Source organism: Ischnura elegans, chromosome 1 (assembly GCF_921293095.1).
Source record: "Ischnura elegans chromosome 1, ioIscEleg1.1, whole genome shotgun sequence".
NCBI classification, from domain to species: Eukaryota; Metazoa; Arthropoda; class Insecta; order Odonata; family Coenagrionidae; genus Ischnura; species Ischnura elegans.
Genome location: NC_060246.1, coordinates 99,207,487 through 99,279,575, shown reverse-complemented (window position 1 = coordinate 99,279,575; position 72,089 = coordinate 99,207,487). Strand labels below are relative to the sequence as shown.

Below are 72,089 nucleotides of genomic sequence, written 5' to 3'. Positions count from 1 at the left end.
AAACTTTACCGGAACACTAAATGATACTACTACATTCAAATTGGATCCAAAGAACAAATGCAAAGGAGTCAAAATGGTGATAGTTGCTGGAAACAAGTACTGTTCGAATACTTTTTGCGCTCACTGAATATCCGAAAGTCTTTGGGATTGACGAGAAATCCTAACTCCTTGCCACCTCATAATACACAGGCCAAAACCGAGCATCAAGTTGAAATCTTGAGCGACAAAGCGGACTCGCTAAACGGCACGGGCCATTTTAGCCCGGTCAAAATAGACATTGACCCTTGCATAAATTGCCAACAAGCTGAAAATTTGCATGAACGTTAAGGATACCACTCTGATGAAATACTGAAAAGTCCCCATCGATCCCGTGTGTGCTAAAAATTTTATTCAAGGTCAAAGGTCACAAAAATGGGTTTTTTGCTTTTTTTGGCCAAACGGTTAGTTTTATGATAAATATTGCTCAGACAAAATTTGTAGATCAGAAAATGATCTACAAAATTGTCTTCAAAATTTTTTCTCTAAGATTAACCATTTCTGAGAAAAAGCCTTTCGAAAGTTAGCAGGTGCTGTATTCTCCGTAATATGCATGACTTTATTGTTGCGCCCTCCAAACATTATTGGCCGCGTAACACGCACATTGGTTACTAGCTCTCACCTGTCCATCCGCCAACAATCGGGACAGAGGGTAGTATTCTCCATAATATACACACGTTTCCACGCCACCTATGTGATAGTGCATGAGGCGCGTTGTTTTAAGCCTGGTTTCCCCAGTAGGTCTACTCCATGGTCTGCTTTACTCGTAAATCAGGTCTTATTGACCTTCTTCTAATTCATTTCTTCTTCCACCCTTATCTTCTTTTTCCTTTACATTCCCTTGAGTCGATGTAAATTGTTATAATAGCGATACATTATCTGTTTCGTCGTTGATGTCGGTACTTCTTCTGTTGAAAGTTCAACGTTTGAACACGGCCGGGATTGACAACTGATGCTTGCCGTTGAAGAAAATAAGCCCACTTTTTGCAACTAAATTTTGAACTACACCCTTTCTTGCAGTTGCAAAAAAATTAATAAAGCCATTAAGGAGACGGGCGTAGGGTATGGATTGGCTCCAGTACATTGTGAATTAACTTCCAACCCCATTCTTCTGTATCCAGTTTATTGACAAGTCAACTTGAAACTGTTAATACAATAGATAGAAATCTCGCAGAGCAGAAGTTGAGGTTGAAGAAAGACAAGTAGATTGCACACGTTTTTTATTACGTGATTGTTTAGCAAAGGATAAGTGCAGGTGATTTTTGCTCGAGGTGAACTCCATAGACTGAAAGAAGACAGCGAATTCGATGAGCGAATGGAGTATGAAAAATACGTATGAGTCTTTTGAGGCAAACTGGCGATGCAAAAAACTGCAATACCCAATTGTAGCTGGGGCTTGAAAGATCGAGGTCTAACAGCAGTCACAATACTAGGACAAATTTGTACATATTTATTTCATATGTTCTAAATTTAAACGTTTATTTTTTTAAATAGTTTGCTCTAAAGCATATGTCAATGACTACGGAATAAGATTTTATACATCTACAAACATCTGGTGGAGGATAATGACAATTATCGATGGCTAACGATTGAATGTCATCTCGGATGATTGCTGCCGCATCTTCCGGGATCTTAAGTCGCCTTTCTTTTCTTGATTTAATTGATCATGATGATTATTAATTCATCACTGGTCAACAGTTCTAGGATTGGTTTGACGCAGCTCTCCACTCAGTTCTCCTATCAGCTAATCTTTTCACACCTACGTATTTCTTCTCTTTCACATCTCTCTTTACTTGTTCCATATATTTTGTTCGAGGTCTTCCTTTTCCATTCTTGCCTTCCACTTGTCCTTCGACGATTGTCTTCATCAGGCCATCATGTCTCAAGATGTGGCCTATAATGTTGTTCCGTCTTCTTATTAAGGTTTTCATGAGGCTTCTCTTCTCTCCTACCCTTCTTAGGACTTCCTCGTTACTAACTCGGTCGATCCATTTGATTTTCATCATTCTTCTGTAGCACCAATAAATTAAATTAAGATTATTAATTAAGCATACAAATGTTGATTTTCGGGTTTTTTCATTGATAATAACCTTATTACCATATTTAATACCAATCGCAGTTTTACACTTCTGTTATCAAGATTTGAATTTTTGCAAACATTTTTTTAATTCTTCCAGTGCAGTCTGACAGTCGTCACTACTCTCGATGTAGGCAAATATTTCTTCCATGTCTATATTCAATGCTCCATCTCGTGGACGACCAGTTTTACTTCCAGTGAGCGGTTAAAAAAAAAGAAACTGCAATCATGACGATAACTAGCCTCAGCAGCTACTAAATTATGTTTAAAACTTATGCGACCAATAACATATTTTGAATTATTATCAGAACGAATTATTATTAGCTATGTGCAGAACAGATTCTTTGAGTGAAAGTGTAGTGAATTTACAAATTCTAAGCTGATATTTCTCAGTTCGTTCTCTTTCTATTCTTTATTCCGTTCATCGCCGCAAAAGAAGGAATAATTTTTAAAATAAAAAGCAGAGTCATTTACGTGTGCTTTTGTACGAGGAGGTCTTACTGTCGATGTACTGGATTGATCTGATACTCTTCATGATGTCTTTCCACTGAAGAAATAGTACTACTCCAAGTGTAGTTTTTCCGATTTTGCACATGTTTTGCCACTGATTTTTGTTTTTTTTTTTATTTAATGAATTCATTACCTCTTTCAGCACTTAATCAACGTCTTTGAGCCACAATCAACAGTAGCAATTTCACTTGCAGGTAAAGATTATTTTACAGGTGAAGCCATGACCGAAATTTGTTAGAGCTAAATACAGCACAAACTTCAACTTATAGTTCTAGCAATTACCACATGTTTTCACTAAGAGGGAATATTTAAAACTAAACCCTCTGTCCCGATTGTTAGCGGATGGACAGGTGAGAGCTAGTAACCAATGTGCGTGTTACGCGGCCAATAATGTTCGGAGGGCGCAACAATAAAGTCATGCATATTACGGAGAATACAGCACTTTTTCTCAGAAACGGTTAATCTTAGAGAAAAAAGTTCGATGACAATTTTGTAGATCATTTTCTGATCTACAAATTTTGTCTGAGCAATTTTTATCATAAAACTAACCGTTTGGCCAAAAAAAAGCAAAAAACCCATTTTTGTGACCTTTGACCTTGAATAAAATTTTTAGCACACACGGGATCGATGGGGACTTTTCAGTATTTCATAAGAGTGGTATCCTTGAGGTTCATGCAAATTTTCAGCTTGTTGGCAATTTATGCAAGGGTACCCCTATTTTTTGGGCTAATTTGACCGGGATATTTGTAGAGCGAAAATGTGATCAAATAATATGGGTACGTAGTCGTCATTGTTTAAGGTGTCGCTTTAAGTAACATCATCGACCGGAGTTGTGAGCCATGCTTCAAGTGAGATAAAGTTCAAGTCAGACTAAAGTCACCGTTTATTGACATTAATAAGTTTCCTTCACCATATAATCCATTCACCCGATTTTCTCAGTAACCTTGGTCAGGTACACAAACAAAAAAAAACTCGTCAAATTTCACCAAGTGAATGCCGTTAATCAACAACTAACAGTGCTCATCTGCGTCCTCTATACCCAGGTTGACCTTTTTGGGCTACCGGTTGTTACCTTGTTGCTTGTCATGGCCCAATCATGAGAAACATGGGCCGATTGCGAGAAATGGTCACAGGGGGGTTTTTACAACTAATTGTGACATGCGAGTGCCTGGCCCTCCTTTCCTAGAGTTTTGCAAAGGAGTACTGCAGTGGAGAGGCAGGAATTAATTCTGGCTTGCCACTGTTCGTCTCCCTTTTAGTGGGCACGCCGTTTTTGGCCCGTTTTTGCATGTATTTTGCCCGCAACTTCACACTGTCGAGCAACAGCGCTGGGATCAAGTCGAAACTGCGCGTGTAGAAATTCTGCGTCGAACGGAAAATACGCGATTCATTTTCGAATGCATGCATCGTGTCATGCGAGCAGGAATTTACTCGTCTCACGACGTGCACCAAAGGGAGAGACTTTTAATTCAATGCCACCGATCATTTCGACTCCAACCTCGAATTACCTTCCTGTCGTTGTGATGTGGTGAACGTCCGTCGCTCAAGCGTCGCTCTATCTTCCGACGACGGACTGGATTTTATTTTCGCATTCGATGCGAGCGAACCACCTCGACTCCAATCCACGAATTCACTTCCTGCCGCTCTCCACACTCGCCATCGCGGGTGCAATGCAAAGGGCCACGAAGTTTACCTTCAACGAATGAAGACCGACACCCATCAAACTTAATATAAATGGATTTTTTTCAGTTCAATGGGGAACTTGCATGATTTTTTTTTATTTCACAGGCGGACAGAAAATTATTTTCTGAATACAACAAAGAAAACCGCATGTATATCTGAGTTTTCCTTCGCGAGATATTCAATGTTAAATATAACGAATTTTAAAGCGCGGGAAAAACTCCCTCACCCCCCAAGCCACTGCCGACGAAGCCTCGATGACGTCAAAGGTGCCTAAACATCACGCGAAGCTATTGTTGTGATTGTTTGTAACAGTTGCCAGCAGTTGTGAGAGCTTCGTTTATTAAACGTGTTGATTATTTTCTATTTAAAGATAAATATCCGACGATAGAGGCTTGGAAGCTCTCATATTTTGCATTATTTATAATATTAATATCTGAGTAAGGGCATAAAATATAAAACTGGAGCAGTTAAACCAAAAATTTTACAATACCTAAATAACATCGATGTAGGAGTCCGAGCCACGGCCGTTGGAAGGGGGATACGTTAATTGTAAGTTGATGTTATCGACGGCATATCATTCATTTAAGTATGTAATTAGAACGATTTTGATGTTCGCTAATGTCCGCTATGCTTTTATATACAATGACTTCATCCGTTTATTCGTAGGTACTGGAGAATTCGTCGTTTAGGACAGTCTGTGCTTGTATTATGGGGTGAGTTCCAGTCAATGCAACTTTTGCTCGCTGATTGGAGACATCTAGGAACATTTTTGTGCCAAAATAGTGTTATTTTCAACGTGACATCTCCCGTTAAGCTACTGCTAACAATCACAGTGCCAGTGGTTGTAATGCTCAAAGTTTGACGAGGTTGAAAAATGTCGGCCAAGAGTTATCAGTGTTTCATCGTGATTGAATTGTGAAAAGCGCTATTACGCTATCGATAAATGTCTAACAGTAAAGTAAAAATTGTCAGTGGCGTGTTAACCTCCGTTGTTCACCGTAGATATGACATTTCACGATCAAGCTATTGAAATAAAAACTGTGTGTGAAGTTTGTTATTCCATTATTTCAACGAATAGTAGTGAGAAAAGTCACCTGTGTCACTTGTGTGGGCTAATATAAGGGTTTAAATTAGTGAATAAATAGTTGTTTCCATCATAACGAGCTCTGTTATTGTAAGTTGTACGTGATGAATATAAGAATGTGACAGTGACCTCCAGTTTTTAATAAGAGTATTTGCCTATTTCCCACTATATTTTTATGGTATATGCTAGTATATTGTTTATGGATTTACATATATTATTGAAATAGGTTGTAGCTTGAGTGTGTGTTGGCAGCGGAACCGATTCGCGATCTCACATGTGGATTGTGTGCACACAGTTTTGCTGTGAATTCGTACCGTAGGACAGATAGGACTACCTTCTCCACTAATTCGGCGTTGCCAAATTCAACAGCGCAGCTTACGATCGTTATCCTCTAGTATTACAAGTTTCTTTTACATCTCGATTTGCCGCCGACGTATAGCTATAATTTGTCTTAACAAATTCTATGAGGATCGTGGCATCAATTTTTGGTGTCCTAAAAAAAAAAGCTGGTGTCCTAACACCCCATGCCACACGCTTTTTAGGCGGCTTGCGGGGTATTATGTAGATGTAGATGAATTTCAGGTGTACTATTTGAACGAGTGGCAACGTTATCATCCATTTTTCTGTTAACTAAAACATACGAAGTGAAACGCTTGTACTTCATCATCCCGATGTCGCATTATTAATATCTCAAGTAATAATCGTGGCACAATAGCAATAGGAAAACTTGCCCAAGAATAATAGAACAAAATAAAGTGACGATGAGCGGCTAAATACTCCCTCAAAACAAATTTTACATCATGCGCTCAGCGTATTTCCCTACTCCCTACGGTTGTTTAGGCACCTATGACGTCACGCCTGGCCTCGGCAACGCTCGGGTGTCTTCGCGCAGTGGTCGGCTCAGAGAAATTTTTCTCGATTTTAAATGCAATTTTTTTAATTTCTTTTGATGTTGAATGGAGAAACTGAAGGTATTTTTGCGAGCTAATATATCCATTTTACTCATTCAAAATAGTTTTTAGAGCAATCTACGACCCATGCAAGTTCCTCATTCTTTAAAATATAAGTGTTTTTAAATCGTGTGGTGGTTAACCTATCGTACTTGGACAACTTTGATGCTAGCTTCAATTGCATTTTTTCCTTTGTAGCCAATATTGAGTCCTTCTCTAGGCATAAAAATAATAAAGTTCTTACTATTCTTCGGAATATTTGTGAAAACCTCAAAAAGAACACCGATTTCGGCGATTATAAAACACCAATTAGGAATCTCACATATTGATTACAACTCTTCATATCTTCTTATCCTCGTAAATTTCAAACCCTTATGTGCCAGGCGATCTTCCAATAATGTCTTATTCCTCTACAAGATTATTAATTCCTATATAAATTGTTCCTATCTCCTCTCATCAGTAAATTTTAATGTATCCCGTTATAGTTTTAGATATCCTCACCCATTTGTTGTTAATTATCAAGAAAAAGCTATGCCTTCAAGTCCCCTCTTTCTAGAATGATTAGGAAGTTTAATAAACTCGGTCAAGGTATTGATATCTCCATGTCTTTATCTAACTTTAAAAGTTACTTTTAGAAACGCTAAACACAGCAGTACCACCAGAACACGTTCATATTTTACTAAGTTGCGTGTACCTGCATGTATTATACATCAATCGTGCGATCCTCTATAGAATAATTTGTATGAGTTCATTCTATGTGTGTCTATTATTTTCTATTAACTGTGGAAGTTTTTGTGTATGATTATGGTTAATGGGCAAACCCACTAACTAATAAATTACAAAAGCTAAAATCCCTACATCAGTAGAGATACGTAATACCTTGCCTCTCACAAAAAATTATGCTGGAGGAAAAAGCTTCCGAAAGGAAATGCATTTATTCAGTATTTACTGAAGGCATAATATGTTGCATTATACATTTTGATGCCATATGATAGTGATGTATATAGATAAATTATACCATAAATTAAATACCATAATATACCAAGAATTTTTTCTCACCCTTAACTCTAGGTTTGCTGCTAGAAAAGAGAAGTGCTGAGAGTTGCTAATATTACCCGCGAGACACTGGCTGTAGCGTCAATATGTATGACTTGAAACCAGGGATGGCAATTGAAACTAAACGTAAGTCGAGACCAATAAAATTTTGATAGTTTCGTTCCCGGAAGCGATATGTCGATCAATCTCGGTCGATCCATTTGAAAATCAAATGGATCGACCGAGTTAGTAACGAGGAAGTCCTAAGAAGGGTAGGAGAGAAGAGAAGCCTCATGAAAACCTTAATAAGGAGACGGAACAACCTTACAGGCCACATCTTGAGACATGATGGCCTGATGAAGACAATCGTCGAAGGACAGGTGGAAGGCAAGAATGGAAAAGGAAGACCTCGAACAAAATATATGGAACAAGTAAAGAGAGATGTGAAAGAGAAGAAATATGTAGGAGTGAAAAGATTAGCTGATAGGAGAACTGAGTGGAGAGCTGCGTCAAACCAATCCTAGGATTGTTGACCAGTGATGATGATGATGATGATGAAGCGAAATGTAGAAACGAAACGGATTTAAACCCGGGGAGCTAAACTCACGATTGAAACGAAATCGGAGCCAAAATTACTTCGAGTCAACACTAAAGTAAAACTCTGGGACGAAACGAAACGCAAATAATGTTTCGCACCGGAGGGACCACGTGCTTCCCCTTCGAACGGTTTAGCTTCGAGCGTGGTTTTGACCCACACACCGAGTTCGAAGTATGGTTGAATCAAGTAGAGATTCGGCCTACCGCCATTAGATGCATGCTGCATGGGGCACTTTTACCACTAAGGTAGTGATTCATAGACGGCACTTTAGGCTAAAATATACTTTAGATGGTCTAAAGTCTGCCTTCTCCGTTTCATAAACGCCACTTAAGTAGAAAAATGGTCGAATTGCCACTTTACCGACTGTAATAATCGAACGACTTGATCGATGGGTTTTTCTTATTTATAGGAAAATCCTCCAAAATCGTTGGCACATTAATGGCTGATGCCACGTTTCACCATTTAGTGGGCCCTGGTCGCTTTTATAGCGGCGAGGGTTTTCCCCGTCCCTCCCTTCCTTCCATATTCCAGAGGCGTCGCGTCGTCGGGCTCCTACCGCGGCGGCGCACAGTGGTCGGAAATCGAAAAACGCCGGACAAAAGTCCGAAATGGCTTTTTTTGAGGTAGACAATTGAAATTTGGCACAAATACGGGGAAATAGTTGCTGATTTTGAAATAGCAAGTCATTTTTATTGAGTCTCAGCGGTTACGGAGTTACAGAGGCTTAAACATGACGAAATTTCGAAAAACACGCCATTTATCATTTTTCTTCGAAAATGTAAAAAGTTACGCAGATGGTAGAGCAGTGGATGGATTTTCATGAAATTTGTAACATGTTCATCTGTCATTATAGTTTCTCGCCTGTACTTTGCATAAGTTTCAGACATTTTTGTTGATATTTGTGTGCTGTAATGTATCAAAATGGCGGAAGCTTTTTTCAAGCAAAATTTCACTTAAAGCAGTCATTATCTTTTTTATAAGAAATATGTATGTCGAGATATTTCGTAATAATACTGAGAAAACATATTTAAACGTTTGTCTGCAAAAGGTTTGGGAAAAAGTTTGCGGCCCTGAGAGAAAATTCGAATTTTCGACCGCGCGTCGCGGTCCGGCTCCACGCGGCGGACCCCGGTAATATCGATTGCGTGTGATGGTTGAAGTTGTTTGCACCTAAATTCCTCAAATTTGCCTTTTTCAAGCAAAAAACACTTTTGTGGATTTCCTAAGGTTCTATATCGAAGATATTTTGAAAGCAGTATTGGTCATTAGGTCATAAAATGGCGGACATTTTGTTAGGCAAAAGTTAACATAAAGTAGTCATTATCTCTGGTTTTAGAAAAATGTATATCATGATTTTTTGTCAGGGTATTAAGTAAACATAATTTTAAAGTATTCTGCAAAAATCTGCGGAAAAAGTTTGCGACTCTGAGAAAAAATTCCAATTTTCGATCGCGTTTCCCGGCCCGGCTCGGCTCAGCGCGGCCTCGAAACTCCGACTCCTCGTACTGACGAATTTCTGAGGACCTTAATGTCCTGTATTCGCCTTACTCAACACATCCATGCTGTCAATGATAACCAAATGTCATATATTTATTATCATGGAGGGATACTATATTTAGATGCTAAGGTACGAAATATTACAAAATAAACATGGTAAACCTCCGGGATAAGACTTAGTATTTTGCTGTGCGACTCCAAAGCAGCTGGGTTCTACATGCCTGTCCTGTACTTTCATGGAATTTCGAGGAAAGAATGGTGTCCCGCGGCGTATTTCCTGTCCCCGACCGAAGTGAGAAGGTTCGAAGTGCAGATTAGCCGGGGTTGTGAGGAAGAAGAATGCCTAAGAGAATATTTTTTAAGGTTAATAATTTAAGCCATATATTATTTTACTGCATTTGAGATTGGAATTGGCCTTACTTTTCTGTTTATCATTGTTAATAGCAAATTGAATGCTACTTAATAACCCCTAAAATTCAATTTATCCAATCCATCAATCTTTTCTTTTATGTAATCTCTCTCTGCTTTCGCAACTTCTCTAGTCTCTTTTAGCCACTGAAGGCGAATAGGCCGGCAAAATCTCGTAGAAGATGGCCTAGGATTCGCCCATAATATCTCACCTGGAATATTAAAAGTACTAAAAATTCCCGTAATGATTCCAATTGGATAAATTACAGAGAAAATAGACACGTAAATCTCATACCTGTATTGTCATTTAGTAACCTAAGTGGCACCAGGGAGCTCATAATTAAATACTCATCTGATGAGTCAGATAGTTCCAACAATTGCTTATATTGGGCATGGCCCGAACTTCCATCAAATCCATATTTGTACACTAGTGTGCAATCTACTTCATCATATGAGATTTCAGCAGTTGAAATGTGTGACAGAATTCGCGAAGCTGTGTGCTTTAAGAGTTTGAAGACTCACTTCGCACATGTTTTCAGTTACCCTGATTCCTTCGGGGTATGCCATACTTTTCGCGTTTAGGACTCTATCGTAGCTTGGATAAAGCTTGTGTCCATAATTTTGAGCCGAGCGTCTCAGTGTATTGTACTGACTCTTCGTCAGCTCAGTTGTAATAACGAGAGACACAGCTTCTTCAGGGGTCATTACCCTCTGGGGATTATCCCTTTTTCTCCATTTAGACAAAACTCTTCTCGCCCTACTAGGAGTGGTTGTCGTTACTTCGGAAATTAGTTCGGCGGCCGCAATATCTCCTTCCTCCCTTAAACTCAGAGAGGTTGCCAATGCGAGCTCCGCAGCAGAGGAAGACATTTTAATATTTTGGACCTTACGTCTTTTTTATCTCTCCGAGGAAACACTAAAATCTATTTCCGGCCTTCCCAGTGAACCTAGGAAGTAATTATTTAAAAGTAAATAACCCAAGAATAAAAATATTATGTCGTTCAATGAAAAAGAAAGGTTTTCGCCGGATGGTATTTACTAGTCTCAGCAGAAGTGCTAGTCAAATACTGACGCACGGTGTCAGGAAAGTTCATCGACTCCATGAGCCATGCGTTATTTCGCTTTAAAAATGTTTTTTTATTCCGAGAACTTCTATTCCACCTTTGCAAGTAGGGCAACAAAAAGCTTAATCTGACAAATTCACGAAGACTTCTAATAGCGTCATCAAATTGACCTAAATCAAATCTTCGCACAAGAAAATTAAACAAATATTACATTTTTTCAGTTGGTGATTTTAACTTTATGCCCATCAATCTATTATGGAGCTCAAGCCGTGTGATAAAATTGAAAGACACATCCAATAAGGACTGAAAAACTTGTCTATGGTCTGAAAATTAATGTAATAGAATGAATCTACCCATTCCACAAATTGTTCAACAACGATAGGCTACATAACACCAGAAAGTAGGGGCGAAAAATCGGTATTGAGGAAAGTTTGTAAAAAATAGTTCAAGGGACGTAAGAAACCTGGGACGAAAAAGCACGAATGACTAACACCAGGCAAAAACACATGGAAATATATCTTACCTCGAATAAGGTGTGAATTGCTGAGGAAAAAAACACCGATGTAAACCTTAGAAAAAAAAATCGGTAGGGATTCCTATCACTCACACTCAATATCGCGAGTAAAAAAAATATTTTTTCAGAACAGATTTCTCCCAATTCACTTCACCACAAATGCCAAGATAGAACTACTGCTCAACATGCATTTTCTTTAAAGGATAGGGAAGGTCCACCCAGGGAAAACCCATCATAACTGTTAAAGGGTGCGCGGTGTCATAAAAACTCCCTCAGGGACCGAGTCGCATGGTGCTGTGAAGGCGGAGGGATTTGGCGGCTTGCAGTTTGAAAATGCAAAGAGAGTGGAAAGGGAAAACAGCCAACACAACACCCTTCCACAAAAGCGTGTATGAGGAACAAAACACCCTCATGTGCACTCAGGAATTGAAGGAGTTCATAATTACTCGGAAAATTCCGTGGAGTAACCGAAGAAAAGCATATTCATCACAGCTAGGCATCACAGTCTACAAACACATGCGCTGGATATAGTATCCCTCCATGATAATAAATATATGACATTTGGTTATCATTGACAGCATGGATGTGTTGAGTAAGGCGAATACAGGACATTAAGGTCCTCAGAAATTCGTCAGTACGAGGAGTCGGAGTTTCGAGGCCGCGCTGAGCCGAGCCGGGCCGGGAAACGCGATCGAAAATTGGAATTTTTTCTCAGAGTCGCAAACTTTTTCCGCAGATTTTTGCAGAATACTTTAAAATTATGTTTACTTAATACCCTGACAAAAAATCATGATATACATTTTTCTAAAACCAGAGATAATGACTACTTTATGTTAACTTTTGCCTAACAAAATGTCCGCCATTTTATGACCTAATGACCAATACTGCTTTCAAAATATCTTCGATATAGAACCTTAGGAAATCCACAAAAGTGTTTTTTGCTTGAAAAAGGCAAATTTGAGGAATTTAGGTGCAAACAACTTCAACCATCACACGCAATCGATATTACCGGGGTCCGCCGCGTGGAGCCGGACCGCGACGCGCGGTCGAAAATTCGAATTTTCTCTCAGGGCCGCAAACTTTTTCCCAAACCTTTTGCAGACAAACGTTTAAATATGTTTTCTCAGTATTATTACGAAATATCTCGACATACATATTTCTTATAAAAAAGATAATGACTGCTTTAAGTGAAATTTTGCTTGAAAAAAGCTTCCGCCATTTTGATACATTACAGCACACAAATATCAACAAAAATGTCTGAAACTTATGCAAAGTACAGGCGAGAAACTATAATGACAGATGAACATGTTACAAATTTCATGAAAATCCATCCACTGCTCTACCATCTGCGTAACTTTTTACATTTTCGAAGAAAAATGATAAATGGCGTGTTTTTCGAAATTTCGTCATGTTTAAGCCTCTGTAACTCCGTAACCGCTGAGACTCAATAAAAATGACTTGCTATTTCAAAATCAGCAACTATTTCCCCGTATTTGTGCCAAATTTCAATTGTCTACCTCAAAAAAAGCCATTTCGGACTTTTGTCCGGCGTTTTTCGATTTCCGACCACTGTGCGGCGCCTCTTTCCTTTTTCCTTCCCATCCAAACCCCTTCCCGGGAGCGCGGGCGTATAAGTATAAAAATATAATATTTTATGGTCATTCCCTAAATATTGTGCCGAGTTACTGCCCTTTTAGAAGATATATTTCGTGAATTTTGACGTATCTGCCACCGTTTAGCCACAAAATGCCTAATTTGACTCCGCGTCCGCGAAGAAAATATTTCAACGCCCACGCAGCGTCGCGGATACAAGAACGGCAGGCCGATCCCCTCCCCTCCCCGCTCGCTTCTCCCCCTCCCACGCCTAAAATACAGCAAAATTCATCCCGCGTGTGCTGCTAGGAGGGCGTTTATCTTTGATAATATAAATCGGAAGATGGTAGAAGGTAAAAAAGGATGCGTAGTGAGACGACTTACCTCTTATTTGGCGCCCCGTCGGCGTTAAAGAAATTGCTATTACCAACTTTAAGAGAAGTGATGAAATATTTTTAGATCCAAGAACGCAGGAAAGTAGCCTACGGTCTATGAAAAGGCCTCTCGAGTGGCTATAAAGGCGTACGAACTATGGTGACGCGCTTCTCTTCCATTAAGTGTGAGACTAGATGGATTTAGCGGTACTACAGGAAGTACTAAAACTTACGGGAAAATACGAATAGGCCAAAAGTAGGGTTTTATTGAAGTACAAAACTCAAACACTTTTAAAGGAACATTTGAAATTATGCTATATTTTTGCGTGTGTGTGCAAGAAGGAGCATAAGGTTTCCCTAATGAAGAAGTATTTTGAGAGAAAAGCGGACGAAACGAAAGATGATGGCTGCTGGATTGAATCCTAAAGAAACTCGACAACTGAGGAAAAAAAGGGAATCGTAAGAGAGCGTTGAGTCAACATCCTCAATTCTTGAATGGGAAATTAGTATCAAAAATTGTCTTCATCAATTCATCCGAAGAAAATTAAACTGACGACAAATCAGCCGATTTGTATCTCTAAGTTCCTCATGAAATAAACATTAAGGACTAAACTCAAACTTGACCTTCTGCGGGGAAAATGCGTTTGCCAACTGTGATAGAGGTATACGCAAGAACCAAGCAACAGTCACGATTTTTTCAGCACGATTTTGAATATCGACGTAAAGGACTACCCGCTAATGATAAATTGGAGAGAGACCACGGTACCTCCGGTCATATCTGACCTTAGCGCTGTGGAAATTCAAAAATCTATTGATGAACGTCCAAATTTGAAGTTAAATATTCAATTTATTATACATACGAACGAGAGTTTCGTGAAAGAATTCTCCAAAACTTTGTTGACAGCAGCGAAAGATGAGGAAAGACACTGGCATGAGAAATACCTACTGGAAAGCAGATAATTGAGTAATTCTTTCGTGATTGTTCCTCCCCAGACGATGCTGAAACATCAAATATTAGTTAGACTTACGAAGAAAGACGCACGGGGTGTGAATTTCGGTGCATTTGGGGCGTGAAAGAGGTGATCGGGGAGGGGACGCGAGCGGCCTTCGCTCAAAATCCAATTTGGTCACAGGTGTCGGATAATACCGGAATAGAAGCGCATATCCAAAGTTCGCACACCTTTTAAATTTTTTCAATGAATTTTCTAATTTTTTTGTTTTATCTTAGGAAATTTAAGACACTGTGGTCTTTTAACGCAATTATTAATGTCACACCCGTTCTTGGAGCAAGTTTGAGCCACGCTAGACCGATAATTGACTGACGCTAAAAATCTCGTGAAAATAGCCCCTAGGGAGCAGCAGTAATATGTCCTGTACTCGTGGCGCGCTAGTTATAACTCGGTGCAGGGAAGTGCGCTGTGTAAACGTACTACGGCACCTGTACATTCGGGTTAATATCTTGAGCTAAGCATCTTCTGCTGTATGACAGTTTTTGTTTTTTTATCAAGCGCAAGATAAAGCGGATGAATCGAAATAAATATAGCGAAGCGAAGAAAGAGATTAAGCGGATGGTTTACCTCCTCGTGAACATACAACATATAAAATCTTGGGGTTTTCATGAGCACAAACACTGAAATATTGACCTTGTGATTTGTTATTCATCATCACGAATGGAACACGAACTGGAATCCGTTTAAGCTCAAAAGGGCATATAAGATGGGATCATGGAATCTTCGGAATGAGAACTTCCTCATCTTTGAATTTTCCTTTGAGTATAGTCGCGTGAATCACATTTATTATCAGTTTTTTTAATTGGAAGTTAGGAAATAAAACTTTGTAAGGTTTATTTCCTTACTTCCAATATGGAGAGGTTTCACAAAGTAAAGCCTGAAGTTATTAGTTATAGTTTTATTAATCACCAAACGCGTTCCGTGGGATAGTATTGGTTGGTTTAGGTTTCGAAAGGTCATGAACACAGAGCCTACTTTTAGCTGTAAATCGTGCCGTGGTAAGCCAGGTACGTCCAAGGGCTTTAAATGTTCAGATAGATAGTTTGTGACTTCGTCTTCGTTTGTTACACAGTTAAAAGATTTGAATTCATGCAGAGTACCAACTAATTGATCCTGATTTACCTATTTGAGTCATCCACATCTTCGTTCTAGGCCGTCGAAATTGCTCAATCAACCACTTGTGATTTTTTTTGGGGTATCATCATATTCGGGAACACTTTGTTGATGAGCTCACCTTCCGATGAAACTAATTTGCAAACATTCCGAGGAAGTGAAATCAAACTGCTCGATTCATCGACAGGAACACGGACATTACTGACTGCTCAACAACTGCTTGGAGATTTGTTTACAAACACGGTAATGAAGTGTCAACTCGAGATAGGCTTACGATTAGCTCGAATTAATTTTTTTCAATACAATTTCAATATTTTGCATATTTATTTAACAATTAAAATGTTATATTGTTACGAAGTTCACCCATTAAATTGTTAAAAACAAATAATTTAATGGGGAACTTGCATGGGTCGTCTAATGTTCTGAAAACTATATTGAATAAGTAAAATGGATACATTAGCTCGCAAAAATACCTAATCTTTCTCCATTCATCATCAAAAGAAAAAAAATTTACTTAAAAATCGAGAAAAAATTTTCTGACCACTGCGCGAAGACACCCGAGCGTTGCCGAGGCCAGGCGTGACGTCATAGGTGCCTAAACAACCGTAGGGAGTTGGGAAATACGCTGAGCGCATGCTGTAAAATTTGTTTTAAGGGAGTATTTAGCCGCTCATCGCCACTTTATTTTGTTCTGTTATTCTTGGGCAAATTTTCCTATTGCTATTGCGCCACGATTATTAATTGAGATATTAATAATGCAACATTGGGATGGTGAAGAACAAGCGTTTCACTTCGTATGTTTTAGTTATTAGAAAAATGGATGATAACTTTGCCGTTCGTTCGAATAGTACACCTAAAATTCATCTACATCTACACAATACCCTGCAAGCCGCCTAAAAGGCGTGTGGCAGCTGTGCAGTTGAATTTGGCAACGCCGTATTAGCGGAGAAGGTAGTCCTATCCTTCCTACGGTACGAATTCACAGCAAAACAGTCTACACATAATCCACATGTGAGATCGCGAATCGGTTCCGCTGCCAACACAAACACACAAGTTACAACCTATTTCAATAATAAAAGTAAACCCATGAACAATATACTAGCATATACCATAAAAATATAGTGGGAAATACGCAAACACCATTATCAAAAACTGAAAGTCACTACCATTCTTATTTCATCACGTACAACTTACAATAACAGAGCTCGTTATGATGAAAACCACTTCTTATTCACTAGCTGATTCAAAGCCTTAAATTAGTGAATAAATAGTTTTTTCCCCAGCGACACAGGTGACTTTTCTCACTACTATTCGTTGAAAGAATAGAATAACAAACTTCACAAACAGTTTTGATCTTGATAGCTTGATCGTGAAATGTCATATCTACGGTGAACAACGGAGGTGAACACGTCACTGACGATTTTTGGATTACTGTCAGACATTAATCGATAGCGTAATATCACTGTTTACGATTCAGTCACAATGGAACACTGATAATTACAACTCTTGACCGATATTTTTCAACCTTGTCAAACTTTGTGCATTACAATCACTGGCACTGTGATTATCAGCAGTAGATTAATGGGAGTTCTCACGTTGAAAATAACACTATTTTGGCACAAAACATTTTCCTAGATGTCTCCAATCAGCGAGCAAAAGTTGCATTGACTGGAATTCACCTCATAATACAAGCACAGGTAGTCCTAAACGACGAATTCTCCGGTACCTACGAATAAATGGATGAAGTTATTGTATATAAATGCATAGCGGACATTAGAAAACGTCAAAATTGTTCTAATTACATACTTAAATGAATGATATGCCGTCGATAGCATCAGCTTACAATTAACGTATCCCCCTCCAGTGGCTGTGTCTCAGACTCCTTCAACGATGCTTTTTGGTATAGTAAAACTTTGCGCTTACTCAGACATTAATAATATAAATAGTACAAAATATGAGGGCTTCCGAGCCTCTATCGTCGGACGTTTTGCTTTAAATAGAAAATAATCAACACGTCTCACAAACGAAGTTCTCACAACTGCTGGCAACTATTAAAAACAATCTTCGTGTGATTTTTAGGCACCTATGACGTCATCAAGGCTTCGTTGGCTTGGGGGTGAGGGAGTTTTTGGCGCGCTTTAAAATTCGTTATATTTATCATTGAATATCTCGCGAAGGAAAATTCAGTTTTACATGCGGTTTTCTTTGTTGAATTTAGAAAATAATTTTCTGTCCACCTGTGAAATAAAAAAAATTCATACATGTTCCCCATTTGTAGTTTTGACCTACTTATCAAACATGTGAACAAATACTTTGCCAGATGATGTCTGCATCCCCTCAAGGGTGTCTGGCAATGGCTATGGTGTTCATTGGAAATGTACTCTCTCTTCTACGATGATGTGATCATTTATAGATATAAGTTTTGCTCTACCGACTTAAGAGTTTATTTTACCATGTGTACATCGCATTGCTTGCATCAAAATGACTATTTGACAATCTTCGGTGTCCCATAGTGTTGAATTTTCTCTACGCCTATGCTGAACTGCATCAATGTTCTCCTATACTCCTCTAGAAATTTTTGGATACAAAATGAATGGATATGGCAATAGAAGGGACAGTATTCTCTTTCCTTTCTTTTATCATTAACGTACCAAGGGGGAGCCAGATTTTACTGGCCTATTCGTATCGCATTGGTAGATCTTCAATACCAGGAGTGATATCGGAAATCGGCAAGGCCATACGGGAAGTATTGAACGAACAAGTAATATAAGAGCTAATTGCAGGTGGTGGTGACTGGATAAGAATCGCTGAAGAAATTGGAGCGTTGTGGAATTTCCCAAACTGTGTTGGGGCCATCGACGGAAAACATGTAGTTTAGGTACAACAACCACGAGTAAGGAAAACTCCAGCATCTTCAGGAATATATTAAGTATTTTTGTCTTGTAAATACCCATTCTTCATTGCAGAGCTTTAATAATACTGGTAGTCAGTTTTATAATAATAAAGGAGGCCCCATCGCCTTTCTAAGAATACATTCTTTCAAGCGTAGGCATCTCCTCCAAATATTACACAAACCTAAGTGTAAAGAATTGCATCCACCGTCAATAACACGACTACAATTGCATTTAGGAATAAGGTTGCGTAGTAAAAATTTGGGGAACCGGTGCTTAAAAAAAGTTTCAACATTTTTTCTCCGGATCTTGGTAACGCTGAAAACAATTATGGTAAATGGTTATCGCTCTCGAGCACTGCCAAAATTTTTACGATGCAACACTGGAAGTTCGCGTGGGCGTTTATGGTCTGCATCCTTCAGGGGCGCAGCGGGTGGGTGCGCTTTTCTTATCGACCATTGTTGAGGTTTAGCAGGCGCCCCAGAACGAGATCGTTTGGAAACGTGTTTGCCTGGCGCTAAGAATGAGGTCATGGTCTGCTGTCATGCCGTGCCATGGAGATCCCAGCGCCTTCTTCCGCGTTCTCGGAGGACCAAAGCCGCCGTGTTTGCGGTCGTCAGAGGGCGTGTGTGGACCGGGGAGGGAAAACACCCCTCGGGGTCCCGCCCATTTTACCCGCCATTCATCCGGCCCTCATCTCGTTGAATTCAAGTCCACAAGCCGGGCGAGAGCGTTCGTCAAATATTACGAGCAAAAAAAAGACCAGAAAAGCATCGCACCAAAAGCGTAAAAAAAAACACAAGGAACGAATGGTTTTATCCCACCCCCCTTACTCAGCCTTCCATGACCTGCTAACACTATCCGCACCACGAACCCTCAAGCTCCCCTCTCACCTTTCGATATGGTATACTCACTGTCCACCTAAGACCATGTCCCGCGCTTCGATGCGTTGAAACCTCAAATTAAAAAACTTTATAATTAAACAATAGGGTAGTTTCCTTCAACAAAGAAAACGAAAGGCATTGATTGCGATTCGTTACCCACCATTACTATATTCATAATATACAAATTATTTCGTTTTAGAAATACCGGTTTAGACGAATGGCAATGGTCCATTTTTATCCTCATTTGAAAAGGGCCAGATTGGCGCCCATGCGATGCCACTCCACGTGACGTCACAGGGACCTAGTTTCTATACGAGAAGATAGGAGTTATACGTCGTCTGAGGTTACCATTGCATGCATGAGGCGCAGAGCTCAGGGAGACATGTCATAATAATCACTTATTAAAACTGGCTAAGGTCGGAAAGTTTTCTTCGGTTGATAAGGTATTAATAATCCTTATTTAAGCCAAGCGCTACCAGCCAGCAGGGTACTCAGCTACCCGCTAGCAGCCTGCGTCGTATCAGCGCTCAACTCGCCTCAAGGTCACCTCACAGGGCGGCAGCGGGAACCAGAAATACATCACACGGACAGATTTCCCGGCATTCATACTTACGCGTCGCGTTTTCGCGCGCTTGAAATTTTTCACTTTTCATTTAATCGCGAAAAATAGATATCGTCATTTAAAAATCTAAAAGCGTGAAATACGTACTCCAGGAGTAATAATCTTTCGATTTAGGCAATTAAAAAATAATAGGAAACCACCCTATTACCTATAATCGAAAGGTTCACTTCAGTAAGTCAACTTTCGGACCTCGCGACCTGCTTTTTCAGCTTGCCATCGGCGAGCGAGAAGCGCATCACTCACTCAGTGATTCAAGCCGCAGGTTGGTAGGTTATGTGAGGGTATAGCTCCCGAACTAAGCCACAGACGAGAGAATATCACAGATTCCGGGTATGGGGTATCAGTGTATTTCCCTAGGTCACCCCTCATTCCGAGGATTTTTTTGGGGTGTCCCAAGGATCGACCCGAGTAGAGTATATCGACGATATTTTCCATCATTGGCATTAATGGATATTCTCAAGAAAATAGACGTAGATTTGAGGGATAGGTAACTCATTCGTAATCTATGCATGGCCCAGGCTGCGCAAGTGAGGGTAGCGAACGAAGAATCCGGGTGGGCAAGCATTGGCCGAGGTGTGAGGCAAGACTGTCCTCTATCGCCGCTGCTTTTTAACGTATACGCTGAGGAGATGGTAAGAGGAGCGTGAGACGAGTTGGAAGCTGGATTAAAAGCGGGGGAATGATGTTAAAATCAGTGAGGTTCGTAGATGATCAGGCGTTGATTAGCCAGTCAGCGGGGGGGGGGGGGAGTGGGGAGGAGGAGGGGTTTAGACTCTAGGGGATGCGTTCGAAAACCGCTGCGAGGATTATGACATACAAATTAATCACAAGGAGACCAAGGTTATGCGGTTTTGTAAAGCATCGCCAGCAAGGAATGAGACTCAAGGTAAAAGTAGGTGGGGAAAAACTTGAGCAGGTATAGCAATTCAACTGTTTTGGCAGCACATTACAGGAAAACTGATACAGCAGTAAGGACATCAGGAAGAGAATGGCGTTAGCAAAGGAGGCATTCATAAACAGGAAGAAGCTTATGAGAGGATCATTATGTAAAAGTTTAAAGAAAAGGTTAGTGGAGAGCCTGATCTAGAGAGTACAGCTTTACGTTGTGGAATCATAGATACTTAGGAAGGAGGTCTAGGGAAGATTGGAGGCGTTCAAACTGTGGGTGTGGTAAAGAATGGAGAAGGTGCAGTGGAAAGAGAGGATGAGGAACGACGAAGTGCTGGAAATGATGGTTGAGGAGAGGCAGCTTTTAGATGAGATACGGAGGAGACAGAAGGTATGGATGAAGGGAGTAATTAGCGGAGAGAGGATGTTGAAAACGGTGTTAGAGGGTAGAACGTTGGGTAAACTAGGGAGAGGAAGAAAGAGAATAGGATTTTTAGATAGAATGAAATAAAGTGGTCCTTATTATGAATTGAAGAGGGAAGTACATGAAGGAATGCTGCCAAAACGCTTCTAGCACTGTGGACTGAAATGACACGAGGCTTCCTGATCGACAACCTGAGATTCTTCACAGGTAAGGAGAGACCCTACTAAGGATGCCTAGTTGTTGGAATATGTACACATATAAGCACTCAGAAAGAAGTCACACATAGATTGCTCCAACACTTCACAAGAAATTAGCTCTAATAAGAGCATAGTCCATGATCAGAAGTGGACAAGGGACAGTTTGAATACGTATTTCGGTACATTAAGTGGCCGCCCTCAGCGAGCTGAAGGATGAAAAGGCACTTCCTACGCAAGGTCTAGAGTGAAGAGGATGGAAAGACAATTTAACTTAAACACTCATATGCTAATGATATTAATGAACCACAGTACAGCAAAAGAGTGGACTGTGAAACTTACTCAACACTCCATCCTATTGACATGTAATCTGGATGTTATACTGAATAAACTGTGATCATTAGCTACAAAAGATGAGTTGAAAGTAGTTGCTGATGGAGTTAAAGAAATTAAAGCTGAGCTTGACAAAGTGACTTCAAAAATGTGTGAATTTAAGCATTGCTTAGCCCAAGTTGAGGCTGATGAATCCTCTTTGAAAGATTGAAGGACCACACATGATGCTCAGATTTTTGAGGACTTCAAATCTGAAACCAATGATCGGAATCGGCATTCCAGGAACTCTCAACAATTTTCAATCTCAACACCTCTACCCAGGTACGTCGAGCCCCTGCATGAAAATACCCCGGTAATATTGTCTGATGTTCGTTGTCACAGGCTGGGTAAGAAATCTAAAGACAATCCTCGTCCACTTGCTTCTTGTATGCCATCAATGAGTAACGCAGTAGCTATTTTCAATAATTTCAACTCCAAAGCTATGCCCTATGATTTGCGTCGCATATTACTCTCCCACGATAGAGCCCCCCGTGAAAGAGCATTCTAGGATCAAATTCAAACTATGTACACTAAAATGTCGCCAAAGGGCAGGTGAATCTAATGCAACAATTTAGTTTGTAAAGGCACATCCAAGACTGCGTAAAAAGAACTACTCCATTCCAACAATAAGCGAGCAATTTCAAAAAGTATTTATTTTCAAAACGTAAATGGTCTTCTCAACAAGCTGAATGAGTTTAAAAGTAACTTATCGAGCTCTAATTGTGTTATTATTTTGTGTGAAGGGAATCTCTCTCCTGTTGTCTCTGACAGTAAGATAGTTGGTGACGCCGATCTTACACAGTTCAGATAAGGCCAATCAATGTTTATCAGCTACAAGTTATCTGGAGGCAGAGCTTTCATTGATGTTTGTAACTTAATCATGGCCAAACAAATTTGCACCAGCCCCAACATTGTATGTACCTTAGTTTTTCTCACTTTAGACTTTGGTTTAACTGGTTTTGGGTTGTTCCCACTTAACCTCCTTCAAGCCCAGCATTTTCTGCAATGATTTCAGTGATGCCTTAGGTGAAGCTGTAGAGGAATATAACCACCCTGAGGGAATTCTTCTTTTTTGGTGACTTCAATCCGCTTTTCTTTGACTTACAAGTTTACAAATAACACGGGAGCTTCTTTTCAGGCTGCTGAATGCCTTCATGACTTATCTTCACTGCATTCATTAGGACAAATTAATAATGTTATAAACACAGAGGAGTCAGTCTTTCCTTAATATTCTCTTCTGATCATCTATGTATTGGCAATTGCTGAGGCTGACGGTTCGACGATCATTCCAGATATACATCACCCCACTAAGGCCACTACTCAGCAAGTGCACATGACTGCTTCTTCTCTTGATAACTGTCAAACCCATAATCTTGAAAAATGTGATCTATCTACTGCATATGACTGTTAAGATAATACTGATATGAGCTTCATCCAATATTCTATGTACCTGGATGAAATTTGCGCGAAATTCACTTGGTTCCACGAAATTTCGCGTTTAGGCACTTTTTCTGCGAATTTGGCGCGATATTTTCCATAATTGCCGGTAAAAAATACTCCGTCACTTTAAGTTTTCTTAAAAAAAACCGTATCAATAACCGATCGCATAAAGTCGATGCTTTGGAACCTGCTCGGAACTTTGGCGAGGATTTGAATTTGGCGCCCAAAGCCGAAGCAGTCATCAGCGTATTCAAGGCCAAAAAGTTAAAAAAAAAAAAAAAATTCAAAACGCATATATTACTTTCCGATTGCATGGCGCCCATGTTTTTTTTTTTTTTTAGAGTTGCTCCCGAGCAAGCGCATTTAAAGGGTCGTCAATTTGTCGCTCTCGCCAACATTAATGTAACATGTCAATAGCCGCGGCCACAAAGGCCGCTTTCAAACAAGCTGACTTTTCGCCTACCGCCGTCCACGGAATGGTGACGTTCTTTCAACTTATGCCCCGTTTACACCACGATCGTCGCGACGTTGATCGCGACTACTGCACGTCTACACGTCTAAAAGTTACCATCGTAACTCAGTGCTGCCCTCGTTGTGGAATTGTGTCATTTAACAACTGGCGACGATACTGCGTGAGGACATTGAAATCTTTGAAATTGAGAAGCAAAATAATATTAATGTTTTCATGTGCTAAAACTAAAGCTAGACCGAACTGCCGGAAAAACTTTAAAGAATGTAGGATTCATTATGGGAATCTGTCCAAAGTTTAATAATATTCATGCGGTAAAGACAGTAGATATGTCGCTTTGCTACGTTCCAAATTGGAATATAATGTCAACTGGTCCTCTTATTACAATATCGACTCAATCCGGCTTAAACGTGTCCAAAATAAATTTCTGAAGTTAAATAATTACGATATAGGGATCTCAATGTCTGATTACAACACTTCATATCTTCAATCTCTTGTTAATACGAAAACTCTTGCACGGCAAAGGATCCTCCAACAAAGGCCTATTCCTCTAGAAAATTATCAATAAATATTTAGAATGTTCCTATCTCCTTTATTAGTAAATATTAATGGATCCCGTCATTGCTATACAAATGCTCACTTGCTTGTTTTTAATTACCATAGAGCAAATTATGTCTTCAACTCCCAGCTATCCAGAATGATGAGGTAAAACTTAAACTAGTCATAACAGACCGTGAAGCCTTTAAGAATCTAGATTCTTCGAGAGAATATGTCAAAACATTCAAGAATATTCACGCATTAAAGACAGTACATATTGCTGTTATAATTTAACGAGAAAAGGCTTAGATTTCGGCTTGATTCGGCACAAGTATTGATATCTCCATGTCCTCATCTAAATGTTATAGTTATTTCTGGCGAATTTAATCGTGAAATCCTGTATACCATGATTTAATTGGTTAAAAGTTTGTGCATGTTTGTTATTTCCATCATCTGTGAAGTATAATGTAAGGATATATGGTTATGGGTTAACCTGTAAATAAATAAATGCATAAAACTGGTATAGTATAAAATATCCGACATCATTTGGTAAATAGAACATCAGAAAAAACTTTCCACTACGTCCTTCCATTACCTGCTCAATAATGTCTTCAATCGTTGCCATATATCTTTGATATATTAGAGTTATTTATGAAATATCAATTATTGTATCAAGATTGCAACGGCGCGAAAGAATCGTATATGCATCGATCTTCATTTCGATCTCTTTTTTTCTTGGCACACTAGCGCTAACCATCGTAAGGATCGTAAGCATAGAGTTTACATTACTAAGGAGGCCCCACTAGGTGGCGGTAGCAGTCATAATTTGAACACGGGTCCCGCGCATTAATTCAAGTTCCAACTTTTGCCACTTGTGGCGCGACCGACACTACTATTCCTTTCATTAGGCTTGCTGTCAGTGGCGGCTTATGAGTGAGCGGCTGTTATCATCCTCTGTGAGCCGAGAATTTCACCGATTTTGGTGTTTTTTTTTAGTATTTCTCCACCAGTAAGATATTTACGAAATATCATGGGTAAATCTCGGTGTTTTGTGCCCGGATGCAGCTCAGGCTACGATTGGGAGCTGAGGGAAAATAAGCGGTTGGGGACACAGGACCATAGCAAGAATTTTTATCATACAGACTGTCCCAAGGGTCGTGTGTCATTTTTGACCTGTAATTTTAGTAACTTTGCATGGAGCAATATTCATGAAAATTGTCACACTTATGGGGAAAGGTCCTAAGTTTTGTTGAGTGCAAGCAAAATTTTACAATTTTGACCTTTTGACCTCACAAAGTGGGTCCAAACCAAAAATTTGAATTTGCCTTATGGGGTTTCAATGTTAAAAAAATCGAGATAGACAAAAGTGTGAATTTCATTGACCAATATGTCAATTCTTAGGTTTTCGGACACGAGAAACCCGAAAATAACACTTTTATTTACGAATATTCAACCGTTGACCCAGTAAGGCCACCGTCAAGGTCATAAGGGTGGCAAAAGGAATAGCATACCAACAAAGGTGTCGATCCATGGGTTTTGTAGGGTGCCCAAGTCATTGGTATTGTCCAAATACCCGTATTATTCACTAATTGACCTCCGAGGGTCACCACGGGGGTCAAAGGTCATAGAGTTAAAAGTGGGGCAATCATAAAAACCAAGGGGTCAAACCATAGGTTTTCAAGGGTGCCAAAGTCGGTTAGGCTGTTCGTAGATCCGTATTGTTGATATTTTGACCTCCGAAGGTCACAATTGGGGTCAAAGGTCATAGAGTCAAACGTCGAGCCATCATGACAACCAAGGTGTCAAACCATAGGTTTTGAAGGGTGCCAAAGTCGGTTAGGCTGTTCGTACGTCCGTATTGTTGATATTTTGACCTCCGAAGGTCATAATGGGGGTCAAGGGTAATAGAGTTAAATCGGCCCACCATGACAGCAAAAGAGTGTAACAATGTGTTTTAAAGGGTGCCCAAGTCAGTTTTGCTGTTTTTAAATCCATATTGTCGACTTTTTATTGCCAGCGAGGGTCACAATGGGGTCAGAGGTCATAGAGGTATGTTTTGAAATAATAGGAAAACTAATGTCCCCAACCAAAGGTTGTTTTGTTGTTCAGCGCCGCTATTTGATGCGACGGGTGGGAATCACAGAAACTAAGGGAGTGTAGAATCCTGTGTAGAGTATTTATGATCGTAAGTTCGGCAGTGTTAGGTACTAAGGCCTACGACGGTAACTCTGCGCGTCTACACGACGTTTTGAGGTTACGATCGTACGGATCAACGTCCCGACGATCGTTGTGTAAACGGGGCATTACAGTAGGTCTCTATGGATGTCTTCAAACGAGTCGAATCGCACCGTTGACGGCACGGCGCCCATTTCAATCCGGCCACGACCACCGAGAGACCCTGAGCGCTGATGCCTTCTAATTGTCTGACGTCACGAGCCGTAGGTTATCAACCACGCCTTCCGACAATGCTTGCAGTTGTTTATATTTATAAGCCATTGCGGTGAAAATGGTGATTGGGTTGTTGAACGCTAAGTTATTTGGAGTTTTAAAGCTTTTGCGATGTTTTGTGGGCAACAGTATTGAATATAAGTGTTCAAGAGATGGTGTGCTAAAGTTGTCTTTCTCTGTACAGAGGAAAATACAAGGAGGAAACGAAAGTGTGCGTTTTCAAATTTCCTAAGGACGAAGAGACGAAGAGGAAATGGATACTTACCAATCCAAGAAAAGACTTCCAGCCGGCGAAATATTCCAAGGTGAGTTACTATCTTTTTCTTTCTATTTGGACGGCGTGATTATTCAGGGAAATGTTTGTACAATGTAAATGTTGATCGTCATTAAAAGTGAATTAAAAAGATACTTGATATAAGCATTGACCGGTAGACGAATTGTTATTGGTTTCTTGAAACAATTCTACTCTCGAGTGTATTTGCAGGTTGATTTTAATATTATTTGCGTTATCGCTTGAATAATTAATGGTTTTAATTATTTCATAGTACTTAAATGTCTTTGAAATTCTCGCATATGAACGCTAAAATAGAATACGCCGCTTATCCTCGTGTTCGAAGGTGTTGTTATTAAGAAGAACTTGATTTTTTGAGGGTATGAATAGTTATTTTATTTTTATTAGTAAATTGTGGAAACATGTGAAACACTCGGGATGAATAAATGGGATACCTTCTTGTGTAATAAATATGACCCATGCCTACGACGGCATTTTACATTATTTGTCTGTTTACGCATGCATAGGGTAGTATTTCTGTTTTAGAAAAGGTTTTTTTGCATTAAGCAGTTCTTACAAAGGTAATATGTACTAACTAATCGTGTTAATCTGAGAACGATTGTGTAGAGAGCGAAATCTTAAAGTCTTCGAGGGTATTAAATAAATGATTCTTCAGTAGTTAATCAATTATGGAAACATGTGAAACGCTCGGGATGAATAAATGGGCTACCTACAAGCGAGATAAATATGGCTCATGTCTAAGTTGGCATTTTAGATAAAATATTGTTAATCTAACTACCATTGTGTGCACAGCGAATTACTTAAGTCTTGTTTACTACACCCTTATCAGACGAAGGTATTCTTCACTTGAAATACATTTGATTTTCCGTCTACCAATAAAATTATCTCTGTTTTTAAGGTGTGTATCCGGCATTTTCTGGTTGAAGATGTGCTTCATTAAAGCTCCTACTTCGATGAGAAGTCAGGAAAACTGCTGGCTGTACCATTGAACAGCCCAAAACTGCCCAGTCAACACAGTATTCGTAATGAGGTCTTATATGAACTCATACGTTGGACTCCTTTAAGATTCCACATTAAGAGACATGAAAGGGCCTTTAAGACCTCACACTTCATGAGGTCACATGAATGATGTCTCAAAGACCGCATACTTCATAAAGTCTTGAAGACCTCACACTTCATGGGGTCTTCAAGATCTCACACACATGAGGCCTGAAAAATGAAGTCATGTATATGTTAATGAATTATAATTTCAATCGTAATTATATATTTCTGCGTGTATAATATTTTTTCTTCCTTCAATTAACTCTTTATATTAAGAGATGGGTTCGTAAACTTCTCCCTCCGATTCTATTAAATAAGCTTACACTTCCACTTTCCGCTAGGTCCGCCATAGTGTTGTCGTGTTATTCTACTGCCTTGAGCTCAGACGTCTAGTTTATGATTAATATCGTGTGTACTCCATGGCCTAGTTCTTGCTCGTGTTTTTCCTTGTGTCTACGAACGTGAATCAGGATTCGATCGGATCTGATATCGGCACGAACCTTGTGGACATCATGATGTGTTACGTGCACGGAGTCTTGGAAGGTAAGTTTCAATGATTTTATGTGTACGATTCTTTATCCACTTGTTAATGAGAAAATCCATTAATTTTACTTTTTTCCAAGGTCATGCTTATCATTGAGTATCGGTAAATATTCATGTAAAATATTTAGGTGGAACACGTTTTGTAACGTGCCTTTGTTGTTATTCATGTTTCATTTCATTTATTCATCGTATCCTTATAAATTTGCTGTTATCGCATTTTAAATTATCTTTGCTAGTATAGTACTATCTCGATCATATCTAGTACGTGTTCAAGCAGTGTTTTTATTATCTCGGGTTCACAAAACAGTTTTCCCTAAAATCATTGAAGTTTATAAACTTCTCATAGTTCTCAAAATCATGACGTAAACAAACAAAAGTGCTAACCGATTTATAATTTGCTTGATTTCACTTCGTAATGTAACTTATGGAACGATAAAGCATGGAAATAACGTTCACCATGTATTTAAATTAACTTCTAAGAGCATTCTATGCAATGGAATGTAATTAAGTGTAAGAGTTAATCAAAAGTATTTCACTAATTCGGTTACTCCTAAAATTAACCAAGTTAAAACGGTCATCTTCGGTGCTAAAACCGGACCTGGGAGTATTTAGGGACTGCTAATGAGATAAATAGTCTTTATCTGGTTTATTTGATGTTATCATGTTATCAATTATAACTCTCAACAAACTTTAAGTTCAATGTTTTTTTTTCAGCCTCTGTTATGAAATGGAACCCGACATCAGCAAGTATAGTGTCGCCTTGGAAAGAGTGGAGAGGCAGTGGCTGTATCAAGCGGAGACCGCGTTAAGTATGCAGAGAGGAAGAATTAAAAAACTCGTGATGTTTGTTTATTGACTTAATATTATGAAGAATAAATTTATAAATATCATGAAGTTGTCTATTCCATTTTGTTTTTCTGCCTTATTTCCACCTATGGTTCTCATTAAATGTATTAATTTGCTTTATTTTAATTGGATACGTCGGGTACTTATGTCATCGGAGAGTTTTCTTAAATAAAGGTGCGTAAAGTATTTTGAAATCTTAATTAATGGGCTGGTAGGGGCCCCGGCGTTTTTGTAGGCTATTTCAAAGCCATCTATCGGAATTATTACGAAGTGGGTAATTTTTCTGGTTCTCCAGGTAGTTCCATTATCACACACGTGGAGGCGCCACATTTGCGCCTATATCATATTGGAACTGTTATAGGAGTCCTATAAGACCTCTTGTATGAGCTCCTTCAGAGTCGTGTGAGACCGCGAAAAGAATTCCTATACGAGTGCATATGACCTCACGGAGACATCATTATGAGGCCATTTGGGACTCTTTTGAAGGAGTCCTACAAATTCGTCAGACTTCTTTATGGCCTCATGCATGAGTCATACGTGTTTACTGGGTGAGGGATGGTGCCATGCCGAGGATCTTCCCTGATTGCCCTGAGTACCTTACCACTTCAGAGCAGACCAGGGATGCGCCATCAATGAGGGAAAAGCGTCTTGAAAGTGCTACTGTGGAAGCTGCTTTAGCTGAGAGTTTGAAAACTCAGGAAGCATATAAGGCTTAGAAAAAGCTAGACTCTTTCGGAAACGTAAATTCTCTGGTGAAGATGAATAAGCATTCAGCATTTTGGGATGTGGTCGTGAAGCCGTGTGCTATAATATTAAAGCATTTGGAAGAGTGTGCACCACCTCTTATTACTTACTCATTAATAGAATACATTCATAATAATATCAAAATATACCACTGAAAAAGGGAATTAAAAGCAATAGGCAAATTCACTCCACTTTTTCAAGCCTCTTTCATGTATGAAAAGTACCAATGATGTGTTGGATAGAATTTAAAAACTCCACAAACTGTAAATATTTATAGCTATAGTGTAGCTCTACTGGAAGAATGCAAAATTAAAGACTTTGCAAATTAATCTTTGAATAACTTTATCAAATCACAAATGTCTCTTGCTCCAGAAAAAAAGGTAAGTAGGTTCAAGAAAAGAGGACAAGTAAGGTACATCTGTGACATATTTTTATTTGCTGCAATGTTTTGTTAGTATCTCCTGAAGTTCATATATTTGCTCGCAATTCTGGTAATTTGGTTTTCCCACATCCAGTTACTATCAAACGGCTCTGCTCTTCTTTTAAAGTTGGTCCAATTAATGAGAAAAATGAGCATGGGTTTCTATCTTACGTGAAGCACCGAGTATCTCATTACAGAGCCACGAGCGTTATATCACCCTTATTCATTAGAAACCCTTTCTTGACTACAAGGGCAGAGTATAGTAGAACCTGCATATAACTCCAGCAGTTTAGCTTTTAGTGCTCATGAGTTCGCGGTAGAGAACTTACTATATTCATTTAAAGATGTAGTCCATATTTTGCCAGTGAGTACTCTATCAGCCTGTGTTCTAAAAGATATTCTGAAGAAAGTCATCATTGGTCTCGAAAAAGTTGGTCTGGAGGTGGTTTGTGTTATAAGTGAAAACAAATCCATCAACAGGAAGGCAGTATCTCTCTTCACCAATCCACCAAGGCTGAGTATAGTTTATCCACATCCTTCTCATCATTCTCGACCATTACTCTAAAGGCTTGACTGTCCATATGTTTAAATGTATTCGCAACAACTGGATCAATAAGAAAAACTATTATTTTCCCAACTGAATGCGTTATATATGCTACCTTTGCTGTGTTATCAGGTAGGACATGGTATTTTTCCATTCAAAACTATTTCCCCAGGTACTTTAAAGCAGCAAATCCTAGTTCACCGTTTCTTAAAAGGTTACAATTCGCCCCGTTAAGTGCATAAATTGCCATGAAATTATAGTTTGCAGATAGGTCTAATCAAAACAATCCCTATGTCATTTAACAGAAGCACAATCTAGTTTTATCCAAATCTTGTGCATGTGTAAGAACATAACTTTTTTATTTCATTATCGTTTAATGCAGCGATGCTGAAAAAATAGAAGCCCCGTGAAGTATGTAAAAATCCTATGACTTCTATGTTATAAGTTCCACTGATGCGTAAAAAATGTTTTACTGAATATAAGACTTTTAATGATATTCTCGAGGTTTCGAATGCATTTGGAAGCAAGCTGTTTGTCTTCGAAGAAGATTTTTCGGCGAAGGCGTAGGTCCATTCGAGACAATTATGTTTCCCGAGGTAGGGATTTACTGTTAACATCATTTAAGTATATGTACATCTGATATTATATAAGGAAAATTGTAGCCGGAGAAATGTCTTTTCACATATCGCTTGGTTTTCTTACGCATTCCCCACCAATCGGCGCTATCAATGGCAGTCTTCGCTACTCCCTCCGTCTGCCTACGACTCGTGACGTCACAATTCAGCGCTCAGGCCTTGTCTCTCGGTGGTCGTGATCCGGCCCGGCGATGCGCCGTCTACGGCGTGAAATATAGGCTATGCTACATTGAGGCCGCTTTCAGACGAAACGAATTTTCGCCGGCCGCCGCGTCGTTTACGTGAAATTCAGGCGACTTTCACACGAGACGGCTCTCTGCAACGCCATGTGCCGTGCCGTGAACGGCGCCCGCGGAAAATCGTTTCGTTTGAAAGTGGTCTCAAGATTGATTCATGTATATATACATGATATATACAATAATTCTTTGGCATACGAGCAAGACGCGTTTCGAGAGCTTGTTAGTAAGTTGATTAACGGACGCAAGGCGTCGCGACGCGTCGAAAAGTGTGGTTATCCTGCATAATGCAACACCGCATTACAATTTTACGTTAACTCATGGCCGCCCAGTTTATCCATATAGGGTCGCGGTACCGGCGTGTTGAGCAATATATTTTTGAGGTTATAAGAACTGTGACAGTAAAGCATGCAAATAAGTTGTCAATTAAAGTAACAATTTAAGCTTGCTACATCACAGAATGTATTTTGAACTGACTTACAAGTTACAACAAAAAACCAGGAGAAAGAACCAGTGGCAGACTGATGTAATGAGACATATTGGTCGATCATGCATTCTTAACAACGTGTTATCTAACTTTTCTACAAGGCAAATAAAATTATGGAGATGATCTTAAGTTTTATTACAGATCTTTCCTGCTTATTAACATCTTTCGTGAAATTATTTTCACTCACTTCTAGTGGTTGTTCATTTAAATTTGCCATTAATTCATATAATGAGAGTTTATCCTTGGAACCAAGTATCGAGAACCGAGGACCGATGGGGGAGAACCAGAACGGTACCTAGAACCAAAAAAATTTTAGAACCGACTCAACCTTAATTTAAAGAATTCCTTTACCCTAGTCAGCAATGCGCAGTTTGGAAAAGAAAATGAATCTTCTCTTAATAGTCTCAAAAAATCTGTGCAACTTTCCATGCTTGAGGACCTGAATCAAATAGGCGTAAAGAGTAATATAAGGTTGTCATTTCTTGTACACAGTGACCCAGGGAGGAACATTATTACAGCCATGGGAAGATTATCCAACACAAGGTGTATATTGACAACTGAGGTGAAGGACTTAAGCACAATTGTTGCTAATGTCCTCATATTATCATTAACAGAAACTCAAGAACTTCTTGGCTATTCTGCTTTGATGGATTCTGTTAGATCAGTTCAGGAAGAAGAAAAATAATTTTCAGTACTTCCGCTTATTCTTGCCCTCTAAAATGATTTTTCCTATTTTTGTAGAAAATTGTGTCAAAACCCTGTGGCAAATGTAGATGCAGAAAGAGGTTTTTCTATTTATGGAAATATGAATAAAAGAACCACTAAACTTCCAAAAAATGTAGAATTAAAGTCAAGTTTGACCAATGGATCTCAATTCCAGTAAAAGAAGGATTCAGCTAATTTTAAATTCCTGAGTGTGAATATGTAATTTCAGATAGCTTATTCCAAAAAATTTTATTGCTAAAAGCAACCTAATATTAGTACATATATGAATACATATTTGCAACTGTTGATATTATATATTTTTTGCATAAGACCTTAAAGAATTTTGTTATCAATGTGTGAAGAGAAAACTTTTTTACGTCATGCAGGCCAATGAACAGTGAAATTTAGACCAATCAAAAATATTCCCCTTCTGTACAACTCCCGCATTTCTCTAGCGATATGAGGTTGAAATACATACATAGCAAAGAGTGTTTATGGCATGTGTATCTAGCAAATGCTTAACTTATTCCTTTAGCATTTGCTTTGACCCTTCTTTATCAATGTTTCTACCATGAAAAATATATTTAATATGCTATTAAGCACTTTTATTGGTGAAATTATTGTTTTGGGATAATAAAGAGTATTTGTGATAAGTGAATTTTTTGTGACGAATCTATATTTTTTATGACCAAATTGCAATTTTATGACAAAATTTTAAACTGAAATTGACAGTTTTTTATGAAGAAACCCAGTTTTTATTCACTGATAATTTTTGCCTCTAATAATCAAGCCAACAATATGCTGGGATGTATCACTAGAACTACTTGAGGAATCCATCTCCTACAAGACATCTCTAATGTTCACCCATAAGGAAACAAGTTGAGCATGATGGACCTATTTCACCCCATACACTGCTGGTGCCAAGGAGACTGGAAGCTAGGCAGCACTTAATTCACTTACATTAGTTGAAATTAGCAATTGCCACCACTATGTTGACACTCCTGTTGAAGCATTGGCTGCAGGATTAAATCTTCCTGTTCTTCGAAGGCACTATAATTGTATTCCTACTTTTTTTGTTAAGCAATTTTTTCGGACTATTGTCTGCCTGTTATTAAATATTTTTCATTTTATCCTAATTTATTCAGTATAATTATTATTGTAGTATTTGTTAGCAGACTCTTTCTTTTTTATCAAGGTTATTAGAGGCTTATTAGACTTTCCTGAGCTTCTGGTTGAGATTAACTTCATAGTTTCATCTAACGCCAGATCTCACGACCTTCTCAGCTGCAGTTACCACAGCACCAACTTTGACTACAACAGTTCTCTTGTTAGATTCTTTCGGTTAGGGAACCACATAGCTTGGGCAAGTTAACTTTCCTCTGACAGCATACCTATAATCAGAAAGCGTGCTGTAGTCAATCTAAAAGACTGACCATTCTTTCTTTATTTTTGAAACTATTTATATATTGTTCATATTTTCTCATGCTATACTCATTATATTACATTATTTATTAAAGTAGTTATCAACTATTACCTCTCCAATTGTATTGTACTTTTTTTGTTAAGCAATTTTTTCAGACTATTGTCTGCCTGTTATTAAATATTTTCCATTTTATCTTAATTTATTCAGTATATGTAATTATTATTGTAATATTTGTTAGCTTTGCTTGTTTAGTAGTGTTATTCTTTTTTCAATTTATTTTTAATCCATCTTTTTACTAAATCATTGCTTCTCCCTACTTTGAGTACCTACTTTTCAATTATGTATATGCATACTAAGCAACTCTCCATTTATGTGCTCTTTTACATGCAAATTAGCTTCAACTTTTATCACAAGGTCTAAATTTTTATTGAACTGATAAGTTTTTACTTATTTATTAATGTTACAACTGTTACCATAGGCAGATTTAGGGGGAGGAATATGGGGGCACATGCCCCCCCCCTCCTCAAGAGGCTTAAGAATAGACAAGATTTTTAATATGGTTATCATTAAGTTCGTTTTATTTTATGCATTAATGAGTGCCAATCATTTAATTTGGTATTGATAACTTTCATATCAAAAAAGAGAATATTTTCTACGGTAATTTTTGCATTTTGTTTTTAATCTCAAACAGGATAAGACCTGTCAGACCCTTATTAATTTTAAGGTTATTTCTGATCTACTTTTCATATTCCTTCCTAAGATAGTCTTTGGTGGCACTGTCAAGTGGTCTGAGAGACCATTCAATGTGAGGAATTAAGTCATCATTGGGGAGTGATTTTCGACTGATGCTAGAATTCAGACCATAATCGAGTAATTTCAACTCTTGAGGGGTTAATACCTCATAAAATTAATTGCAGACATATAGGAAGTTAATGTCAGTATTAGCTGAAAGGATGGGCTCACCGATTAGTTTGCACAATTTTTGATCAATGCACCGGGCTTTTTCCTGCAGTTTCTTCATGACTACAGTGAGAATTCTTCTGTCAGCTTGCAGCCACTCCTCAAAGTCTATTTGGGATAAATTTTTAGTAGTAAGTTTCAAATGTACATTTCGTGCCTGTAACTCAAAACGGCTCCTTTTGGCAAAGAAGAAGACAATTTCCAAATTTAGGTAATATTCTATGTTGTACGGAGCTGTCAATGTTAGTATTCACTTTTCTGTACAATGGGAGAGAATTGACGAACTAGAGTACACATAATTAATTTGTCGAGCTCTTAAAAATCAGATGTCTTCTGCAATTTTCCAGATTGTGGTCTTCAGCTGAAAATACATATGTATTTAGCTCACGTGACTTGAATACCATACTAAATACAAAAGGGGGGAATTGAGCTTTACGACCTCAAAGATGCAACGTGAAATGAAGAACTCAATTGCCCCACAATATCTCCTAATGCTCCTCCACCTAGCAGAAAAAGAACCAGTGTAGTTGTATGGCAAGGGGAGATTCTCACCGCAGAGGCCAAATCCTAGCCTCTCAACTGGGATAGCCAAACTGACACTCACACTCACTAAGATATCTCATGTACAACTCAAACATCGTCATCACTCCATGAGATAAAGGCTCTCCCTGGCAGTGATGGATGCAGCTGATTACGACAATGATGTGCTCAGGCAGTTTTCCGACGCTTCAACTTATTAGCCCATTCCGGCTGACTCCAACCCCCCATGCAGAGAAAAGATTCTCTCTTTCCTTGAAGAAAAGGGATAACAGGAAGGTTTAACAGCCCAAGACAATTCATCATTGTCCCATCCAAAGCCCCATAGCCTCATTTCTACATTATACTGTAAATACATGCACAAATTTGACAATCCCCGCCACCCGATAATTAACCTGAATTTTTATTTTAGTGAGATGAATATTTTCTAAGAATTGATTCCATGACCAGGAAAAAATTTGCATCAAACTTGGGGGATAGTATTATTCTTGATGATAATGACTTGATGTCATTCTGGAAGGTAATGGTTGAAATTCTAAAGATAGTTGTTCATAAATTTTCCCAAGCTACAGCTACAATTGTTTCCACCTTTTGTTTCTAACACTTGAACTGTAAAAAGGAGGTCAATTTTCTAACTTTAACTCACCTACAAGTAAACTATTACATTTGAATTTCATAATTTCATCCATTTATATTTCTGCTTCAGATGATTATTCAGTGATAAAGGTACTGGAAAATAATGTGGACTTTAGCCAAGAATACATATGAGCAGATTATGGAGACGGCCACAGAATTTAGCTCATCCCAACCTCACTGGCTCCTACAACAGTTGAATGATCCTCTTCACCAAATCTTTGTAAACAGTGTTTTTGGTATACGTAGAATGACACTCTGAATGTAGCAGTTTGGGCATTTATTTGGGCAGAGTGGGCAGTTTGGGCAACGGAAAGTTTCACGAGAGATCTACTCGGAGATCCCCTAAAATAATCAAAGATTTTTCAAAATAGAAGATACATAAATTGAATTTTGAATTCAAGTATTTCTCAAAACCTAAAAAGGAATGCTCCCTGGGACGTAAGCCCATCACTATCCCGGGAAATGTCACATCTAGGTAAGGAAATAGTCAAAACCAGAGAAGGATTATTTACTTCTTAGAAAACTATGTGGAGCAAGTACTGAAGAGATATGGCATGGAACAAGCGAAAACCTACAAAGACACCAATTACTTTGTTGGGGAGACTGTCACAATTATGCTCCTACATTGGAATGTTATTTATATGTTCAGATCAAGTTCAAGATACCTGGAATATATTGAGCATTAAATAAATATTTGCTTTGGAAAATGTTAGTAACAGCTGTAATAAATATTTCAAACCGAAGTAAACAATAATTTAGCATACATTAATACTTTTTATTTCTCGTGTGATGAGACAAATAGAAAAATGTAGGATAATATATATCCCACGAAAATGCTAAGGAATAATGAAAGCGCCTATCAGTGTTTAAAATACTTGAAAATAGAGCAATATGAATCGATGGTGTTTGGTGATAATATGTTAAAGGCAGAATCTAGAAGGTCATTTTGTAGGTAACTTTTAGAATACTTTTTCAGACGTAAATTCCGATTTTTGATTCTTCCTTTTATACATACGTTCGTTGCGGCACAGATACGTCTCTATATTTTTTAGTACAAGCAAGACTACTCGGACCATTTATTCACATTACTATCAGGGTGAGAATCCCGTGACTGAGAACTTATGCTTCACCCTGTGTTCTGGCACCAGGAGTCAGGGAAGTCGAGGAGAATTCAGAAATAATGAAGAATCCCTCGGCAGGACTTAGGTGGATGGTGAGAGTAAGTCAAACTGGCCCTTTCAAGGCACAGAAGGCATCAGCAATACCCGAAGTTTGAGCTCAGCGGAAAACGTAGTTGCCTGCACTGTGGGGACCGGCTTTTCAAAGTGACTGTAGCATGCATCCAGCAATATATCTAGCATTAAGTGAATGCATGATCTTCAGGTAAATAAAATCTTCATACTTTACTATTATCAAACAATTTCACTACAGATGTGCAAGCACTCAAAATTTTGAGTCGAGTCGAGAACAGTTGGTACTCGACTCGAGTCCTTCGAGTAGTGATACAAATGACGAGTAGTTTTGGTTACAATGCTGTCGAGGTCAGAAAGTTCAGAAATCTGCTGACAGGGAGCAATATTATGAAACTAAATGTAATAATATCGTTTTTAAAGTCGATGAGCTGTTCTAATTCCTTAGCTTAAGAGTTTCAGCCTAAGTATATGTAGCAGTCAACCACTATAGTAGTCGATGTGGGTGTCGAATACCTTTTCGTCAGCTGCAGCGGCCAATCGTCTTCCGACCCAGCGGTGTAATTGGAGTGGACCGCTGCATTTCGCACACTTCCTTATGGGATACTTTAATACCCTAACATACTTTCTTTACCGAAACGCTTAGAGAAGACGTAAAAATTGTTATGATTGTACGGACAATGCTGGTTTTCCCAGTATTTGAGTTCACAAGTGGGACCACCTTTTTGGCTATTTGAGTTTTTTGTACGTCTGTAATTTTCGTTTTTTTTCTTTCTTGAGTTTGCTTTCATTCTTGAATTAACAAAAAAGAGTAGCTATAGTTGATTAAATGAAGAAAGAAAGAAAAAAATTGTTTGGTCTACAAAGCTAATACTAAGTTCTATTATAGTTCATTCGCTTCGTACAAATTCCTTAACTGAGGGGTCTTCTGAGCAGTTTCGATGCATTCATTAATAAAATTGATGACATGTTTCTAGAGGTAAATTCATTCGAAATTATTTTTTTTTTCATTTTTCAATTGTGTTTATGGAACTATTTAAGAAACATTAATTTTCATTCATCTCCTAATTGTGTCACAATTACCATCACGATTCCTCACTATCTTTTCCTTTGTGGATCAAGCTAAGCTTCAGAATAGAAAATTCACAAGGTGATTGGAAATTTGTTGGAAGAAGGTGAATGAGAATATGTTGGAGTATGCATTGCTGAATTGCCTAGTTCTGGAATTGTCATACTCGACTCGATACTTGACTCAAGACCAAAAAGTACTACTCACACAACCCTAAATTTCCCAAAATCACATATCAAACCATAAATTTCAATCCATTTCCATTGAGATGTAAAACAGCACCATCCAAAATTGCAACCCTAGGATCAATTCCCTAAGTGCTTCATCAATGCCTCAATTCCTAGGATACATCCATACCCTTATCAATGCCTCTTATGACAAGAAGGGATACCATGGAAATCATCAATTCGCTTCCCGCAAGGAAGCAAGGCTAACAGGCTTTTGCACAGAATTTACGCTCAAATAATTTATTTAACCAATATTTTAAAACACATAAACTCAACCGACTGGATGGTTTAATTTATGGCATACCTACCTGACTGGCAGTCGGAAAAACCAGGTTTGAATCAAAGTCAGTTCAAATGATCTCACCACAGAAAACTTCCTTGTTGCTTTTTCATTGGGTCAAATGAAGAGACTTCCACAAAATAAAATTTTGATTAATATATACTTCACATTTCAATGAAATGATTAATTTTCCATTTACAAGGATTGTATAAAATGTATACCACTTTACAACTTTATAGCAGAGAAATATCGTGATCAAAATACTTTGGTAACTTTACAAGTAACAGGATATTTTGACTCAAAATTTCAGAAAAGAAGAGAAAAAAGAAATTCATAGGAAATAACAATATTATACATTATTTAAATTTAATTAAAATTTGTAAATGAGAGAAATCTTCTTGCAATTCATGAAAAAATCTTACTGCTCATATCAATATAATGTCATGTGCATTCTTATTTTTAATTCAAAGTATAACCTTCGCACGACCATCACAGTTGAATATTGTTTCAAACCTTCACGCGAGGGCAGCAATTCCAACCTACTTTTTTGTGGATGGTTTTCTGCATTTTAATGAGTTACCTATGTGGAAGTCACACATGCCTTCATAAGATGGACTAATTTCATCATAAGGAAACACTATTTTAACCATTCTGAGATAGACTTTTAGTCTACGTATTTTAATTCTGGCCAGATACATTATTGTCAGTTTTTGAGTGTGCTGAACTGAAAATATTATGTTGTGGTAATGCAAGAAGACTTGGTGTGATAATGGATAGATATAAGCTATGATGACTTCACTTACAATGGAATGCAATAAATAATGGTCACAAAATGATGAAAAAATGAGAAGTAGGTAGATAGATTACCCTAAAACAAGGAAACAGCAGACCAAACTTTTCAAAAAGCAAGTGATACATACAATATTTTTTTCGCATTTTAAAAAGGCATGATTATGTAAAATCAAGTGACAACTGAATTTTTTTCTCAACGTCAATTAGAGATGAACCATTCATGAGAACTAGCTCAGCCTATTTTTGGTCAACACAAATTTTCCTTTCAAGCGTTGAACATCTTAGAAGAAATATTTACACATGCTCTCTACAAAAGGTCATTAATAAAATGAAAGAGTATCTGGTATGACACAGATACTTCAGCTGCTTTCTTTTTGTTGAAATTTTGTGCCTGCTATTTGCCCATAGTTTCCTCCAATTGTCACAAAAATGAAGCAGCACATTTTAACTTACGTAGTATTTAAAATACCTGGTAATTCCTCAATTTTGAGTCAACCTTATTAACAATCTCAACACCAAAAAAAGATTCCCAGACAGAACACAAGGAAAAAAAAGATGATACATAAGGCTCCCTGGTTTTCAGGCACACATACATGAAATAGAAGCAAATAGCAGTGCATCCAGAGAAAATCACACTCAACTTCAAGCAAAAAAAATTAATTTTATATGTTGACATCACAAATTGTGATACCCATTAAATAAACTTGCAAGTATTCCAGATATCAATTATAAAGCATAAATAGAATCACTTTTTATCAAGCAATTTAAAAATAAATCCTTTTGAGTATGGTAACAAAATTTTAACCTGACAAATCCAAAATCTACCAAAATGTGTCCACAACTGAAATTGAATGCACATAACCCACCAATGCAGAGCTTCTTTGCTCCCATTTCCCATTGTCCTGGTTAAAGCTAATGAATTCACAACAAAGTATAAATAAAACTAAACTCACAACAAGTCTTCATAAAATACAAGCAATCCAACAACACACTTGGTAGAATAAATATGTTTAGAGAATTTAAATCACTCTTTCCAACTTTTCATATCAAATCACAGACGTATAAAAATATAACAGAAAAGCCTTTATAATACTCTACGCAGAGTCCAGTCTTTACAGCTTGCTTCATTTTTTACCGTTATGGAATGACAGCTAAGACCTTGCAATTCCAATGAAGATTTGGGAGTAATGTAATTGGACTGTGGAATGCAAATTCAATGCAAGGTGTAGGACTGACTTCCTAATTATAAATATGCATTGTATGAAGTGAGCGAAATAGAACATCAGAAAAAATATTTCGTAATTGGCGTAGACAATGAAGTCTTTCACAGGAGAAGTTTGATTAACAAATCCATTCACATAACAAAGAAAGCCTTTAAGCATTACTCTGTATGTAAAACAGATAAATGAATCATTCACTGCACACAATACCAATAGGATCTTTGGGGTTGCTGCTGTCATGATCCACATCATCTAATGTTAAGCTATCAAGGAACTGAACATACTCTGAATTCTCACCAAGCACTTTGAGCACCTCCTCTTGCAGCTGTTTCATCTGAGCAAGATTCTTTTCAATGGTCAAGTGCAGTTTCGGAGTGTCTGTTTGTGATGACTCGCCCTCCTTTATGGCATGAGAAGATTGATTGCCTTCCAAGTTTGTTGAGCCATTGCTTACCCCTATAGTACTCATCCCTGGAAAGATTGAGATTTGTTAAAACTAGGCCAACTGGTGCATTTTTAAATAAAATGTTTCACTTAATTAAATCATTTGAACTAGTAAGAATTACAGTATGATCTGGGTAACACCTTTGCATTAAAAATGTTACCAAAATCAGAACTTTGAGATAAATGGATAATTATTTTTGGCTACGTGTCGCTCATGGACACATATTTACTGATAAATAATTAGGTATCAGGACTATACTAGCAATGCTTTTTAACTTACAAGTTTCTAATGAGGAATTTGGGTACTCATTAGCAAGCTAACTTCCACTCTCTTAAATTCACAATTCCACAAACTTTCCCTTCACAATCTTCCTAATATCTTTGAAGACAGATGTTTCCACATTCCAGGTATTTTCAACAACTTTTACCTCCATGCTTTCCAAAAGTATTTCAAAAGAGGTTTTCTATCAAGGGCCTCAGCATTATCTATGACAGATTCCAAAGAAATATGACAGGAAGCGGTTGTTTGTGAGAAAATATTTTCTACTCTAGGTCTGTTATGCTATTTGGGACAATTTGTAAACACCTTTTATGTAGTCTAAAATTAGGGTCTATTTTACAAGCTTATGGTACGTTACAATTCAGTCGCAGATCCAGAGATGCTAGGGAGGCTATAGCCCCTCCTCCCTTGGGGATCCAATAGAAGGGATTACACTACCAAATATTATGTTTGATTTATAAAGCAATGGGTGTAAGAAAGGCTCTCACCAAATTTTACCATTGATCGCTGAATAATTTCGCCCCTGGAGCAGTTTGAAGTTTCAACTTGAATTCCGTGCCAAAAACGTATTTTTCGGGCGACGCCATGTTGATGACATGTGAACCTCATGATATCTGCATTGCTTGCATAAGGAATGCATGGTCGTATGCATTATTTCGAGTATAAATAAATTATAATAAGTATTTAAATAAATTTTCATTTTAATACTTAATGATAGAAAAATTAAAAATAAAATGGTTTTCCAAAAGTTCTTTTCATAATGAACACAATTTTTTTAATTATTCTGATATCTTTTAAAATAGCTTCGAAATTAAACTTTATGCAAACCACGTTTTTCATTTCCAAAAAAAAAGTATGGCTTGTAAATTTTTTCAATTGGTGTTTTGTGATTGCCAACTTGTAGGGAACCAATGATAAAAAAATCAGGATAATTAAAAATGTCAAGCAACAAATTTTATTCATATTGGGTGATTTGAAATGGAATGACCCACACCAAAGAAGTATTTTTTTGTGGAGCTGAACGACCCAGACCGAGGAAGGAGGTGGTACGACGCGGAGACAACGTATTCCTTCAGAGATGGGCTGTAATAGAATTTGTGATAACCATTTAAATGTAAGTCTCTTATGCTTCTCTAAGGGACTTAGGGCCGTATTAATAGTCGTTCCCCTAAGGGTCCCCTAGGGGCACCCTTCCCAAGGGACTCCAAGGGGAATCTTAAACATCGGTATTAATAGTCGTCCCCTTGGAGTCCCCTAGTAAGGGGACTCCGAACGTGGTAACTATGGGCCGTAACGACAACAGAGGTGTTTATTTACTTTATTTTATAGGTGTTTTTGTACAAAGAACTTGAGATGGCGGCGCGAAATGCTTCGTTTTCAGCTACGGAGAAGGAAATATTGTGCGATTTGATTGAAAAATATAAATGTTCCATTGAAGGCAAGGGAACGGACAGCTTTCAATGCGAGGTGAAGAAGAAGGCGTGGCTATCTGTACGGAGTGAGTTCAACTGTCACCGCGATGTTGTTAGAAGAGATGTAAAATAGCTGAAAAGGTAAATAAAAAGGCTATGCAAGTAAAGGTAAGTTTAGGATGTCTCTTTCAGGTATTTATCTGCAGGTTAACTGATTTTACGTAGTTGGTAATACAATTTTGAAGAAAACATCCTCGCCTTGCCGGATTCTGCATTTTCTGTCGATTTCATAATGAGATTGCAGCGTACTCATTTAGCAACAGAATATTTGAAGTAAAGAAAGTAAAATGTGCATTCATTCTGAGAGGATCCAGTAATGTGGGTTGGAGTAATATGTGGAGTGTATTACGGTATGAGTTTTTACGTACTGACGGGTGCATATTTATTTGCCTATTGAGCCTGAAAAACGGTGTTTCTGAAATGCGGGTGCTTTTTTTGCTCTTGAATTATTTGCTAATTGCTGTAATAATTTCTTTGGTGTGATTAGATGTGAATTTGATAATTTTAATGACAATGAATAACAGTCCTTAATATGCCTTGAAAATTAGCTGGGGTAAATAGTGCTAGTGTTTTGATAGCTAGTAATATTGTATTATTAACTTAAATGATATTAGCCGTTGGACTCGGTGCAAATTCTATCGAAAATTATTTAAATAGAAGCTTTGGGAGGCTGTGGGATAAAATTTATACCCATCTAAACGATATTTTAATATAAAAGTTTTCGAAAAAAATATGTCGTTTAAGTCACAATGCTACATTTTCTGTGATTAAAAAAAAAATGAAAAATGATCATGCATTCCGCTCTGTTTATTTATTTTTTCCTACAAAATGATGTATGATATATTGTTGTTAATTTACAATTTCTTCCTGGATGCTTTCAGCCAATACTTCCTTGGGCATTGCTGAGAGAAAGTTAAGCGCCAGGTTGGAAATGATGGAAGAGGAGAGGAACTATTTACGAAGATTGTATGAAATGAAGATAAAAAGATCCCTGGAGAAGGACAAAATAACAAAAGATAGACCGAGGCAAGCTGTGGCTGCTAGAAAGCTGGCGGAAGCACAACTGAAATAGTTTTGTGGGAAACGTGACCCCTAATTTGTAAATTATACTTTTATAAAATATATTTAACAATTTTAAGATTTGCATATATATTTATTCCTTCAACTCGTTAATTCCTATCATGAAAGCATGAGATAATGGCTGAACATAAGGAAATCGGTGCCTGTTATTAAGGGAAATGGATTTGGAACAAGTTTTGGTATCTAGCAACAGCCAAAAAACATAATAGACTACAATGTTGAATAGTGGTAGGTCAAGGTACCTAATTCGCACTGGTGACCAAATCTCCAAGATACAAATTTTTTGTGGCGCAAACACTGATAACTGAGACTAAGGAGGTAATGTAGCGGAATAAAAACCAGATAATGTGGTCTTTGTGTTTTAAAGGTTTAAGTAATTGCATTCCCAAGATCGAATAATACAACTAGTACGCCGTTGGATAGATTTCCTGGTTCCGTCCGCGCTGTCATTTTGATGGCGACGTTTCACCAACTGTGCTGTAGGTGTCCTCAGGCCAGGCTGAAATGGAGAATGCTCTGGTTTCCCGATGTTTATACGGTGGCGCCAGACTGAGGGAGCGCTTGCCCGTCGCTGATTGGTCCCTATACGGGGCAGGGGGGTTCTTCTGGGGTCCAGAAACAAGCGTGGTGCTGGAAAGGGTGTAACCGTCTTCCCGATTCATATTTTATGGTCTTTTGGTAATTTAAACCGATTCTCTGATTATTCTACTACGATATATTGCCTTTCTTTGGCCAAGATTTTTGCTTTATCAAAATTGATATCATGACCTGGCTCTGACAAGACATGTTGAACTATTTCTGATTTCTCTTCTTGTCTATTCATCAGTGTTCGAGCATTTTCTTTTATTCAGCAATGTATGGCCTTTTTAGTTTGTCCTACGCATGATTTCACACAGATGTATTGAACCTCGTATACACTCTCTAACCTGAGATTCACTAAGGACCGACGAAATGAGGCCGTACCATCTCAAGCAGAGGCCCTCTCACGGCTTCCTTAGGAAACCGGTACCGCTGCAGGAACTCAGTATCTCTAAAAAAATCGAATGGATTTTGCGCATCACGAACGTAAAACTTCTTCAATCTCAGATGTTGGTTCGCCAATCTATCGAGACGACGAACAAAGGTCTCCAGGCTGTCCATCCTCGTCAAAGATAACCCAAATCACGGGTAAATGGGAAAATATGAACGTGTATTCAGCGAAGTGATACACAAGAAAAGGTTGAGATGAAAGGGATATGGTGAAATTAATGAAAATGGGTGAAAACGAAACTATTTTTGAATGGGCGAATGAGCAATATGACAGGGTGAATAAATGGTATGGTATGAATTAATATGGAGATTAATAAAGGCATAAATGAGTAACTTTTTAACGAGAGCACAACAGCAACGAACGTATTGGTACAAGCAGCAACATGAAGTCAAAAAAATACGAAAGCAACTAAAGATTTCTGCTTACAATTCCTGTAGTACCTGTTTTCTCCGCTTCATGCACATGTCGCAAGGTAAGGCTCACTCCGCTCCCATTGTAGGGGACTGCAAGGGGGCCCCTACAGCGTAGGGGACGACTATTAATACTGGATTTGTGCGTGGGGGACTGTAAGGGGATACCTAGAGCTAGGGGACCCCTGGGGGTCGACTATTAATACGGCCCTTAGTTTCCATTACTCCTTTCGTTGTCTTTGGCCACCCGTCACAAAAATTTTGTATGTGCTTAAATATATACGCACTCATCGGGAAATTCTACTTTTTAATTGGAAATATATCATTCGGCCTCAATTTATGCTGAATTTAATGATTCGTTCGTATGCCTTTACTGCATATTTGCCCTGGTTTTCACTCTTTGCCTCTATCTTGCGCATTAAAAGCCAACCACTGCAAGAGAAAGGGTGTTTGCACTAGCCTGGTGATGTGTCACATAGTACAGTAAAACCTCACCTTAACGAACTCCCGCTAAACGAAGAACTCCGTTCAACGAACAAATGCTATTGGTCCGGCCAATTGCCTATGTAAACACATTAGTGAAAAACCCCGATGAACGAACTCCTCTTTTACGAAAACTCCCGATCAACGAAATGAAATTTCGGCGCGATCGAGTGAAATTCACCTCCCAATAACCAATTTTTCCGGTTAAATTTTTATTTTCATATGAATAATTTAATCGTTGCGTTGGAGGGCAAATCAGAGACTTCCACTGAATAAGCCAATCAGAATCGTCATTATTAACCGTAACCATAGCCTTACGTCGAGTGTTTCTGCCGACCCCAACTCGCGGCTCGCGGCGAATTGCGAAAAATGTTAATGCTGACTTTCGTAAATAACTCAATGTCCCAATATTTACACGCTCAAAGATATGATATCTAAAGCTATGTACTTTGATCGCATTCTTTTGACGGTTGTTTAAGATACTTTACAGAATAACAACGCGTAAATTCCGAGAAGCATTTTTTTTCACTCGCCGCCATCTTGGATAACTTCTTTGAAATTTAACTAAATTACGGAAGATACAATGTGCGCGATAGAAGATGAAAGCCAAAATTTGCATCTCTTAATTATCTTTAATATATGACTCAGTAGTTACTCTTGTTTCATTCACATTGTTTATTTCAACATCATCTAAAAAATAGGAGAAACTTATTTTGCATTTGCCGCAATCTTGGATAAAAAATATTCACACTTAAGACACGAAAGCCAACATTTCCCATTCATCTAGACGTTACTTGCATTGAGTGCTTTATACTAAAGGTCAGTCTCTGTCTGTCGGCGATTGTAGCGATGTCCTAACGTGATGTGAAGCGGTGTTGATTTTCTCCTGAGAAAAAGGTTTGCGACAGCCGTCAATTGTTGCATGAAGAAGACGACACAGTCTAAACATGCGATGTTTAGACTGGGCCAATGGTGATGACTACTCGTACTATAAAGAAATGCTGCCACCCACTGAGCTTTAATGGGTCGACGAAAGTCACACTCGCGCCGTTATGGTAGAGCAATCTTAATTTCATGATGAAGCTATAATTGGCGCTGTTACTTTAACTTTATATTAGTAATGGTCAAATCTATCGAATTCTTAATTTTTCAGTATAAACTTCGCGAATACATGTACTCTATTTCAAATATTGAGAATAAAGGGATGGCCTCGCACTCACCGCTACGTTGCATACATTTTTGAAAACCGATGAAAAAGCACGCGAAGTGATTGAATAATACGAACTGAGGCTTCCAAAATGTGGTCTATTGCCCGCGATTTGCATTGCAGCTGAAGAAATAAGCACTGTTTTGAATGCGAAGGTAGAATAAAGATAACGCATGCAGACTTGCTTCAATTTCCGAGCCCCTAGAATGATGCAACGTGCGCATCACCTCCGGGGAACGAACTCCCAATCAACGAAACGGCAAAATTTTGGTCCCTTGAGTTTCGTTTAAGAGAGGTTTCACTGTACTAAGTACATAATACATGATAATCTGAAATTTGTATTCCAGGAAATACAACGATATCGTACTACTCACAATAAGCAGAAATAAGCACATTTGACTCCCGAAGCCACCACTTTTATAAATAGAAGCACAAATAGTAAATAATAAACATAGATAACTTTTCAAATCTTACAACTAAACAGAGAAACCGGAGACAAATGCATACTGAGTGAACACTAGCAAATAGTTTGAACTATCAAAACCAAAACAGAATAAGTGTCAAATAATACAATGTAATGTGTGACTCCTTTAGCCAGACTTCAAACTGTGTGTTAACACCAACGACAGGATTTTGTCCATTTTTTTCCCGATTAAATTAAAAAGCCACGTTACCATTAATAAAATCATAATAGCAATGACAGCGAAATTTCCTCCCTACAGAGGGCAAGAAAACAGCTATCGCACATTTTTTCTTTTATTTCATAATTTACATCTGGAAACTGAAAACCAGTTAGGTATAAGTAAAGGCTTTTACGATGGTATGTCCCCAAATTGAAGCATCCACGATAATTGCTGTGATTACTGTCTCTCTCAAAACTGTAAACATTTCATCTTAAGAAGTTTCATTACAATGAAATGCTTCATTTCGAGACAAAAATATTGTTCAGAGTCTCGCTTGATAATGTCAGTACATTTCCGGAATCAGCCAGAACAAAATTAACGTTTTGTTTCGCCATGGTGATAAACTTTTGGCCACTATTTTCACGAACCCCATGTGTTTACGGCTTCTTCAAGCATTACTCACACGACATTCATGAGGTTCACACGTCAAGCAGTGTCAGCCAACAGAAATACGTTTCGCGTCGTGGGCGTGGCCAAAGCTCCTAGTGGACTTTTAAAGCTACTTATCTTGGTTAAAAATCGAATTTGAGCTCTGAAATTTGGCATGTGTGTTTTTCACATCTTTTTGGTTTTAAATAACAAAAACCAATTTCTAATTAAGAGTGCTCCCTCCTATTACATTAGATAGAATGGTAATTTTGCCCTGACCCCCACTACTACTGGGAGGTTACCCCCTCTTTCTGCCTATCCTGGATCTGCCACTACTTAGATGTAAGCACATTGGACCTCAAGTCTAAGTGCCCTGACATTTCTTTCCCCACACTAACCTTCACTGCCACCAGAAGGGGACTCCTCAGTGTTAATGTCCTTTTCAGTTAGCTGCGCCGCAGGCAAAGGAGAATTTCTGCTGGCAACCTCTTCTCTCAATATTTCTTCTATTGTAGATGAACGCCTAACAACTACTCCAAGCTCAGCACGACAAGTTTCCAAATCACGTTTCAAAATTCCAGCCTAGAACAAATTAAAGCAACAAATTCACAAAATACACAGAAATTTAAACTATCAAGTCAACATTACCAATGGATAAGAAATTTAATTAAAAAAAAAAAACAAGATATTTTCTTCACTCTTTCGACTTGCATATTTTCAGTGAATACCATAAACAGCAAGTATAATAAACATTCTATAAGTGGATTTACCAATTTTGTACAGTATTACTGTGATATAGCAGACTCCCAATTATCTGGCTGCGGTTTATTCGGGTTGCAGATTATCTGTGCATGATTTTCACTTTCGCTCAATATATTCTCTGTGCATGATTTTCACTTTCGCTCAATATTTTCTGCAATCTTTATAAAAAAATAAAATGCGATGCAAAATCATCGGAATTACAGTATTAATGCTAGAATACATCAGGCTTATTATTTCCATTTGAATCCCCTCCGTTAAACAGAAGCGATCGCGCACTAGCTGCATTCAAAGGAGCTCCGTGTTCCTGTTTTCCAAGCCTTGCAGTGTGCGACTGCACTCCTTGATCACGGATACACGTCGCGCATCAGTTGCAACCCGGGCAACTTGTGCCAGATGAGACTACGTGGCGTGGTGCCTGATAGTGTAGTTTCAGACATCGAGCAGTGGTTTTGAAGCACTCGTGCAAACCACTTTTCTAAATCCATGATCACACAGCCATGGATGTGCAGTTTTCAAAACCAGGCCTTACATGGAGCATTAATAATACGAGTACAACTATGTAATCGCCGCTAAAAAGATCACGAACTGGGGAAGAAAGCTTTCAAATAGTCTGCGAAGCACTCTTAAATAACAGATAGACTGCATAAATAATAATACAGCAGACTCCCAATCATTCGGCTGTGTTTTATCCGGGTTGCGGATTATCCCTGCATGATTTCAAGGTCCTTTGAAGTTTTCTGCGATCTTCATAAAAAAATAAAATCGGACGAAAAAGCACCAAGATATTTGAATATTTTAAATACAATGCTACACTGGGCCAATTGTTTCCATTAGAATCCTCTTCTCTAAGTGGAATTGTTTTATCTATTTGCTGACACCGAATGTTTCAAGTTAGCTTGGACATCTGCTCTAGCATTGTAGACGACAATCAGCGGCGGAAAAAAATTCTAGATTAATTTTAGAAGATTCTTCAATGGTTAATCATTCGTAAACTCAGAGAAATGCTACTTACAATCTCCGATTGTATATTTCATATCACTAACGCGCAATTATTGCCGTGGTGTCGCATGCGGTTGAATACGGCCCAAGGGAACCGGAGATTTTGTTGCACTCGGGCATAATTACGCCACGACGAGTCAAGGTCAAACTGGAGAGAAAGGGAACAGTAGAAGTGAAGGCAGCGATGGAAGTGGAATTAGAGATAGCATGAGTCATAGCCAGGCACTCGCCTGCATAGACAATTTGCCAAAAGTCCTGGTTTCCTATAACCACTACTACATGGTGGCATAATTGTGCACCCGTTGCCTTCACGGGAGTTCCATGCTCCTCTTTTCCAAGCATCGTGGTGCAGGACCGGCCTCAGAGATTAGGGATCCGCGTCCCAAAGCAGTTGCATCCCCAGAACTTGTGCGAGATGCGACTACTCGGCATGGTGCCTGTTAGTGTAGTATCTAACATCCAGCAGTGGTTTCGAAGCATTCATGCAAACCACTTTTCTGAATCCGTGACCTCGCAGCCACGGGTGTGTGGTTTTCGGAAACCAGGTATTACACATAGCAGTAGGAATACGAGTATAATCACGTTACCACCGCGAAAAAGATCGCGGTCGGGAGGACAAAGCCCTTAACGATTCCGGAAATTAATCTTTAATAATAGACGTGCGTGAGCAATAATAGATTGTTTGATTTACGTAAATCATGAAAATTGCAAGAAATAAAAGTAAAGTTTGAATTATCTGTGTTTTGGGATTATTTGTGCCACCTCTCCCCATCATTAGCCCGAAAAATCGGGAGTGTACAGTAGATTGCTTTTTTTTACATAAAATTATGAACATTACAAGACATTTAAGTGAAAGTTTGGATTGTCAGTGTTTTTCGATTATTCGTGCCATCTCTCCCCATCATTAGCCCGGATAATTGGGAGTGTACTGTATTTTATCTTGTTAGACCTGCAACAGTTTTATTGTTATTCATATTCAAAACATAACTACAACAATAGGCATGTAGCATAGGAATGTTGCCTCTATTGCTCTTCGATCAACAACTTACACCTGCACAACATGTTGCCTGAACAATTGAATGACAGACAAAGGTTCCATCTAACAAGACTATCTCTACCACAATTTCCAATAAAAACAATCAATCAATTTTACCTGTAAAAGAGCGGTTAAGGACACTTTCAACTGATCAGAGAGGCGTTCTGTGGACAGGGAGCCAGCTGCTTCAGCACCAGCACCAAGGGTGGCAATGGCAGATGATGCTCGTCTAGCCTTTACTCGCTCTAGCCAATGGAATGTTTCATCATTGTGGGATAGTGTTCTGGCACCACAATCCCTCAAAAGCTGAGCCCATGCTTCCCTGAGCCGTCCAACCAAAGATGCGGCCCTTGCAGCAACGGTGCCATCCTCCAGTGATGTCAATGCCGCCCCACTCCCACCAGAAAAATCATGAGACAAAACACTGCCAATGCCCCCACCACCCACTCTAGCCTTGAGGTTTGCTGCCGCTGCACAGAGACCACGGACCTGAAACAAAAAAATAAATACAGTCTGCAGCCAACAACTTCAACACTCATTTTAACTGCCTTGAACACTCAGAACACAAGGAAAAAATTATTCTTGTGACAGTTTGCTGGGACAGGGATGCATGAGTCTGTAAGGATCATTAATCAACTCTTAACCAAAGTACCACAAAATACATCCGTCTATATTCTCATGTGCTGACAGCTCTTCACCCACATACACCAGTTTTATCTCAGCAGTTCTTTTATTAGCATTTTATAAGCAACTGTACTTAATTTCCTTTTAAAAAAGCTTTCTTTTCATCACTTGTAGACACCATGCACAGCCAATCAAAGGCTCCAAACTAAAGATGGGTCAAGTAGGTTTTTTTCTTGAATTCAAATATCGAATACGAACACTTAATTTTTTCCGAATACCTCACTTAAATATTGAATACTGCATTACTGAATAAGCATTTTTCCACCAATTTCAAATACAAATAAAAATTAAAATAAAAATGCGGAATACTTTGCAAGTCATTCAGCTTCAATACGCTTCCCACATCCTGATGCAACTGCCACCCACGATTACATCAAACTTGCATGCATGAAGCACCACAATGCTTTTGTTCTTTCCTATATGCATACTGAAGATAGTATTTTTAGTAATGCTTTACTGCATTCTTTGAAAACCTAAAATTAAATATAAATTTGACACTAACTAAAAAATTAGAAAATGTAAAAAATAAATTTAATAATGCAAAAGGGAGTCAGAAAAGGAACAGCCTTCATGCCTGCATTTGAAGGCATACATACATTCTTCTTAGCGTTGTTTTCGTGGAGTCATCAGGATTATACATAATGTAATCCTAATTTTCAATGATAAATTTTCGTAAAATATTATTAAAGAATTGAACCAACCAAATGTGCAAACCTTCATGCAAGACCAAACCATTGTCAATGGATTTAGATTGAATCATAGAAAATCTGAGCTGTAATGTGAAATTCGAATAATTGATAACTATGTGTAGCCGAATATGGAATAGTGTAAAAAGCTCAGTATTCAAGGCATTCGCTGATTCAAGTATTTGAACGTCCCATCCCTACTCTAAACCAATTTACACTTAACAACAGACACTTTTTGATACTTGGTTATGGCTTCTGAGAGCACTATGATATCAGCAACTAACCTTGCGCTCTAGCTCCCTCGCCTTCTCCTCCCCCCTTCCAGCACGGAGATCTTCTCGGCACAAAGCGGCTGCCCACCCCGCAGACCCCATTGCTCTCTGCACAGCAGTGGTAGCATCATCCATGGTCGATCGCCCCTCTTCCTCTGCCATGCTTACTGCCAGAGCAACCACCGATGCAAGGGCTTCAGCACCACGAGTTGCACCTCTTGCCACTGCCGCCAAAGATTCAACACGGCGCCTCCACTCATGAGCTGTCACGCAGCAAGCCTTGGCAGTGGAGGCATCCGTATCGACAGCCACAGCAGTCGGAAATGTTGGAAAGCGTAACCTTTCCTCGAGGCCTGACCCCACCGGAAGCTCTCCACCGTCACCACCAGGACCTCCATCACTCCATGGCCCCCGTCGTCCGGGTTCAACTTCATTGTCCTCTTTTGAAAACAAAATAAGGGTTCGAGATGAATCAGGGGAAGTTTGTGGAAGACGTGACACTGGAGTGGAATCACCATCACGGGGTTGGAACTCCTTGTCTCTGCAATTGATTACATAAAATACACTCATGGGTTATTCAAAGCAACTTGAACTTACAGTAATGGTTAGCAAAGAGGGTGCTAATTCCATTTCTGAGCCACAATGGGGCAAAAATGAACCAGGAGAAAACAGTGGACACACTAGAGGAACCATCTTCACAAACAGTGTATTCTGTTGCAGGCAAATAAAGAAGCAAAATGGTTGTCCAGAGCAATTTTCATTGGCAACTATACAGTTAGTTGTGATCATCTCATAAGATATATGTTCCCCCTTTTATTTTAACAAATTTTAGGCATTCTGAGGGCAAAATAATAATGAAATCACTATCTAATTATGTGTTGCACAAAATATAAAATCTCGACCTGATTTTTTTATATTTTTATTACTGACAGGAAGCAATTACAAACTAAAATATTAAAAACCAATTTCAAATGCCATGTACAGAATAGACTCATTTTGGTCACAAGAACAACCATCCTTGTTTTAGTAATACAAATTAGATGTGGTTCACACTGTCTGTGTTCAATGAATAGGGAGTGAGTGAAAGAGAAAGCTAAATTAATTATAACAGATGGTAGATATTGGTTCCAGACAAAAACTTAGATAAATAGAGGAAATAAAAGTTAGAGTAGAAATAAAAGAAGCACAAGCTTTAGCAAAACAGAAGCATGAAAACCAAAAAGATATCCATAGGAATCTTATAAATACATAAATTATTTACCTATAAAGTAATAGTTGGGCACTTGGAAGAATACCAGTCTCTTCAGTGAGGGCTGCACGTAAGTCAGCCATGGTGGATTCAGGTCGCAAATACAGTCTCATTTCTTGAGCTCCATTACCGTAGAAAACATGAATTCTAATGTGGGAAAGAAGCGTGGTCACCTATTAAGAACAAAAAATGCATTTTATCTTCATTTATGACTGTCCAGCAAGATCAATCTCACTCAGTACAATGTGTTTTACTGTATATATACATAGTTTCTTTGGCATTTTTATGAGCTCAAAACCTAATTAAAAACTAACAGTCCCACAATAGAGATCATAGATAAATATAGAAATGAGAAACTAGAAGAGACAAATTAAATAGATTCATTTGCTATAAATTAGCACACATTACTTAAAAACATTCCATCATTTTATTTTGATACATCCTCTCCACCTTACTTCACTATCTTCTAAAGTCAGTCTCTCTAGGAAAAGTTATAATATAAAAAACATACATTTGTCATCATACTCCAGAAAAAAGTTACTTCAAATGTTATTCATATATTTACAATGGCAATGCATTGTAATTTTAGCCCACAAGATAGGTTTATTATAGCATTTGGACTAAAACACATGAGAAAAAAGTTGCTCTCCATTTTTACTTAGAACATGCTCATGATAGAAAAGCCTTTACAACAACAGTTGAACACAACACATAAAACAGTATATCAGCATAAATTTTTTTGCTAAGAAAAAAATCACTACCCAATACAGACACTTGAACCAATAACGCACTAATTGGTGCAAATAATAATGTTAAACCCAGAAAACCAAATGCTGAGAAAACAAACATCAAAAGACAATAGCATAAATGCCAACATTTTCATCGATTCAGACTTATGAGAAGGCTATTGGCTATTTAAGAGGAGATAGGCTAATGAACATCACAATGATGCCATTCTGTGATGAAATCTGGGTTAAGCATTAAAAATTGTGCATGAAATTGCATTTTATTCCATTGTGACCACCCAATGAAGGGTTAGATTAGGTGGAAGTTTAGTGTGCATAACTCTATTGAATCACACACTCAAAAAATTCAGAACAAATTACCACTTTGAGCAAAAATAAAAAGGAAATCATAAATGGAATCTAAATGAATCAAGAGTTGAAAAGGTAAATACGCATCCAGCATATGTTACTGGGATATATAATGATGCATGTTAGTGCTTTAAGCAATAGGAAAAACCAAAAACTCTGATTTTATTATAAGACACCAAAATATTCCAGGTTTTATGTACCATTTCATATTACATAATCGTATATAATGACACCAACCACTAATATTGAGCATACTTGGTGGTCATGCAAGCCCATATCATAATGTGTTTCCTTTTAATTTTAAACTTCTTTCATCTAAGACAACTTAGTTTCATTAAACTTCACAGTTTGTTTCCACTTTGATAGGTGGAAAAATCATTTTTTAAACGGAGAAATATAAGCAATAGTGGGCAGTCTCTATTTTTCATCTTTGCTCATACCAATGGAGAAATTTATGCTGGAATTTCAATATTTAATGGATTATGATGAAACTGTAATAAATTGAAGAAAAATGGTAGCGTTTAACCCTTGTTGTGAAATTAAAAATGAAATTAAAACTTGTAAGGGTGCTTAGTCTGGTTCTAAGGCTAAGGAATGACCATTTGATTGCCAACAAAGCTTTCTAGAACATAACCTGATGAAAATACAGAAACTGCTTATATTAGACCAATTCATAGGGCAACATGGGTGATAGCAGTTACAGTACCTGTGAAAAATATCTCTCGAAGGACCACATACGCTGAGGGCTAGCCTCAAGTAAACCAGCCAGTAATGGGGTAAGGAGGCGTCTTAAGCCCCGGCAGCAAGGGCAGTGAGATGGCAAGGAGCGACCCCACTCCACAGGCCCACCTTTCGTAGCCTGGGCTCCCCAAAGCACTCCTGATGCTTTGCGCGTGGTAATGTAGTGCATGGTCTCCCTATTTCGACGTCCACCCCATGGCCTGAAGGGTAGCTGTCCCGTTGCTACATGGTAAAGGGTTACACCCATTGACCATAAATCAACCTGTGCATAGAAGAACAGCAATACAGAATTGAACCCTAACTGAGTTAAGTAGGATGTAAGGAAAGCACGCCACTTCCAATTACAATTATCTAAGCTACGTGAAATGACAAATGATCCTAGGGGCCCACAAGACTCACACAGGAGCATTATTCAAGCAGTAGAAAATTATTATGTAGCAGTAATGATGTAATATATGTAATAAGATTTGAAAAGCCGTGATAATTAACAATATAATATTTCATACAATAAGTTCATTAAAACCAAAAGTAATGTTATAGTCATGAGTATAATTAAACACAATTTTATTCTGATGGATTGCAATTAAGTAAAAAAAGAAAGCATTTTAGTTACTTCACAATATATTCCATTACAGAAAAAAACAAGTCATCACATATTGACTCAATTAGATGATCAATAATTGATTGAATACATGAGCTTAGTATTGCAAAATTCCACTAAGCATTCATTCAGCAAATTTCAACATTTGCTGAACTAAAAGGAAAATTTCCAATGAGAAAACTTGGCGGCCTATTTTCGGATTAAATAAGGAAACCATAGTTTAAACATTGGTAGGTAACTTGATGTATAATGATGAGATACCAGATTCCTTCGACTCACTAATAGACCACCCATTCCTTAGACATATTCAACTAATAATCAAGATTAGATACTCCAGCTCAGTTTGGATTTTAAGAAAACATGTATTCCAACCATCCCTAATGTAGTGTGGTTAACTCACAGTGGCCCCAAAAGCTTTTCTTGAGGATGATGATGTAGATCCCGATGAAGAGCCTAGAGGGCCTCGACTAGTACCAACACCATGACCTTGAGGTCCTCCTTGCTGCTGCCACCTCAGTACAGCCCGTTCATACATGTCTGGATGCAAGTACTCCTCGGTTCCATAAAGAGAAACAAACTGCTGGCCTTCTTCCAATTCCCGGGCTGCTCCAAAGTCAGTCAATTTATACACAGCTTTACCCTCATCTGTTATGAATCTTAAAAGAAATGAAGGACATTTAGGTACTTTTATCTTAAGACTTCAAGATCTATGTGCTTATAGAAGCATAATTACCAACCCATTTGCCACAGGATATAAAATTAAAATACTAATTACTTTTTAAAATATGTAATATAAACCAATAACAATGCAAACTAAAAACCCAAGAGTGTCATTCCATATCAACTCAACCAATTTTTGGGGGTCCCCACCCTCACCACCTCATATTTTGATAGCTTAATTCCAGTATCTAGTAAAAACCTGATTTCACAAAAATTCCTAAATATTTTGGGCCTGATACCAATACTTTCCAAGATAAAAGTACTTGTATGCACCAAGCCATAGAAGAAAACTTGAACTAAATGCACCTAAATGTGCAGTAACTGCGGAATTAATTATTTACTTCAATGATACCAACCTGATCTCCTGTGATCAGGAATTGTCAGAGGTGGTTCAGACTGAACAAAACAATGTACACAGCTGCTTGATGTACTGATGTCTCTGAACACCAATAAGTCTTACTGTATGTTTTTCTATGCACATCAGAAGAAAATCTTGCATTCTCCTCATATGAGATAAGGGGAAAATCAATCTCAACCTCCTCTTCTTCTAAATTCTTGGGTGTTTATAGTGATGAATTTCTAACATGGGATGAACATATGGACTTCTTACGTTCTCGAGTAGCATCAGTAGGTTACTTACTAAGGAGGATTCTCCTTATTTCCGACTTTAACATTGCTTTGTGTGAGTTTTATGCTCATATATTCACCATCCTCAAGTATGGTGTTGTGGCCTGGAGACATGTTTATGGTTCCTCTATGCCAGTGGTTCCCAAAGTGGGCCCTACAGCCCCCTGGGGGTGGTGACAAATACATAGGCTCAGTAACCTTCCTATCGTCTCCAGTTTCAAGCTTCGTTTTCAATGTTTACATTGTTTTCCCTCTTTAGAAGTAATTAGAACCATGAGTTTCCTTACATTTTAAAGTAAGGAGGATGAAAAATATCTCCGAGCCTTTCTCGCACAAGTGAAACTTTTGAAGGTGTTTCATCTAATTTGGTCTATCATTGGCACAACTTCACAACACGGAGGACTTTTCAATTCAAAACAAATTTTCAATTCGCACTCGCGTGATTATGTATTGCATTTGGATATGAAACACATACATGTACAATATCAATATAAAATAGATAAATTTTATTAATATTTTCAGTAATGAATCTTTGCTTCTAGCTTACATACGATTTATTAAAGATGAAAATCTATCTCAGGAGTAGTTGTTCATAAGGCAATTAGAAACTGACACTAAAGGGGAGTCAATATTTCATATAGTAAGTAGAGCAGTAGTCCATTGACAAAAAAATTCTTTTTTCTAACATACTTGCTATTGTGACAAACAGAGCTCTGTCAATGACTGGTTGTCACCACGGTTATATTTCACACTTGAGAAAATATGCACCAGATGTCTTTGCTATTCATTGGGTCATTCATCTACAGCATCTAGTGGCAAAAAAACTGAGTGATCGCTTTCTCAAGTCCTCAAAAATTGTAATTAGAGCTGTTAACAAAATCAAAGCCCATGCTCTTAAGAGTTGCATATGGATGCTGAGAATTCTTGTCATTTCTCCGAGTGTTTTGGATGGATGACGAAGATTCTCGTCATTTAGGCATGTCTACTTTAACAATTTTTAAAATGTCACCTTCAAAATTTGTGAAAAAAATACTTTTGATTCTCCATGCTAAACTATACAACAGAAAAAAATCAAGTCGGGATGACCATGGGATCAGGAGATATAAAATAATATGTACAGCAATGTGTTGCATGAATTTCAAAATTAATTGTACTCAGTTCCCAAACATGGGATAAAAAGCACTGAAAAATACTTATTCCATGATGACATATGATATTTTAATACAAACTATTGAATAAGTGTGTGTGCCTAGTTCAGAAATTTTGGGATAAGTTTCCTTACAAAAATCCTACCATGTTGTGAGAAGCAAGTCATTATTCATATTGATTTTTATAGATGCTACTACATCAGCCACAGCCCTATCGCTAGAATTCTGAGGGAAGGACATGAATTTCCTCCATAAACCCAGCATGAGCAATATATATGTATATAAGTATACGTATGTAAATTAACAGTAACCTTAACCTTAAGTAAATAAATTGAAAACTGAAGTTTAAAAATGGGCATAAGGAGACTTGGATACTTAGTTATTTTAATGGTTATAGATAGGAAAGTATTAAGCACTTACCTCATTATATTCCCAGGTTTCAAATCCCTATGTACTAGATTATGATCCCTTAGGTGTTTCATTCCAGCAGTTACATGCTCCAGAACAAGTAAAAACTCATCTTCAGGCAGGCCATAGGCATTTTCAGGATCATCAAGCATATTGAAAAGACTGCCTCCAGTACACAACTCCATTACGATAACCTATTATTGAAAAATATATCTATTTAAACTAAACATTTCACAAGAGGAAAAAACACAAAATATTACAAAAGACCCTGAGGCTACAGGGAAACATGAATGACTTTTCAGCTTTTCAACAAAGGCACTTTCCAATTTGGTTAACGAGTGTATTTGCCTACCTTTTGATCGAATTATAAATTCACAGATAACACGAGTTAGATAAACCATAAATTCCTTATTTCTTAAATAATTTCCTTACAATCATATAAGAGAAACATAAAACTATTGCTAGACTTCGTGACACGGATTCCCAGAGAGATAAACTACAATTACATGGAAATAAGGGTAAACGGGAAGTATGATAACGATATGTAAAAATTGTAGGCAACAGCACGAATTGAGCGATATATTTTCTTACCTTAGATACAGGTTCTCCTTCTTCCTCTTCAATGGCCAGCAAACGAACAACATTTTCATGGTCTACTTTACGAAGCACCTCAAATTCTCGAGCTTGCACCGCAGCAGGACGGAGTTGGGATAATGCATTGAAGGCTTTTACTGCCACTGCTTCTCCCGTTCTTCTATCAACACCTTGATACACAGCACCAGTAGCACCTTTGCCAAGCACACTAGTAGTGCACCACACGTAATTTGGAGAACCCCTTAAAAATGACCCCATCTTCCCTAAAATAACTACTACAGTTCAAGTCAACTAATTTTTAAGTGCCTAATGTAATGTAAGCTAGAAAAATACATTCATTAGCGAAATAAAGCACGAAAGAAAGAACATATCTTCCACTGAAATGCTGCTGACAGCACATTACTTAGTTTCTCCTGCCTAGTGAGAGCTGTTTCTCTTCTGATTCGAAGGGCGATAGGAATGATTAGCACCGTAACGATCAAGTCCTTGATGCATGACAGAATAAGTTTCTCATTAACGGAGAACCAGTCGAAAAATTCTAGGTTGAGAAAATAGGTAGTCTCACGAAAGGAGACCCAGAAGGAGCAGTACTGTATAAGTATAAAGGTGATACTGAATAAGACGATAACGCTGATCAAGCAGATAATTTTATCAAACGCATCCACGAGATTCAAACAGAGAGAGCGAGCGGTATTTACTCCTGTCCAAGACTTCTGTCGCTCCTGCCTTCAAGTGCTTGCATCTACAATTCTGTCGTCCTTTGTAACAAACGACATTTCTACATGCTTTATATTTCCATGCAAGCACATGGGTCACACGACACTCTTGGTAGATTGCCAGTGGCTTTTCCATAATCCTCGCATATTACATCAGTAATTTTCGCCAGACTTCGCCCACAACTTCCACACGAAGTTCCTAAACGGCAAATAACAAACCCCAGCCATATTTACCAACGATCACGTGTCCACAACCACTTCAACGACTATCAACACGAACAACAAACAAACTTATTCAGACAGCCCAATGCGACACAACGACACAACGGAACACCCGCAACCGCTGCAACCGCCGCAACTCATGCGGAAGATGTTTATTACAGGCTCGCTACATAGGAATAACATTGTCAGCGATCATAACCATGAGCAAACATGTATGTTCATGATCATAACATTGTGGCGTTGTTGGACACACAGATGGTAAGAAAGGATAGGCTAGGGAATAATTTAGGCCTGTTCGAAGGTTATCAACAAAATTCATAGCTGCTATAGCGTATTTGGAAGTCCATATGAAGGTAAAAGACAAAGAAGGACGAGTAGAAGGCAATCTGCTATTCTTCGTCAAGGATTGTCTGCTTGGAGTGCGAGTCTTGCATTTCCATGCGCGGGCTTTTCATGGAGCGATAACGCAACGACGCAACGATGATGTCTGGGAAATGTGTCTGTAACTGTATATGAAATAATCATGCCGACTGTATTAATGTAAAGCTCTCTTTTTATAGCAAAAATGCTTTTGGTACTCCTTTTAAACATGTCTTTAAACTGCCTGCAGGCAGAGGATGCCAGTGGAAAGAATTAGCGACAGTAACGCATGCATTGAAAATTAATAGAGGAAGGCTGATCAAGATTCTCTTTTCGATCATAGCATGGAAACGTGTCCGCAGTAAAGGATAACTATTCATCAGAAGTATTCCATATGTGGTGAAGTCCGGTGGAGGTGAAGATACGGTGGTCAAAGTTTTAGGGGTGGAGATTTATGTCTGTAGGCTAGCGAGACATTAACATGCAGAAGAGGCAGAAGAGCATTTTTAAACAGGGATAGGATGTCGATAAATGAAAGAACTTCGTAAAAAATATTGATGTGATAATTGATTGAACATCTATTTTAAGATTTTTTTCATTTGTAATGAATTAGGTTTAGATGGAAATTTTTAAATTGTTATAATCACGTACCCTGATGCATCCTTCGTTATCACATCGAACTTTCTTCTTAAAGAAGGTCTATTCCCTTTTTTCTATCCATTAATCCATCTACTGTCATCCCTCTTCTTATCCTACTTAACGTTCAACTCCTAAAAATGGTTTTCAGTGTCCCCTCTTTGTACTACATCCGCAATTCACACCCTCTGTCTCCTATCCTTTTGAATTTTCTCTCCCAGCACTCTACTCCTCACTTTCATCATTATCTGCCTAATTTTGAAAGCCTCCCATCTTTTCACATTCTCCTTCTTCAGCTACCAGGGGTGCCGACGTACAAAAAAATTGGGGGGGGCCCAAACCAGGGATCTTGCCTCAGAAAACTTTGTAAGTAGTGAGTTTTAAGTTTTTTAAGCATTTTTAAGGAGTTATATTGTTGTGTCCGTGGCTGCGTTCATGCGGGCTCGTGAGTGCAGACGCGAGTGCGGACGCACGCAGTGCGCCTGCACCTGCGGGTACTGTCGCACGATCAAGGGCACCCGAGCTGGAGGACGAGCACAAAGTCACCTCCCAGCGTCCTCTAAACACTTGGGCGGATGTTTCGCACCCGCACCCGCGTCGCGGAGCGGACGTGCGCTGACTACAGGAAACGCTGCGGTTAGCGGTTGACGTGATTGCGAGACCGAGGCTGGTACAAAACAGGATGCGTTCCGCGTATAAAAGGGAGAGCCTTCTACTCAAAAATTGTCAGTCTTTGGCCCAACGTTGGAACGCACCCTGCGGAGCACTAGCCTCCCAGTGACAGAGAGAGAGAGAGAGACTTTAACCTGTGACGGCAAATAAAACCGTTATGAGTTTGAAAGTCTGGCTTCTGATTCTCCCAGAGTTTCCCCGGTTGATCCCGTTTTTGAGGGCCCTGGTCGTCCTAGGGATGCGACATTTAGTGGAGGTGTCGGGTATAGATTAAAGGACCGACGACGATACCGGAGACAACGGCCGAAATCAGAGCCAAGAGTAAGTACAATGCCTTTTTCTAAAATGTTTCTTGCTGTTCTATGAATATTATTTTTAAGATCCTATGATTTAAAGAGTGTTTTGAGATGTTGTTATGTCCTCTAACCCACGACGTAGTCGACGGTTGTTAGGTAGGGAGCCTATAGTATTTGCAGTGATCCGTCCACAGTGAAGAGTGCCCCGTATAGAAGAACTCATAGAACAAAGAATAGGACTTAGGCAGGATCCAGGAATAGAGGACGAAGTAGAAGAAATGGCTTCCCCGAATAGTGGCCCAAGATCAGAAACTCCGGCAAGTGCCAACGGAGCAAGCAGGGAAGGTAGTGAGGCTATCACGACGTGTAGGCACGAGGATGTGCGAAACGTGAGAGGAACCCTATGCAATCTAACGCCGTCAAAATTTAGAGGCCTCGAGGGGGAAGATCCGTGCCATTATGTCAGTCATTTCAGTAAAATAGCCATAGCAAACGGCTGGGATGATAATACAAAAGTAAAACTCTATCCCTGTTTTTTAGAAGGAACGGCAGCACGTTGGCTGCAAGCACTTGACGGGTATGACAGTGAAACGGGCGTAGTTCACGGAGAATGGAAAGACCTAACGAGGGCTTTTAAGGCCGCATTCAAAGGCACTTTTTCTGACGAGTTAAAGGAAAAAAGGTTAAGAGAGCGTAAGCAAGGGCCCTTCGAATCAACAGAGGGGTATTTTTACGACACGAAAGCATTATGTAAGGAGGTAGACCCGAACATAGTAACCAGAGAACCGCGCACCACAGGAACACTCCTACGTTACATTAGATTAGAGGAAGAAGCGGCTTGCCTAGCTGACGCAGTGAGGGAAAAGAGGTCGCCAACAATGATCCCCAAGGAGACGAGGGAAGCCTCAGACCGACGGATGGAGGAAGAGTTGGAAAGATTACGAGCTGACGTCCGCCAGCTCAAATATAGGAGTGAGCATCTCCCAAGGGAAGCGGGACAACCCAGGAGAAGGCAAGGAGATCCGAGGCCGGAATACGGGGGACCCTCACCGTTCTCCCAAGCATCCAGAACCAGGGAATGTAAGCCCATCTGCTACCAATGCAGAGAGACGGGCCATGTGGCTGCCGCGTGTCCGAAGAACAAGCCGCGATGCTACGCTTGCCAGGGTTACGGGCACCGGGCTGCACAGTGTCCCTCACGGACCCCAAGGACTGGTCAAGGAAGGTTCGAGACCCGGAACACCAACCAGAGATGGGAGAGGCCACCAAATGGCAGCCCGCGCGCGCAGTAGGAGGAACGTCCGCGGGCAGGACGATAGATGACGACATCCTTCGTATAGCAGGGAAACTGAGTTGTAAGTACACTCCCATTGTTCTGGATACCGGCTCGTGTGTTAGCTTAATAAGCAGTGAATTAGTGGAAGGATCAAAAGTGTAACCCGAAAAGCGTGTACTTAGAGCGGCTAACGAGCATGGGAGTACTACGGTCATTTACGACAGCCTACCATCCCCAGACAAGCGGCCTTACAGAAAGGCTTAATAAAACACTAGCCGAGATGTTAAGCGCTTTCACGGGAGAACAACAAAAGGATTGGGACGAGTTTTTACCTCAAGTCGCATCTATCGAACGGCGGTACGGCCTTCGCAACCACCTTTGTTCTGCCGGAGAGGCGGAACACGGGACAAATGGTAATCACGGAGCAAGAAGCGGACAACATGGAGCGGGACCTGAAGGAACTGGGGGGACAATGGGACATGGAAATAGCTCCCCTCAAAGTCAGACCCTCTCATCAGTGCAACACGGAGAACGGGGATGTCAGAATAAAACTTCTGGAATTATTGACACTTATTCGGACACAGGCTGACATTCTCCGTTCATGTCAACATCGGAGACTAGACCCCATGGTTATAGACGTCAATAACTTAAGAGATAAATTAATTCTCGTTAGTAAAAAAAAGGCTTGATGGGTACGAATTGGCTATAAAACTCCTATCCAGTTATTATATACTCAGCATGATGGATTGTTTACTGTCTCCTAGTCACCTCTACTTGATTCTTTTGCTTCCGTTGAAAAGACAACATTTTGCACCTGCATTACATACCTGTCTTCCAATACCTTTTTCCAGGGAAGGGCACACCTGCGGAATAAAAATGCAAGCAACGGACTTCGCAATCTTAGCGGAACCCCGGCGGATACGAATGAAGGTAAGGGACTGCAACCCACACAAGGACGAATTGTGCCTACTGGGAAACCCTCTGCGGGAGACGCTGACTACAGTCCGCTGTGCAGAGACCATGGTGAAAGGCGGGTCGGCAGCCAAACTTACATCGGTCTGCCCGATTGAATGTGTACCATCCGGTGACATGGTCGTCACTAAGATCAGCACCACGACCTACATCATCACCAACCCCCCTGCCAACGCCACGGTTCAATGCGAGTGGGCGAGGAATCGCTCGAATTGGGCTACAGAAAATGTGGGCGCCTTCAAAGTGGATCTCCCCTGTGACTGTGTGTTGCAGTTAGGTGACGCCGAGTTTCGACCCCAGTACCCATGTCTGTCCGCATCCGAATCCGTAATTGTCTGCAGACTAATTCCTGCCCCCTGAGCTTCTATTCCTTCCCTTTTCTTACCCCCTATGATTCCCTGAACTTTGCCACCTGTGAAGCACTGAAAGACTGTGTGAAAAGTGCCTGGAAACCCATCAACCCAGCGACAATAATTTACCCTACTCTAGCCGCGTGTAGTCTAGTCATCTCAATTGTGTCAGCATTAGGGACAATTTACATTGCATACCGAATACTGACGAGAAGGAAATCAAAGGTGGACCCTTTATTAACATCAACGCCAAGGGAAAAGATGGACCCTTTATTAACATCAACGTCAAGGGAAAATAACGTGTGCACGTCGTTCAACCGACCCGTGTGCCCAAGAACAATAGCTCCGAAACCACCACCAATTGAGACATAGGCAGATCCAGGGGGGGCACGGGGGCACGTGCCCCCCCCCCCACCCCAGACCCTTAAAATATGCTAGATTTTTAATACGGTCCCATTATCATTTCATTCGTTTTGTATAACGAGGTATCCTTGTGCCCCCCCTGAACAAAATCATGGATACGGCCTTGCTTGTGCCCCTCCCAGAAAGAAATCCTGGATCCGCCCCTGAATTGAGACAATACCCTCTAGAAGACCTCCCGTTGTGACCCAAAGACCTATTTACAGTGAAATAAAAGAATCAGATTACCTGCAAATGCGTGACTTTGTGAAGAAGTAGTGATTGTGTTTAGAACTAGATTTTACAGAATAGTGATTGTGTTTAGGACTACATTTTACAGAATTTGTGTTAAATTGCTAGGAAATGTTATAATCAGCTTTTTGCGTCAGTATTAAGAACTGGACTCATTATGTGTATTACTAGAACATCACATAAGTTTCTTGTGTGTTTTATTCTTATGTTACAATGAATATGCAGGCTGGGCACTAGTGCCGTCTTGAGACCCTTTAAGTGTAGCTAAATATGAACTCGTTTTGGGCGAATAATGTGGGCTCAAGCAGTTATATGATACTTTGTATAATTTTTGTGTTTCTAGTATTGTATGTCTACTCTCTCAAACTCTATCTGGTCACTTCCCACGGAGGTCGAAGCTTTAAGGAGGGGGTGATGTTGTGTCCGTGGCCGCGTTCATGCGGGCTCGGGAGTGCAGACGCGAGTGCGGACGCACTCGCGTCTGCACTCCCGAGCTCGTGTCTCAACACTCGCTCGAGGGGAGCCATTTCCATGTCCCATTGTCCTCCCAATCCCTTCAGGTCCCGCTCCATGTTGTCCGCTTCTTGCTCCGTGATTACCATCCGTCCCGTGTGCCGCATCTCCGGCAGAGCAAAGGAGGTTGCGAAGGCCGTACCGTCTTCGGATAGATGTGACTCACCGAAGGTGTTCGCCCAGTTGTTCCAATTCCAATTAGATACCGCCCTCCGTAAGATCTCCTTTGACTCCCCACATGACTCATTACACGTTTCCTCCAAATAGTGATACATCAGAGTTAAATCTTTTCCGGGCTGATAAGGAATTTTGAATATCAAAGGGATGGGTGTTTTGTAGAGCGTGACGTTCGGCAACTGCCGGAGTAAGGCTCCAGCTGTTATATCCATCGGAACTTCCTTTGTGCCCTCCGTCCGGATTACTCTGCCAATAACTAACAGTAGTAAATTATATAGATGTAACTTCATTTTCTTCGTCTGTCGCATTTTTCTTCCACTCCGCCAGCGCGACAGCAGGCTTTACTTCAGAGAGCTTCAAGGAAAAAGAAAGTGGTTGATCAGGCCACTCCTTTACTACCTCGTATTAATGCTAAAATTCACTTAACATACTTAAGACTAGAAAATTTGTTATCTCTTAATCTAACTAATCTAAGTTGTCGACTTGGCCATTACCTAATTCTCTTTTTAAATCGGAGAGATGTCTCGAGACTCTTTTCAAGGCGGTCTTGTCCAACGCTCCTACCATCACCCTTCTTTAAGTGCGAGCGAGTCGTCGGACAAGAGCGCATTGAATTCTCTTTCCCCCATCTGTTTTTCATCCCATTCGTTGGGTCCCGCGGTTTTTAGTGTTATTCCAGTTAAGTCACATGCCTCATCATACTAGTATACTGGTTAGTTCTCTTAATCCATGCTTGTCTCCTTTGTATCTGGATTTTCATGCAATGATGCTACTCCATGCATCTAGATGCGGCTTATTCTGCAAGGGTTTTCGTACCCTATCTTACCTCTCCCTGATTTCGGGCCTTCTTGGCCACGAATAATTCTCTTCCGTCCTCCATTTTCCCCGAGTAAGGCATATATTGTTCATGTCTGTATTCACGGTAATCAATTAAGGTAACCAAAACAGACATGATGAGGCACCACACAAGACCAGTACTACCAATTTCTTCTCCATAATTTGTACTCAACATGGGAACATTTGTATCAATTTCCCAATCTGGACGTGATAAATTTAAATGCGGCGTCTTAATTACCCATTTCTCATTTAAAAAGATGGTATCCAGCGTGGACCATATTGCTGGTAATACCAGGAGTCGTTTGGACTTAAGCGTTTCCGTCCTTGTTACAAGGAAATGCGGCCGGTATCCATAGGTCTCCCGATATCCTGGCCTGGCATTGACACGGCAATACTATCTCAAGGGCTCCTGGTCCTTCTAATGCGGTTTTCATCTCTCGCGATTTCTGACCAGTTTATTTTAATTGAGGGGGGTGGATGTGTGAGTACGTATTTCTCAAATGCAACTTCAGTTATGATGGTACTCTGACCCGGGTGACAGCGAAGAGTACATGCCTCGTTTAATTGTTTCGCTGTTGCTCCTTTGAACATCGTTAAAGCACATTGGGGGCCATGCGATGAGTCCCCATGGAATTTAGGCAAAAAACATAATTTGTCTTCGAATGGACGTCAGTCATGCATCACTGGTCCTGACAGTGTCCGCAACCGTCCTCCATCTACTGCTGCATAGACTATAGTCGTATACGTATACGTTGTGCAAGATTACACAAGTTTCGTTTTTCCAACCGAAAGGTGTAGCGCTAATTTCGTATAATTTCCACTGCGCTCCCCTCCTTACCAGGGGGATGTTAAATCTAATTAATAATTCGCCTTCTCGTAACGTGCATTGGGCTATTTTCATTGTCATCAACTCGGTAACTTCTTTTTGTGCCAATTCGTAGCCTAAAGGGGTTAATTTGTTATTTAAACAATTTAGATCATCTTGTAAATCTGAAAGTTTTACCAAAGAAATAGGAAAAAGATTATTTCGGCAATAATGTAATGCCTCGTTTTCTTTAATGATATTCATTAACGTTGCTTGGGTGCCCATATTAGTACCAACTAATCTAACGAGGACGCGAAAGTTCTTAACTTCGTTCTCAAAGTCTCCTTGCATATTTAGAAATTTCGTATTCATCCCATGCTCGACTCGTGTGACGTGCTTTTCTAAGTCATCAAATGATTTTTCCATTTCTTCGGAATAATTTCTTATATTCTGAGTTGCGTCTAGTAGATAGTTATGTTCCTTCTGCAATGCATTCCCGGATTCTGATAATTTCTTTTGATACGTGTCGATGTTTCGTCACAGTCTAAACATGTTTAGACTGTGGTTTCGTTCTACTGATTTCAATTGCTTTTCAGTAGCAACCCCACAGCGCCATCTAAACGCGTCGCCTAAAAAATCTAATCCCCTTTTCTCTCTTTTGTTGCCAGTCTTTAAATATTTCGGTGTTAAATTGAGGTCTGTTAAAATAGTTTGTAGATTGGTCATCGCGGTATCCAAAAAATTTATAGCATAACAGATATTATACCGATCTTCGCAATCACGTTCCTTTACTGTAAGTCTCGCACTTTCACGTCCCCATTTAACTTTATACAACCTGGGTAGGGATGCCTCATATGCCACTACGTCGGGTAATGGTGTCCAATAAGTGCCTGCATAGATTTTCTTAACCATAGGTATTTGGCTTCCGATACCAAAACAGATTATGCCTCACATCGTAATTAAAGCCGTTAAGAGGGTCATTGTGTGCTACCTTTACTCACTGTTTGGTCCTTTCAGCTGTCAACCAATTAAACAAAGTCTCCTTTCAGACGTCCTGGCAGTCGTGGATCTATTATGAAAAAATAGAAGAATTGAATACCGTTGATCCGGGTATGCCTTCCATCCTCAGGATGTCGTCGAATTCCAGGCCCGTGGGGTAGGGCGGATCGCAAAAATCGATTTTTTTCAAATCCATCTGGCCCAATGAAAAAAAGTTGTGGGACCGATCAAAAATAAGGCCTGAAAAATTTGAGACCTGTACGTGAACCCCTGACCCTCGCTCAAATGCAATTTAGGGGGGGAGGGTCAAAATTCGAAAAATATAATATTCTTTGGTCATTCCCTATAGATTTTGCCGAGTTACTGCCCTTTTAGAACAAAAATTTCGTGCATTTTGACGTATCTGCCACCGTTTAGCCACAAAATGCCTAATTTGAGTCCGCGTCCGCGAAGAAAATATTCCAACGCCCACGCAGCGTCGCGGATACCAGAGCCGCAGGCCGATCCCTTCCCCTCCACGCTCGCTTCTCCCCCTCCCACGCCTCTAACACAGCAAAATTCATCCCGCGCATGCTGCTAGGAGGACGTTTATCTTTCATAATATAAATCAGAAGATGGTAGACGATAAAAAACGATGCGTAGTGAGACGACTTGTCCCTTATTTGGCGCCTCGTCGGCGTTAAACAAATTGATGTTACCAACTTTTAGAGAAGTGATGAAATAATTTTAGACCTGCGCGCGCAGGAAAGGAGACTACGGTCTATGAAGACGCCTCTCGAGTGGCTATGAAGGTTTGGGAACTTAGGTTATACACTTCTATTCCGGTATTGCCCGACAGCTGTGACTAAATGGATGAATAAGGGTGAAGGCCGCCGGCGCACCCTCCCCGCTCCCCTCTCGAACGCCCCATATGCAGCAAAATTCACACCAAGTGCGTCTTTCTTCGTTAGTCTTACTAATATTTGATTTATCAGCATCGTCCAGTGAGGAACAATCACGAAGGAATTATTCAATTACCTGCTTTCCAGTCTGTATTTCTTATGTTTTTGTCATTCCTTGTCTTTTGCTGCTGTCAACAAAGTTTTGGTAAATTATTTCGCGAATCTCTCGTCCGTATGTATAATAAAAGGAATATTGAAATTTAAATTTGAACTTTCATCAATAGATTTTTAAATCCCGCAGCGCTAAGCTCGGATACAGCCGAAGGAACCGGAGTCTCTCTCCAATATATCATCAGCGGGTAGTACTTTACGTCGATATTAAAATCCAGCAATTAAAAAATATCTCGGATTGGTCGCCAAACGCATCCTTGCGGAAACGCATCCTTGCGGAAACGCATCCTTGCGGAGACGCATATTGGGTCCCTAGATTACCCTCCCAACGTTTATGACGCAAACCCAAGTCAACATAGTGCAATTAGCAAATAGACCACTGTAAGGGATGAAATACGATTTGATGCTATCCCGGCGAATGATGTGGGTAAACTCTTTTTGGGGTTCAACAAAATTTATCTCTTATGATGAGCCCCCAGTCGGAGCTTGAAATGTTGGCCATTATGGAAAAATTAACCCGGTGGGAATCCCGAGAAGAGTCTACCCACACTGCAAGGGATGTTGGAATTATGCTTATAGCAAAGGGATTATGCTTCCGTTTTGGGCGGTATTCGCTTGGTACAATCATAATCAAATCCTTTTTAATTCTGTGTATCTAATTTTCACTCGGAAAGGAATCGATAATCGCAGATTTTATAACTTTTGCTAATCCTCCGACGGAGGAGGCAAACCTCCAAAAGTGGGACCCTGTTTCTTCAACTAACACCACACATTCCCCTATAAACTTGTATTGATAAGTCCTCTTCCCTTTTTTCATCAGACAAGAGTATAGTCTTTCATTCCAATAAAATGAGACCCTTTGATGACACCTCTCTTTTCTTATTCACAGTAATTAGCATCTTTTTCTGTCTACGTAAGTCATTCCGGTACACT

General features: G+C 39.2%; 1 protein-coding gene across 1 annotated transcript; it reads right to left on the bottom strand.

Annotated features, from left to right (window-relative positions):
* Window positions 1-40,001: 40,001 nt before the first annotated feature.
* LOC124167089 (inhibitor of nuclear factor kappa-B kinase subunit epsilon) lies at window positions 40,002-61,677 on the bottom strand. Its single transcript, XM_046544883.1, has 9 exons — window positions 60,620-61,677; window positions 60,041-60,222; window positions 57,526-57,781; window positions 56,490-56,786; window positions 54,702-54,862; window positions 53,453-53,981; window positions 51,916-52,287; window positions 49,400-49,583; window positions 40,002-42,014 (listed from the first exon to the last, which is right to left on the bottom strand). The coding sequence occupies exons 1-9, from the start codon at window positions 60,878-60,880 to the stop codon at window positions 41,734-41,736; spliced, it is 2,523 nt and encodes an 840-aa protein (XP_046400839.1). The 5' UTR covers window positions 60,881-61,677; the 3' UTR covers window positions 40,002-41,733.
* Window positions 61,678-72,089: the final 10,412 nt, after the last annotated feature.

What these genes read in the sequence shown, in the direction of transcription:
- LOC124167089 (XM_046544883.1), bottom strand. Translation starts at nt 60,880, where the DNA reads ATGGGGTCATTTTTAAGGGGTTCTCCAAATTACGTGTGGTGCACTACT. An exon ending in GCCCAACTATTACTTTATAG is followed by an intron (nt 53,982 to 54,701) that starts GTAAATAATTTA and finishes AATCAATTGCAG; the next exon opens with AGACAAGGAGTTCCAACCCC. An exon ending in CCTTAACCGCTCTTTTACAG is followed by an intron (nt 49,584 to 51,915) that starts GTAAAATTGATT and finishes AATTTGTTCTAG; the next exon opens with GCTGGAATTTTGAAACGTGA.